This window comes from Scyliorhinus torazame, chromosome 4, assembly GCF_047496885.1.
Source record: "Scyliorhinus torazame isolate Kashiwa2021f chromosome 4, sScyTor2.1, whole genome shotgun sequence".
Classification (NCBI taxonomy): Eukaryota; Metazoa; Chordata; class Chondrichthyes; order Carcharhiniformes; family Scyliorhinidae; genus Scyliorhinus; species Scyliorhinus torazame.
In genome coordinates, this window is record NC_092710.1 from 177,744,210 (window position 1) to 177,816,298 (window position 72,089).

The window sequence follows — 72,089 nt, forward strand, 5'->3', positions numbered from 1 at the left end:
ACCCAATAACCCTTCCTAACCTTTTTGGACACCGAGGGCAATTTATCATGGCCAATCCACCTAACCTGCACATCTCTGGGCTGTGGGAGGAAACCGGAGCACCCGGAGGAAACCCACGCAGACACGGGGAGAACATGCAGACTCCGCACAGACAGTGACCCAGCGGGGAATCAAACCTCGACCCTGGTGCTGTGAAGCCACAGTGCTAGCCACTTGTGCTACCGTGCTGCCCCCTGCACTGTCCTGGCACTGAGATAATTAACCTCCAACCACAAAAACATCTTTTTTTGTATCGGGTATCACTCCATTCAGTGAGGAGTTTTCCCCCGATTCCCATTGACTCCAGTTTTGCTCCTTGTCAAGGGCAGTCACTCTCACCTCACCCTTGGCATTCAGCTCTTTTCTCCATGTGTGAACCAATGCTGTAATGAGGGCAGCAGCTCAGTGAACCTGGTGGAACCCAAACCGAGCATCCGCGAGTAGGTTATTGCTGAGAAAGTGCCGCTTGATAGCACTGTTGATACCTCCTTCCATCACTTTAGGCGATGGAGAGTAGACTGATCGGGTGGTAATTGGCTGGGTTGGATTTGTCCTGTTTCTTGAGTACACCTGGGCAACTTTCCATATTGCTTGGTAGATGCCAGTGTTGTAGCTGTACAGTTAGAAGGAAACACATACTTGACCTCATTAACCTACCTCCGGCAGAGTCATCTGCCCATGATAGTATAGGTAAGAGTTACCACTGCATAGTCCTTGCGGAAAGTTCTGTCCTCACATTGAGGATACCCTCCACTGTGTTGTGCGGGGCAACCACGATGCTAAATTGGATAGATTTTGGACAGGTCTCGCAACTCAAGTCTGGGCATCTGTGATGCTCTGTGGGCCGTCAGCAGCAGCAGAATTGTGTACAACCACAATCTGTAACCCCATGGCCCGCATGTCACCTACTCTACAATTATTAAGAAGAAATGGGATCAACCCTGGCTCAATGAAGAGTGCAGGAGGGCATACCAGGAGCAACAGCAGGCTTGCCTAAAAATGAGCTGTCAACCCGATGAAGCTACAACACAGGACTACTTGTGTGCCAAACGGCATAAGCAGAAAGTAATAGAAAGCTAAGTGATGCCACAGCCAACTGGACAGATATGAGCTCTTCAGTCCTGGATTGCTTGGCTTCAATGTAAGGTTTCAGCACTTATAATGTTAGCCTCAACCCAGTCAGCAATTTCCATTCCAGCTTCTCTGCTGAGGGTGTGGTTTTATACATGGTATCTTAAAGTGTTTTTCATTTCGCTTCTGCGTGTCAGAGAATGCCTGTTTAATCAAATCGGGGAACAGTTTTTTAAACTAAGTGGGTAGTATGGCTGATATTGATATGGGGATGCATTCTTTGCTTTGAATTAGAAAGCTTCAAGAGATGCATCCTCACCTGAATGTGTGTCAAGGAGTGATCTGTATCACAGTGAGCGCTGTGGTAGCTGTGTGTTTTGAGAATATGGCGATGATCATATCCAGCCGGTGCCAATGCCCTGATCTTGGATGTCTGCTTATTCATGGTTTGTCCTGAAAGAAAGCTCATGGCAGCAGCAGAGGTCAATAGTCCATTCTCATTTATTTTTCTCAAGCAATGATGCCTGTGCCAGGAGGACCGTGCCTCACAGTCTGTTCAAATCCCCCAATAGTTCAAGTGGTTCGGACTGAGGGATTGTGTTGAAAGCAATATCAATCTCCGCGTAGAACTGGTCTTCTGCTGGTCTAGTGGGCGTGTGTAAGAGCACAGATAATCATAAGGTTAATTGGCCCTATTTGAGTTGAGAGGCAGATGTGGTAAACATATTCTGAACCATTTGTGGTGGGTTTTATCATTGAGAGCAGTGAGTTCCTTACATTGAAATATATTACACCAGATAAAAGCAAGCTTTGGTTTGCCCTCACTTGGCACCTGCTTTTTTTTTTTTCTTTGCTCATACTTTGCTCTGAACTCTTCCGCTGCCAAGTGAATGTGTTTCTGTCAGTGACCCACTCTCGGCAATCCTCGGCTCTTATCAGGAAGCAATGGCAATATTCAGCCTATCAAACCCAAGTTGATCACAGTTGGCTTGTACATATTATCAACTCGCTGCAAGTCCTCTGTCAGTCCTGTGCATATGATCCTGACATTCCAGCATATCAATTAAAAAGTTGGCATTCTCCTTCTTTTTGTTTGTTTGTGTGGTGCAATGAATTCCATCCACTTGTTGAACAGAGACTCTCAGCTCCAAGCAGCCATTGAAGTAAATGGACCATGGTGGTTCAGCACCTTACTTTGCATCTTGATGTCTAGTAAAGTCTTGAGGTCTCGTGACCTAGCAAGCCACGAGACTTTAACCGGTATGAAAACACAAAAAAGGAATGAAATCGGACGGACCACCCGGCATCGAACCAGGCACGGGAAACAATGGTAAACCCAGCCCTGCTGACCCTGCGAAGTCCTCCTTACTAACCGGGGCTTGTGTCAAACTTGGGAGAGCTGTCTCACAGGCGAGTTAAGCGACAGCCTAACATAATCATATTTACAGAATCATACCTTACAGACAATGTCCCAGACAACACTATCACCATTCCTGGGCCTGTCCTGTTTCACCGGCAGGACAGACCCAGCAGAGGTGGCGGCACAGTGGTATACAGTCAGAAAGGAGATGTCCTGGGAGTCCTCACCATTAACTCTGGACCCCATCAAGTCTGATGGCTTCAGGTTAAACATGGGCAAGGAAACATACTGCTGATTACCACGAACCGTCCACCATCAGCTGATGAATCACTATTCCTCCATGTTGAACACCATTTGGAGGAGGCACTGAGGGTGGCAAGGGCACAGAATATGCTCTGGGTGGGGGACTTCAATGTCCATCACCAAGAGTGTCGCGGTAGTACCACCACAGGCCGAGCTGGCTGGGTCCTAAAAGACATAGTTGCTAGTCTGGGACTGCAGCAGGTGGTGAGGGAACCAAGAAGGATAAACATACATGACCTCATCCTCACCAATCTACCTGCTGAAAATGCATCTGTCCATGACAGAATCGGTAGAAATTGTGGTGATATGCCTGTAGACAATATTCCATGTATTCAGCAGTGAGACCTCCCACCAGTAGGTGGCGGTATCCGCCATGCGGTCTTGAGACATTGGTCATGTGACATAGCTCTCTGATTAGAAGGTTGTAAGGAGTACAGAAAGACAGTTGCAAATAAGTTGAATTCCAGGAGAGTCTAGAGAAACTGTAATAAATTGGTCTGTATACGATTCGTATCATTACTTAACCACGTGTATATAAATAAAACATCATTCTGACTTAGCCACCAGCAGTTCTGTTGAATCATTGCTAGACAAGGTAACAGAACACAACAGAAGTGATCACTGCACAGTCCTTGTAGAGACAAAATCCAATCTTCACATTGAGGATACTCTCCATCGTGTTGCGTGGCACTACCACCGTGATAGACTTCGAACAGATCTAGTAACTCAAGATTGGGCATCCATGAGGCGCTGTGGGCCATCAGCAGCAACAGAATTGTACTCAACCACAATATGTAACCTCATGGCCTGACATATCTACCATTACCACCAAACCAGGGGTCCAACCCTGGTTCAATATAGAGTGCAGGACAGCATGCCAGGAGCAACATCAGGCATACCGAAAAATGAGGTGTCGAACTGGTGAAGCTACAACACAGGACTACTTGTGTGCCAAACAGCAGAAGCAGCAAGTAATAGACAGAGCTAAGCGATTCCACAATGAACGTATCAGATCTAAGCTCTGCAGTCCTGCCACATCCAGCCGTGGATGGTGGTGGACAGTTAAACAATTCACTCGACAAAGGAGGCTCCACAAATATCCCCATCCTCAATGATGGAGGATCCCAGCATATATGTGCAAAAGACCAGGCTGAGACATTCGCAACAATCTTCAGCTAGAAATGCCGAGTGGATGATCCACCTCGGTCTTCTCGGGATATCCCCAGCATCACAGATGTCAACATTCAGCCAATATGATTCACTCCACATGATAACAAGAAATGGTTGAAGGTACTGGATACTGCAAAGACTATTGGCCCTGACAATATCCCAGCAATAGTACTGAAGACTTGTGCTCCAGAATTTGCCGCACCTCAGCAAGCTGTTCCAGTACAACGACAACACTGGCATCTACCCGGCAATATGGAAAGTGCACAAGAAGCAGGACAAATCCAACCCAGCTAGTTACTACCCCATCAGTCGACTCTCCATCATAAAAAGTGATGGAAGGAGTCATCAACAATGCTATCAAATGGCACTTACTCAACAATAACCTGCTCACGGATGCTCAGTTTGAGTTCTGTCAGGGACACTCAGCTTCTGCCCTCATCACAGCCTTGGTTCAAACATGGACAAAAGAGCTGAAAGCAGGGATGAGGTGAGAGTGACTGCCCTTGACATCAAGGCAGCATTTGACCGAGTATGGGTCCAAGGAGCTATAGCTAACTGGAGTCAATGGGAATCGGGGGATACTCTCCGCTGGTTGGAGTCATACCTGGCACAAAGGAAGATGGTTGAGGTGGTTGGAGGTCAATCATCTCAACTTCAAGACATCACTGCAGGAGTTCCTCAGGGCAGCGTGCTAGGCACAACCATCTTCAGTTACTTCATCAATGCCCTCACTTCCATCATTAGGTCAGAAGTGGGGATATTTGCGGATGACTGCATCATGTTCAGCACCTTTCGTAACTCCTCAGAAAATTAAGCAGTACATGTCCAAATGCAGCAAGACCTGGACAAGCTTAGGCTGACAAGTGGCAAGTTACATTTATGCAACACAAATGCCAGGCAATGACCACCTCCTACAAGAGAGGATCTAACCATTACGATTGCTGAATCCCCCACAATCAAAGTACTGTGGGTTACCATTGATCAGAAACTGAACTGGACTAACCACATTAATTCTACGGGTACCAGGGCAGGTCAAAGACTAGGGGCGGGATTCTCCGACCCCCCCTACCGGGTTGGAGAATCCCCGGGGGGGGCGGCATGAATCCAGCCCCGCTGATCCGACACCGGCTGCCGTATTCTCCGGCGCCGGTTTACGGGCAGGGGCAGGGTTTACGCCACGCTGGTCGGGGGCCGTTGGCAGCGGCCCCCCCCCTCCAGCAATTCTCCGGGCCCCGATGGGCTGAACGGTCATCTGTTTCTGGCCAGTCCCGACGGCGTGAAATGGACATGGTCCATCACGGCGGGACCTGGCTTGTAGGCCGGCTAGATGAGTCCTCGGGGGGGGGTGCAGGAAGATCCGGCCCGGGGAGGGGGGGCATGGTGGCCTGGCCCGCGATCAGGGCCCACCGATCTGCGGGCAGGCCTGTGCCATGGGGGCACTCTTTCCTTCCGCGCCTGCCTCTGTAGGGCTCCGCCATGGCCGGCACGGAGCAGAACCCCCCCTGCGCATGCGCAGGAACAGACCGACCGGTCTGAGCATGTGCGGAACCACGCCGGCGGTTCTGCACATGCGCCAACTCGCGCCGGCCCTTTGCCACCGGTTGGCACGGCGCCAACCCCTCCAGCGCCAGCCTAGTCCCCAGAAGCGTGGAGTGGTTCGCGCCGCTCTTGGTGCCGGGCCATCCGGCCAGTTGCGGGAGAATCCCGCCCTAGGAATCCTGTGGCAAGTAACACATCTCCTGACCCCCCCAAAGCCTGTCCACTATCTTAAAGGCACAAGTCAGGAGTGTAATGGAATACTCTCCACTTGCCTGGATGAGTGGAACTCCAACAACACTTAAGAAGCTCGACACCATCAAGGACAAAGCAGCCGGTTTGATTGCTCCTCCTTCCACAAACATTCAAACCCTCCATCACCGACGAACAGTGGCAGCCGTGTGTATCATCTACAAGACACACTGCAGTAACTCACCAAGGTTCCTTGGACAACATCTGCCAAACCCACGACCACTGCTCTCTAGAAGAACAAGACCAGCAGATAACTGGGAACCCCACCACCTGGAGGTTCCTCTCCAAGTCACTCACCACCCTGACTTGGAACTATATCACCGCTCCCTCACTCCGCTGGGGCAATATCCTGGAACTCCCTCCCTAACAGCACAGTTGGTGTACCTACATCTGAAGGGCAGCAGCGGTTGAAGAAGGCAGCTCACCACCACCTTCTGAAGGGCAACTATGGATAGGCAAGAAATGCTGGCCTAACCAGCGACGCCCACAGCCCGTAAATTAATTTTTAAAAATGTGGGTAGTTATTGACCACTGGGACACACCAGTCCCTTCCACTTTGGAGACAGTTTGTAGCACCCGTTCTCTATGCCAGTCGAGTTGGGTTATCACTCTTAACTGCCGTCCCCCATTTTATGTTACTATTTTGCAGTGAAATTGGACACTCTCCAGGATACAAGTCTGGACAAAATTTATGGAGAAACTATGCTGTCCAAAGTTCAGGGTCCCCCTCTCATCAGCAATGAGTTCAGAGGTATCCAAAGCACTACTTCTGGCACTGGCTTGGTTGCAGGAGTTGCCAGAAAGATGGCATATTTAGACATATTTAGAATCTTTTAGGATTCACTCAATTTTTTGTTGGTTTTTACTCCCTTGACCTTCAACTCTCCGGAGGTATCCATAAGGCAGTGGTGCTATTCGTCCACATTTGGGAGTTTGGCTCACAAATGCCAGGGCTAATCCACACTGCAGGTCTGGAGGCCAAACCTCCTTAGAGTCCCTCTTAAGGATTAGCCTGGGACCCAGTTTCCATGTGTCACCACAAGGAGGGACAGCTGGAACTGGCTAATTGAGAGGGTATGTACAAAGTCTCTCAAATGTGGCTCTCTGTTTTTCATTGCTGCTAGTGCAGGCTTTAAACTAAAAACAAACTAACACACTGTGGTAGTCGCCACTATTGTATTATTTTGTATATATGGGTATTACGGAAATGCCCCTGTACTACAGGTACGGGGGGTAGATCCCTGCCTGCTGGCTCCGCCCAGTAGGTTGATTATAAATGTGTGTGCTCTCCGAACAGCAGCCATTTTCGTAAGCTGCTGTCGGAGGCCACACATCTGTGTAATAAATTGATGCACTATCAATTATGACGAGCCTCGATTACATTCTACTCTTGTCTCATCGTAATTGATAGTGCATCACACACAAAAGTGGAAAGTATGTCAACACGCTTCACCCACACCAGATGCATCACATCAACCTGTTGGACACATGTATATATGCACATATGCATGTCCATTCTGACAAACTCAGTTTGTCCTGTGTTGCATTCTGGAAATTCCTTCTTTAAAATAAAATGCTGTGCGCCTTTTACTGTTGTTCTATTGCAGGGTTTCTTTGTCTTTTAGTTTATTGGCTTTCCATTGTTCTTTTGGCGGGTTGATTGTACATGTGAGGATGGCAGCTCCCACAGTTGCTCGCATGCAATAATAGTGATCGAGTGGCGAAACTGTGGGACAAAAAGACAGAAATGTAATTATCTGGGTAGAAAGAGAGACACAGAAAAGATGGATGTAAAAATATCAAGTAAAAGAGGAAAGAAAACATCCAATATAATTAGAAAACTGTGTTCATCTACTGACTGTAAGGCTAAATCCTATGCATGTAAGGTGAAATGTATGCAAGATGGGATCAATTAATTGGTATCACCCTAACAAATAATATTGTTTCATGCTGTGGTTAGATCAACAATATTAACTTCCACAAAGTCTATGCCAGTGGTTGTGAATTATTGGGGTAATATGAAACTCGAGTATAGTTTCCAAAATCCTGCTCTTTGGGAAATTAATAAAACCCGATCTGCGCATTGATCTTGAGTTTAGATTGCATACTATCTCTTTATTTATTACATTAGTATTGTGCCATTCAGCTTTATCATCAACAAAGATGGCAGGGGGAATATTTTTTGAATATCAGGAGAAAACTATTTTGGCAGAATCTGGGAAAATGTAATCAGCTGCTTGGACCCAATTTTCTGAGTTAACCATAATGAAGATTGAATCAGTGGTAAGAAACATTCCACTTAAGCCATGCAAGTGACCTCTTTTTGCATGTAAAGAATGAGAAATATTACCTAACACGATGATATGGGAAGCAGAATTTTTAAAGCGTTGCACTGAATGTCGTGGCAGCGCAGTTTGTTAAATAAAAGTTCTGGCTGCATAAAATGCTAATTCCTACAAATGGGTTATTGTGGTAATGTGAAACTGGACCAATCTTTACATATGAAAGGCTAAAATGTTGAGAGAAGAATAAAGCATGGCCATAATATTCTGATGACTCAGTTGTGATGAAAGATCATCAACTTGAAATCTTAACTCTGTTTCTCTTTCCACAGATGCTGGACTTGCTGAGTATTTCCAGACTTTTATGTTTTTATTTGAAATTTCCAGCATCTGCCATATCCCTTTTCTTGCAAAACTGTTCCATCTTTTGAAATAAGGTCTAGCCACCTCCCCCGATGCCACTTATTCTGGTGGTCACTGAATTATTTTATGGAAGTATGTTTTATAATTTCATCTATAATGGTCTGTTACATTAGACTGAATTATTAAAGGGAAGCCCTTGATAAATGTATTAACATTTTTTGAGCATGTAACTAATGGGGTAAATAATGGGGAACCAGTAGATGTAATATACCTGGATTTCCAAAAAGTATTTGATAAGGTATCACACAAAAGGTTAATAGACAAAATAAGGGTCAGGAGATGGGGTAATATTTCAGCTTGGATGGAGAATTGGTTAAAGAATAGAAAACAGAGATTGTGGGATTTTCCATCCAGCCAGACCCGTTTTCTAATGATAATAATAATAATAATAGCTCATTGTCACAAGTATGCTTCAATGAAGTTACTGTGAAAAGCTCCTAGTCACCACATTCCGGCGCCTGTTTGGGGAGGCTGTTATGGGAATTGTACCCGCGCTGCTGGCCTTGTTCTGCATTACAAGCCAGTTGTTTAGCCCACTGTGCTAAAACAGCCCCAGCCCCAGGAGGTGGTGGTGGTGAGCTGCCTTCTGGACTGCATGCCCTTGCTGGTAGGGGGTTACTCCGTCCCCGCAGCCGTCCAATGGGATTTCCCATTGTGGCCACCCCATGCCGTCGGGAAATCTGCGGGCATGGGTGCGCTGCCGGTGAAGCAGTGAATCCCGCCGACAGAGAATCCCGCCCAGAGTGTGTATAACTGGGGCTTTTTTAAGTTGACAGGCAATGGATAATGGAATGCCACAAGGATCAGGGCTGGGGCCTCAGCTATTTTCGATGTATATGAACAACTTAAATGAAGAGAGAGAGATTAATTTATCTAGGTTTACTGATGATACCAAACTAGCATTAAGTGGATGGGCAACAAGGCCACTCACTTAGAGATAGAGTATAATGTAGGGAAGTGTGAAGTTACTCACTTTGTTCGTAAGAGACTTGCATGTCTCTTCTTTCAAAGAGATTTGCATGTGTACATGTAAGGAATGCAGAAAATTACTCTGTAGGTGCAGCAAGTAATTCGGAAGGTAAATGGCATGTTGGTCTTTATTGCAAGAGGATTTTAGTACAAGAATAAATTAAGTTTTACTAGAGTTCTAAAGGGTGTTTGGTGTGACCACATGTGGAATACTGTTTGCAGTTTTGGTCTCCATATTTAGCTGGTTTACCTCAGTTGGCTGGATGGTTGGTTTGTGATGCAGAGCAAGACCAATAGCATGGATTCAATCCCCGTACCGGCTGAGGTTATCCATGTAGGCCGCATGTTCTCAACCTTGCCCCTCGCATGAGGTGTGGTGATCCTCAGGTTAAATCACCATGAATCAGCTCTACCCTTCATAAGGGAAAGCAACCTCTGGTCAATCAGTACCATGTTGACTTTACTTTTACTTTATTTAAGGATACGTGCGTTGGAAATGTTAATGTTCAATAAATTGATCCCTGGGATGAGGGGGCTGTCCTACGATCAGAGGCTGAAGAAATTAGACTGATTTTCTCTGTAGTTTAGAAGAATTAGAGGGGATCTCATCGAAACCTACAAAATTCTCAAGGTGTTTCATAGATAGAGGCTGAGAAATTGTTTCTGTTGATCAGGGAATCTGAAATGTGGGGCCACAGTCTCGAGAAATAAGGATAAGGGCAAATCATTTAAGATGGAGATGAGAAGAAATTACTTCACTTAAAGGGTCCTGATTCTTTGGAATTCTCTACGCCAAGAGATTGTGGATACTCCATCACTGATTATATTTAAGTTTGGGATAGATCGATTTTTTAGTCTTTCTGGAAATTAAGGGATATGGGGAGCGGGTGTGAATATACTATTATCACATTGATTGGTAGAGGAGGCTTGACAGGCCAAATGGTCTACTCATGCTCCTATTTCTTATGTTCTTGTGTAAGGGCCCAGATTTTGCTGGAGCAAGGTATCCATAGAATTCCTATAATGCAGAAAGGGGCCATTCGGCCCATCAAGTCTTCACTAACCCTCCAAAAAAGAACCTCACCTAGGCCCACTCCCCTGTCCTAGCTCCATAACCCCATCTAACCTTCTGGACACTAAAGGGCAATTTAGCATGGCCAATCCAACTAACCTGCACATCTTTGGTCATGTCCTGTTAGATGTCTTCATCTATGTTTAGTTTTTATAGATTTTTGCAAGTGCAAGCTGATAATGAGGCATAAGGAGCTGATGCAGCAGTTGTGACATTGGTGAACAATGGGATGAACAATGTACCTCTATTACCAATGAGATTAAAGGATTGAGATACGAACAGAGAAAGGACTAAGAAGGGGTGGTGGATTAAATTGAGGGTGAATTCAATGTCAAATCACAGAAAGAAAAAGAAAAAGGGAAATAAAGATTGGAAGAAGAGATTGTTGAATAAAGGATAATAAAAAGTAAATATTTTGAAATTTGACATTTTTAAAATCTTCAAAAATAAACCTCAAAGAATGTAATCATATTTATGATTGTTCATTTTACTGGCAATAAAATTTGTTTGACAACCATAAACATATATCTTAGCATTAAAATGAACTTTACTAATTACTGGACTTAATTTTCTGTGGTGAGTTTAATGCGCAATTATTGCACAAATGCCAGAACTTTATGAAAAACAGTATGAGTCATTTTTGAAAAGCTAATGGCACAGCTGCACAAATGGTGTTCATCATTTACATGACGAAGGGAACATCATTTACATGACAACGGATGAACGGTCATCACGTGACAATCGCCAGGCAGGGATGTTCCCTTCCAGTCGGGGAACACTTCAGCAGTCAGGGACATTCAGCCTCTGATCTTCGGGTAAGCGTTCTCCAAGGCGGCCTTCAGGACGCGAGACAACGCAGAATCGGCGAGCAGAAATTTACAGCCAAATTCCGCACACAAGAGTACGGCCTCAACCGGGTCCTTTGATTCAATGTCGCATTACATTCACCTCCCACCATCTGACCTGTGCTTGCAAAATCATACCAACTGTCCTGGCTTGAGACAATTCACACCTCGTTAACCTGTGATTATCCCTCTCTCCAGTTGCTCCGTCTGGACCTGTAGACTTAATTACCTGCAAAGACTTGCATTCAAAGTATCATATTGCATCTTTGACTTTGTCTATATATATGTTTCTGGAACCTACCTCTTCATTCACCTGAGGAAGGAGCAGTGCTCCGAAAGCTAGTGATTCAAAACAAACCTGTTGGACTTTAACCTGTGTGTTGTAAGACTTCTTATTGTGCTCACCCCAGTCCAATGCCAGCATCTCCACTTCATCATTATTATGTTTCTAGCTTTCCCACAAAGTCTGGATAAATATCATTATTAATTGCATTATTACCTGAATATACATCCAAATCCTAAAAAATATACGTGAATGTTACCGGTCCATTATTGCCATGATACTATCTTAACATGTTCATAGTTCAAGATAAATTAAGTTAGCTCTTTTCACATGCATTCATAGACAATTGGGATATCATCTAATGGAATCATGGTTGACACTTCACTCTGTGTTGTGTGCTTGCAAAGATTCACTGGGGATTCCCCAAATAATATATCTTTAACTTTTTAAAACACGTTTTGCTTTCAGGTTTCATAGATATTCATCACAACATGTTCAGGTTTTATGGTTCAATGCACAGTTTCAGACTTGCAACAACACCTTGACGATGTATTGATTTATACAATGATGCTTCCTCACTTAGAAATATTTTGTACAAGTTATTTAACCTTCCTCTTTCATACTTTGTTTACTGATCTTTTACTCTGTAGATTCACACTATGGCAAGACCAAACGCTGGGCTGCTTGATGACACAATCTATAGGATAAGTGAGGCATTAGAATGCTTTCCACATTTCTCCTGTGTCCAAAAAGAGCCCTGTCTAATTATATTACATTAAAATGTAGAATTTTCACAGACAACAGACACATGGTAAAATATATAAACAATTATACAATTCCACAAAATGGGTCTATAATTCTCTCTTTCCTGTAGTGTGTATTAATTATTAGGGTTAAACTGGGCATTCTGATTATCATAGAATTTACAGTGCAGAAGGAGGCCATTCGGCCCATCGAGTCTGCACCGGCTCTTGGAAAGAGCACCCTACCCAAGGACAACACCTCCACCCTATCCCCACAACCCAGTAACCCCACCCAACACTAAGGGCAATTTTGGACACTAAGGGCAATTTATCATGGCCAATCCACCTAACCTGCACATCTTTGGACTGTGGAAGGAAACCGGAGCACCCGGAGGAAACCCATGCACACACGGGGAGGATGTGCAGACTCCGCACAGACAGTGACCCAAGCCGGAATCGAACCTGGGACCCTGGAGCTGTGAAGCAATTGTGCTATCCACAATGCTACCGTGCTGCAGGGAAAACATCCTGTTCTGACTGACTGGCTTGACCATATGATTGATTGCTGTACAAGACTCCATGAGCACAGCAATCACTTAGGTACATGAGTTGAAAAGCAAGATAGGTTTTTCACAAAATTAGATCATTTTATTGTACTCTTCACAGTATCCTGCTTTCGAACATGCACCCTGGAATCTGCATTTTGTCCTACAAATCAGCATTGCAATTAGTTCTGGACATTATGATTTGAAAGAAGAAATGTATTCTTGTTAACTGCCATTCTCAAACATTTTATGAAATTGGTGTTAATTGACAGAAGCAATCCATTTCATTTGGGTTTGAGGACTGTATCAGCACACTACTCCCAAATACCACAACATCAATGTTTCATTGTGCTTAAAACAGTCCGGGTTTTACCAATTAGATGCATTTTGGTTTTACATTTGTATGACTTTTCTGACTGAAATTTGAAATATTTTTCCATATTATTATTCCTTTCTCCAAGAAACTATCTTTAACAACAAGGAAGAGATTATAAATAGTCTTCAATTACATTTGACACTTTCTTCAGCTCCGTGTGTTTACTATTTGGCTGAAATCCACAACTGAAGATAAACTAATAGAGAAAGGGATAGAATTCTGCTTTTGTAGGAGACCCAATCCTTAATTACACAGACTTTGGTTGCTCACCACAGTGAACACTGCTGGACTAAAAAGAACTGAATTAAGGCTACTGTAACAAAGAGTACAAACTTACCACAGAAAGATCGGTCTCACACTTTTTGTTTACAAATGTATTCTATGTGTAAAACAAATCACTTACGGGAAATATCGTAAAAATTAAAGTAGCATTATATTGTACCTCTGAATAGAGTGTGCTTTTAAGAAGAAGCAAATAGCTAAATTAAGAGTCTCCATCATAAATCCACCAAAATCATTTCTACTGTAAAATATGTGGCCTCTGTATAGTATTGGTAATAGATATGGTTAACATAAAGTAGTCGTTCTGAGAACAACTTTGTTATTGTAATATTTCATTGTGGAATATTTGTGTAAAGAAAGCATGTTGCTGAAGCTTCTGGCACAATTTAAGATCGAGCTCATATGTATGCTTGTTAGAAGCAGCATACATTCATACACAGGGACCCATTCTCTGCAAACAAGAAGAATATGTTCAGACCTTGTTCCTTTTTGAATTACCCAGGAGCTTTAGAAGCCTGCAGTTCCCTGTTGCTTCCTCCATGACAATGCTTTGGCCATCGGAGTTGTATTCCCCAACCAGTCAGTACCCTTTTTCCTGTAGTTTAAATTGTGATCATTTGTAATTTGGCATTATTTTATTTGTCCTGATAAGTGCAACATGAAAACCTTTGGCAACATGTCCCTCTTTTCAGCAACATCCTTGTTGCAAAGAAGTTTATTTCCTATTGTACTCTATTGCTCTATTCACAGCAACAACAACATATTTAAATAACACCTTTATGGAATGAAAAATCCTAAAGCACTTCTCAGGAATATTCTAAAACATAATATGACACCAAGCCATATTAGGCAAGTTGACCAGAAGCTTAGTGGCATGAATTTGCCTAGCAGCAGCAGTAAAAAGAATTTAACAAAACGTAATGGGTTGTGACCTGCCCAGGGACAGGTAGAGTCATCAAGCCTGAAGGCCAAGTTTTCCATCTAACAGCCTCAAAAGTCTTAGAACCAAAGTAGTGCAAAAAGCCTTTGTAAAAGCAGATTAAATATCTTCGCTAGACCAAGACAAGACATTTCCCAGACCTGATTATCATCCCTGTATTGTGTGGTAACTACAAACTGGCGTTAACTTAATGTTGGATGTTGTTTGGGAAATAGGAATCCAGGGATCAAAGATTTAAAACAAGGGATATTCTCTACATAAAATGTGTGAGTGTGCTTAGTAATTCATATACCTTAATTTTTGTAAGAGTAGAGTAGCCCTGTTAATGTGTATGTGTTTTTCCTTTACTGTAATCAATGTCTTTAATAATTGTTACATAACAACTGGGCTACTTATTCTCACTGGGATTTTATTTGTCACCTCACACCATTACAAAAACAAAACTATACACCTACCCCCCCAAGCCAGGGTTCCAAGTTGGGATACCCTCACGAATACCATCAGCATGCTTCATGTCACTTGTTCACAGATTTAAGTATAAGAAATGTCTTAATTAAAGAAGTGAAGTGAGATAGAGAGATGAAGAGTGGTAGTGAGGTTATTGTAGAGCTTGGCGGGCCAGGAAAATGAAGACACAGCCACCAATGGTGGAGCAATTAAAACTCCTGATGCACAAGATGTCAGAATTAGAGGAACATGGATTTCCATCCTCATGATGCACTATTAACTGCAAGTACATTTTTGTTTACATATGCACACCTACATATGTGCACACATACATGAACTTGTCTGGGAAGGATAATCTGGTTAAACCCACCTGTAATATCTAATCCAAGCAGAAGTCAGTCAATATGGCATTGTAATTCCAGGTAGTACAGTATGGATTTACAAACTCAGATGGGCCCATGAGTAGCTGGTTCCTGCTGTGGTCTATGAGGACAAAAGGTGCACCATTAAAATGGGGACTGAATTACATCATTGTAGCTTGTCCAATTATCGTTTGCCCTCTGCGCTATGGAAGTGGGGTGGCATGGTGGCACAATGGTTAGCACTGCTGTCTCCCAGTGCCAGGGACCTGGGTTCAATTCTGACCTTGGGTGACTGTGTGGAGCTTCGACGTTCTCCCAGTGTCTGGTTGGGTTTCCTCCGGCTGCTCTGGTTTCCTCCCACAGTCCAACCATGTACAGGTTAGGTGGATTGGCCTTGCTAAATTGCTCTTTGATGTCCAAAAATTTAGCTGGGGTTACTGGGTAATGGGAATGGGGTGGTGGCGTCGGCCTAGCTAGGATACTCTTTCGGTAGGTTGGTGCAGTATTGATGGGGAGAATGGCTCCCTTCTGCATTGTCGGGATTCCAAGAGTCTGCTTCACCTATTGTGGGGATTCTATGATTCTGCTTCACCTAAATGCTAACACTCACAATCAACTTCATGGGTGCACAGTAGATGAACTTGTATATGTTCACTTTTTTCTTGTCCTGCCAGTTTGGGTTTCCCCACTTCGGATATGGTAGAGACTGAGTGACTTATTATCCATTGGGTCTAGTTTATGTGGGTTTCATTTTGAAATGATGGAGCAAATCCTTGTACAGTTCGATTCACATTCATCCTTCAAACACCTTGCACTAGTTATTCCATGCAAAGCCACTCATGATAAAGTTTAACAACACTTCATTAGGTATTAAGCATTTTTCAGAATTATTATTCTTGTATAAAGCAGAACTTTTGAACTCCATGGGGAGATGCCAAACAATCTCAACACCATATTATGTTAGAATTTCAACTTTTTCTGGAAAAAAATGATAGATATTGCAGCGAGAATTATCTGGAATTATTATGCAGCTGCGTGCATATTTATATCTGGAATGGAGTTTGTGAAACTTTATTCCATTTACCTCATTTAAGCACCATTCAAAATGAGGAAATTTGACATGATAGCGTAGTGACAAATTATTACATGGAATGTACTATTAATGCAAAAATCTACTGAAATTTATGTAATATTACATCTTCGAAGTGATTAAAGATTTGTGTCAAAATCTTTGCACTGAAAAGGTGTGTGCCAGCAAGAGGAGCAGATTTTGCCCAGCATTCCAACTGCAAAATATATTTCATTAGGAGCTTAAATGTTTGAAATAAAGCAGAAACACTGTTTGTCCTGCGAGGGTGCCCTTGTGTTGCCTGGAAACTAGACATGCTCAGTACATATTATACCACTCATCCATCATTTGGATGGAAGTAAATCAGCTCAACTCAAACAGAGTCAGCACACTGCGCAACAGTTGAAAGTCACAGTTCCTTATGTTTGACCTGGCATTAGATGTTAAAAAAGCAAAGCTTGTTGGTTTTGAATTACGGTTGCACCATCCCGTGTTTCTTGACCATGATATTAATTCTTGATTCTTTTGACTATGCGGTTTCCATTTTACAAACACAGTGAAAATGAATTACCGTACTACAATGCCTTATCTGTCATCTTCTCTATTTGCTAAAGGCTCCAACAACAACCTCTTCAAAGAAGCTGGGAAAGGCTCAATGTGTAGATCAACTCTAGGCCGCTGGAATTAAGGTGAGGCCAGGCTGATTTTTCCAGAAGATCAAACACATGTAGCCACTGCTGTTTCTGTCGGATCTGTGGTTTCTAAACCATTGGGAAAATGCAAACAAAGCTCGTCCAAAACATTAAAAGACAGCCGGCAAGAAAAATCAGCAAACATCTCAGGAGCAAACTCAAAAGCTCTTGTTTTGATAACTATGAGAGATAGCAGCCCTGGGAAAGGGAAGATTTTCAACTTCTTCAACAAAATCAAGATTACTCACACGTTAGATTATGTACAAAATAAATAGAACTATTTAAAACGCTATAAAACGTTACAAATAGAGGAGATGGTGGTGTGCTGGTAATGTCATTGGCCTAGGAATCCAGAGGCACAGGCTGATGCTCTGGGGAACATGGGTTCAACTCTCACCACTGCCGGTGGAATTTAAATTCAATTAGTAAAATTGAGAATTGAAAACTAGTAATAATGAACCATTAAACTATCATTGATTGTCGTAAAAAACATTTGGTTCATTAGTATCATTGCGGGAAGAAACTTTGCCATCCTCATCTGAGCTACATGTGACTCCAGAATCACAGAAATATGGTCGACTCTTAACTGGCCTCTGAATGGCCAGTCTGCTCAAGGGCAATTAGGGATGGGCAACAAATGCTGGCATTGTGCATATCCCATGAAAGTATAAATAATTTAACAAAGATGTAAAGAACCTGTTTGGCATGAACCAGAGTCTTGGGTTTAATTATGGACCAAACTTTTTAAAAATAAATTCAGAGTACCCAATTCATTTTTTCCAATTGAGGGGCAATTTACTGTGGCCAATCCACCTACCCTGCACATCTTTGTGTTGTGGGGGCGAAACCCACGCAAACACTGGGAGAATGTGCAAATTCCACACGGACAGTGACCCAGAGCTGGGATCGAACCTGGGACCTCAGTGCCATGAGGCAGCAGCGCTAACCACTGCGCAACATGGACCAAACTCAAGGAAGAATCTAGAGGGTTTTATACAGAAAGGGGTGCTGAGGGTGCAGAAGAAATTTACTGGATTCATTCCAGGGATGAGGGATTACAGATATTGGGAGTCCCAAATTGTAATAAAAAATTATTGAAAACAATCTTCAGAACTCTCTTAATTATTTTTTCCTTTCATGACTCCTTTAACATGAGTGGTGATTTCTTAGCCCACAAATAGCCATTCTGAATGCATAACTGGACAGTAATGATCAGTGATGGGCTGCAGTGACTTGGCAGGACAGACTGATCCTGTTCTGACCTTGAACTGATATTCTTGGCCCGAATTTGTTGCCCATTGGGCGCATGCTCAGTAGGCCTGAAAATGGGCATGAAATGTGCTTCTGCAATCTGTTGTGAATGTGATTTCATGCCGGCTGGCCAATTAATGGTTAGCCAGAATGGAACACATGCTGGAGAAGGCTCAGCACTGCTGGAGAGGGCAGGAAGAGGGCGGACGCCAAGTAAAAGAAGGGTGCAGACTGACATTTCTAATGTGCACCCTCAGGGAGCTGCAAACCTATAAAAAAACGTTGCAGTGGAGAAACGCTGCAAAGAGTGCCTGGGTTGAAAATTCAAACACAAATCTCAGCTCCCAGACACCACAGCCTTGACATTTCATCCTGCACTGGATCGCGGTTACAGCTAAAACGTAAAGGTCGACTGGCCAATCAGCCCGCTTGCCAAATGTAAAAGCAGATGGGTCACGTAACATTGCATTCAAGTTGGCCGCTTAATGGGCTAACTTTCTTGCTTGAATGTAGGCAGGCGCACTTCCAACTCTCACGTGCTGTCAACAACAAAATATCGCACAATGTTGTTGGGATGCGGACCACACGTTTACTTGCGTGATTTCATGTGCTTCCGGGTCAGGCACATGCCGCCCGAGCAATGTAAAATTCTGGCCTCACTGTGCAATATTATAATAAGCAGGAATTGTGGTGAGAGAAACTACAGCCACCCTTAACAGTCTCAAAAATGGTAAGAGTTAACCACAACAGGATTGATCCTGGAACCTGCAAAAAGATTCTAGAAGCCCATAATCCTTAAATTAAGAATATATTGACCCGATGACAGAGTGATGCTCTTCTGATATATACTGTCTAGTGAGGACTCTTGATCACAAATTTAAAACATCAATCTGAAATGACCCTGCTCAACCTATGCTTCCAAGCTGTTTCACCATGACACTGGAACCTATGAAATTCTCCATCATGGTATTCTACTGCAATCATCCCATTAATTAAAAAGTAAACAAATATAATTAGTATTTTAGCAGATCAATCTTAATCTGATATTGAACTGAATGTTTTAGACAGCTCTTTTTAAAGTACTAATAGAGCAACATTGCACTTTGCAGAAGGGCACACAAGCAGTCCAGCAGATGTTTGGGCGCCTATTGTTTCATTTGTTTAAATGTTATCTACATATTCGACAGTCATCGATTTTTAAATAAATTGCTCTCATTTTTTAAATCAAAGGCAACTTACAAATGCGAAATGAAAATCTCTTCTAGCAATAAAACATGACAGATTTAATGCAGCTGGTTCACTGAAGCCCATGACCCTGACCTAGAACAGAATCCTCATTAAATGCATGTTTCGGCTCATTTGCCAATCTGAAATTCTAATGAGGGTCTATGGCAATAGAGTTGTAAAAGATCATGGCAACAGCTTGTTAAACTCCATAATTACAATGTAAAGAGGTCTGCATTGGGGCACTTCTAGTTATTTTGCTGAGGTTTTGCATAATGACTTCACTGGGCCTCAAGTGTAGTTGTTCAGAAACATTAGTGTTTGACATAAAAGGTTCAAAGCAAATGTGCACTGTGATATCCAGTGCATTTAACACACGTTGAGATGACTCCAGGAACCTTGGAGTGGGTGGCAGTGTTCGGATGTATTAATGAACTTCCTCCAGGGTTACTAACCTACATTTTCCAATGTGGATGCAGTTTAACCACTAATGCTGAGAAGTGCATTTTAGATCAACTCAAAAGGGGCTGTACTATTTGCACCTGACGTTTTTGAGGTCAGCTCACTAGCAGTGCTTCAGGTGCAGAATTGGGCATGTATGGGCAGTTTACAGGTGATGGAACTAATGTTGAAGTGGTATTCAAAGGCAAGGGTACAATAATAGAAGTGGCAGAGGAAAAAGAGGAGAGTGCCAAAAATTCTACTTCAGAAACTTTGGCTGGGATTTTCCGACAAATGCGCATAAAAAAATGGCATTCCACCCGCTGGACATAATGGCAGGTTTTTGCGCCGTATCATGCAATTCAGACTGCATTAATTACTTATCCACAAATGTTGGGTGGGATTCTACCGTCTCCGACGCAAAATCGTGTTCGGCGATTGGCCGGAGAATCCACGTTGGCGCTGAAATCAGGGACGGCGCCGCTTTTGCTTCCAGGCTTCCACTTACCACCCACATGTCAGGATGTTACCCGAGGCCCTCCCCCCGATGTTTCGCCCCCATTGGGCCGAGTTCCTGACATGGGTCTCTCATGCTAATTTTTTTCAGGAACTCGGCATGGCGGCTGAAGACTAAGTCCAGCGATGCCACAGTCGGGGGAGGGCCAATCCGCGGGCAGGCGGGGCTTTGGAAGGGGCTGTGGGCACTGGTGGAGGATGGTCGAGGGTTGGCGAGCCTGGCCAAAAGAGGGCACTATTTGGCAAGCCGGGTCCGTGCCCGGCCGGTGCCACGTTGCACGGAACGGCCGCTGCAGGCTTCCGCCATGGGCATGCGCAGCCATGGACCTGGCAATTCTCCATCCAGAGCGACAGCTGGAGCCCGGTGCTCTACGCTGCGTGCCTGCTGGCCCCCCACCAGACAGAGGATCTGTGGCCGTTTTGCGCTGTTTTTTTGGGTTGTAAAATGCCACAATTCCCACGCCAGCATCAGGACATAGTTTCCAAATCTGAGAATCCAGTCTCCAAATCTGAGAATCCTGTGCTCCCTAACTCTGGGGCCTACCTTTAAACTACACTACTGAACAGCGTTTACACTCTGTGCAGCATAGGACAGCTCCAGTGAAGATATGGCTCCCAAAAGCAGAAAGCATGGTCTATCCAAATTCAGTGACACCCCACTGGTGCGCCTGTTAGAAGCAGCTGAGGCCCACCTCAGAGAGCTGATGCTCTCTACTCCTGCACTGGCCACAGGACTTGCAACAAGGTGACCAATACAGCTCGGGAAGTGGTTGCAGTGGTGGTCAGTGCAAGGAGATGATGAATGATCTCTTCCGTTCTGCCAGGATAAGTCAACAATCTCATCCCTGTCAACTCACCCTCACAAGCCCATCACACATCCACAAGGGTTTCATTTGCTGCCGTCTCAAGAGACATCACCACTCACTCTCACGCCCCTCCAATCTCCATGTGGCCTCATCTCCACTGGAGTTTGCATTCTAACCACCACGTCATGCATCCTCATCATCTGCCCTTGCATGCGTATTGCTTACAGTCTCCATCTGACCTGGAACTAGAGTAGCCTCGGGATCACAAACTGGTGGCCACACGGCACTGACTGACCCACAGCAGGTGGAGACAGGGCCATCAGATGTCACCAGCACTCAGAGGATTGCATGAGGCCATGATTTTGCTGATTCCTAGTCTGAGCCTCGAGACTTGGTCCTAAATCAGGGCGGCATGGTAGCACAGTGTTTAGCACTGTTGCTTCACAGCGCCAGGGTCCCAGGTTCGATTCCCAGCTGATTTTGAGGTACTGGTAAACAGTTGTTGCAAGAGTGATGTCAGGGAGAAGTTGTCAGACGAGAGTTCTCACTGTCTGTGCACTGTCTGCACATTCTCCCATTGTCTGCGTGGGTTTCCTCCGGGTGCTTTGATTTCCTCCCACAAGTCCCGAAAGACGTGCTCTTAGGTAATTTGGACATTCTGATTTTCACAGTAACTTCTTTGCAGTGTTAATGTAAGTCTACTTGTGACAATAAAGATTATTCAAAAAAAGTTCAAATAGTGACAGGTCTACTTGGTAACAACTGTTTATTATCACTTCGTAATCAGTACCACTTCTCCCTGACATCACTCTTGCAACAACGGTTTACCAGTACCTCAAAATCAGAACTGATATCGAAGTCAAAGACCCTCGTCTGACTCCTCGGACCTGGTTCACCACCATTGTCATTTGACATGTGGTGAACAGCGATCCACATCTCTTTCTCTGAGTCATTCACTGTCAATGTGTTTTTCTAGCTCCCACATGACCTACTGTTGGCATCTCAGAGGATAATGGGGATAACTGAGGTACTTCCTTCGGACTCACTGTAACCATGGGTGAAGCTGCAAACTTCACTCCCGCCAAAAGTAAGTCCACTCGTTCCACTGGGAATTCCTTAACCAATCCGACAACTGCTGGACCGAGCACTAAATCACTCTCCAATTGTACTTTATACAAGGGAACTGGAATGCAACTTTCACATAGCCCATTCACAAATACCTCAGATTTCACTAACCTCTCTGGAGGGAAACCCAAATCCTTCTCCAGCACAAGAGTTTGGGTAGCCCCTGTGTTCCTTTAAGTTATTATGGGCTTGGCTACATCAGTTGAGGAAAACGGGATGACCATCCCCCAGAAAACCGGCACATCTCTCATTGGCCTCATTCCTGACACCTGCTCCCACTGCAGTGTTTACCTTAGGTCTCCTAAGTCCAGTTAATGCGAATGTCTACGCCGTGTAATTCTCCACTTTTGCACCCTTTTCAGAATCCTCCCCATGAACCTCCACAACTCCTATGGGCTTTCCATGCAGCTTCCAACCAGCCAAACAAATGCATCCCACCTTATCACAATAGTGACTCCTTGGGTTCCAAGTCTCACTTCCACCTCCAGTACCTTCCTTTCTGATCTGAGGAGGAGATCTCGTGGCCTTCCCAGAAATCCATTCTCTACCTTGGCTACCTGCTGTCCTCTTACTCTCCCACTTTCTATCCTTTTCAAAATTATGGGATGATGGAACAATGGTTTAAATATATGGATTAGCTCATAATTCCCGTACCAGCCTCCCCGAACAGGCGCCGGAATGTGGCGACTAGGGGCTTTTCACAGTAACTTCATTTGAAGCCTACTTGTGACAATAAGCGATTTTCATTTTTCATTTCATTTCATAATTGTCAGCCATAATTGCTGCTTGCCTAGCAGTTTGTACCCTCTGACCTTCATAGAAGATAAGGATTTCTTAAACTCCTCTAAAAGAATGACCTCTCTCAGAGCCTCATAGGTAGTAGGCACAACTCTCAATACTTGTACCCATCTATTACAATTGTCCTGCTTAACCCTTTCAAATTCTACCTAAGTCTGTCCCGGCTGTTTCCTCAAATTCCAAAATTTTTGCTTATATGCATCGGAACCAATTCATATGCATCTAAAATTGCCTTTTTAAAACCATTTCATAATCCTTCGAATTCCGCTCTGACAAGGCAGCATAAACCTCCTGTGCTCGTCCCGTCAAATTACTCTGCAGAGGTCATGTCCACTTTACTTTTGGCACTCCATTTGGGTTGCTATTTTCTCAAAAGTCCGAAACAATGTTTCTACTTCCTTATCTACAAATTTTGGGAAAGTCTGTATAAATGTAAACATATCGCCACTGAGTTCCATTCTAGGACTAAGCTCCCCTCCATGTTCTAGTAGCTTCTCACCTCCTTCCAGTACCCTAAGCTGGATTCTCTCTCTTCCTTTCTTTCTCTCTCTTCTTTTATTTTCCAACCTCATCACTTCCATTTCTTTCACTTTTTGGTGTTTGCTGCAGTTCCAACTGTTTCATCTATTTTAGCCAATTCTACTGATTGGCAATCTGATTTAGGTGTATTGCCTGTTTTTCCTTCAAACTTAAATGTTGAGTAATCACTTCAATTACCTCCACCTGCTTAGCTCTTGTTGGTACAACCAGTTTTAATTCCCTTGCCAATGCGATCAGCGGTCTTTGCGAAGTGGTGTTGAAGACTGGTACGCTAAACGAATGTGTTATTTCTTCCAGGCCAACAATATCACTGAGAATGAGCGGCAGACGGTCATACTGTTGACGGCCTGTATTGCACACATTTAGAATTATCTGGAATCTCACATACCCAGCGCCACCAGATAAACAAACATTCAATCAGCTCGTAACATGGATTGTGCAACACTTTAACCCAACCCCATCGATAATCATTCAAAGAGATGGGTTTAATACCGATGGGCAGCATGGTAGCTCAAGTGGCTAGCACTGTGGCTTCACAGTGCTAGGGTCCCAGGTTCGATTCCCCGCTGGGTCACTGTCTGTGCGGAGCCTGTACGTTCTCCCCGTGTTTATGTGGGTTTCCTCCGGGTGCTCCGGTTTCCTCCCACAGTCCAAAGACATACAGATAGGTGGATTGGCCATGTTAAATTGCCCTTCGTGTCCCAAAAAAGGTTAGTAGGGGTTATTGGTTTACAGGGATTGGGTGGAAGTGAGGGCTTAAGTGGGTTGGTGCAGACGTGATGGGCCGAATGGCCTCCTTCTGCACTGTATGCTCTATGTTCTAATACGGCAGAAAGGTTCACCGGTGAGTCCATCACCGAATTTGTTTCTCGGCTACAGATGACAGCTGAGTTTTGAGAATATGGAACAGTTTTGTCCAACATGCTCAGCGATCGCTTGGTCTGCGGTATCAATAGTATGGAAACTGAGAAAAAGCTTCTGGGTGAAGTCTCCCTAACTTTTCAGCAGTCGCTGCAGATCTCCCTTTCCCAAGAAAGCGTGAACGTTTTGGAGCGTCGCTCCTCACTTGTTATCCACGCGGCCCAGACCGAATGTCACTGTGACTCAGGGCTCTAGGCGAAGAGCCGGTAGTTGAGCCAATGTCCCCAGACTCAGCTGAAGGCAATTTCAGCTTGTGTGCGATGTGTGGTATATTTGAGATATCAGGTGGACCGAGATGGCCGACACCCGGTCGGTGAGAAGGTACAGACAATCAAAATGGCCCCAGCTCCGTGAGATGCCACAAACTCTGCTCCAGGAAGATTGATGAGGAAGCAAACACCTCCACCCTTCGCTTTGCCCGATGGTGCCATGCAGTCCAACCGGTGTTTTGAGAAGTCGTCAGATTGTATGGCACAGCTGGTGAGGCAAGGGCAAGCCATGTCTCTGTGAAACAGAGTACACAGCACTCCTTTACATCCCTCTGAGAGGTAAGCCCATCCGTTAAGTTCATCCAGCTTGTTTTCGATCACAGACGACACAAAAATTGGTGGAGTTGCGGATAGTGAAGAGGATTGTCAGAGGATACAGCAGGATATAAACTGGTTGGAGTCTTGGTCGAAGAAGTGGCAGATGAAGTTTAATCTGGACAAGTGTGAGGTAATGCACTTTTGGAAGGTCCAATGCATGTAGGAATTACACAATATATGGTAGAACTCTTGCAAGTACTGACAGGCGGAGAGATCTGGGCGTGTATGTCCACCGATCACTGAAAGTGGCAACGCATGTTGATAAAGTGGTCAAGAAGGCATACGGCATGCTGCCCTTCATCGGTCGGGGCATTGAATATAAAAATTGGCAGGTCATGTTGCAGCTGTACAGGACCTTAGTTAGGCCTCATTTGGAATATTGTATACAATTCTGGTCACCACACTACCAGAAGGATGTGGATGCTTTGGAGAGGGTACAGAAGCAGTTAACTAAGATGTTGCCTGATATGGAGTATGGAGGGTGTGGGAATACCAGGTATTGCGGTACCTGAGAGGTGGATGACCATTGGCTAGACCCAGGAGTCTACTATTGGCTGATGTACATATACTCCGCCTCTCAGGGCGGAGCGAAGAACCAATGCCGTCCCAGCAGCCTTCACTTTCTGTATCGAAGCTGCTGGGGAACAGTTCTAGCAGATTAAAGCCTATTAGTTATGACTCACCTTGTCCCGAGAGTAATTGATTGCGCATCAATTTAATCTGCTACAACTTCAGTTGAGAAGATGGATCTCCGTATCAAACCAAGGTGCCTTCAGCTCAGCCCCCACGCGGACAACTCTGCTGCTATCTTCAAACATTGGCTGGCGTGCTTTAAGGGCTACCTCGACACGGCCGCCGGCACACCCACGGAAAGACAAAAGATGCACCTTCTACGCTCATGGGTTAGCCCTGGGATCTACCCTCTGATCGAGGAGGCGGAGTATTATGCTGCAGCGATCGAGCTGCTAGAAGGACATTATATCCGCCCTGTGAACAGTGCCCAGGACCGGATCTTTATCAGGTCGGAGATCTAGAGGCTGCTGAGGGAAGGGGTCATCGAAGCGAGCAACAGTCCCTGGAGGGCTCAAGTAGTGGTGGTAAAGACCGGGGAGAAACATAGGATGGTCATTGACTACAGTCAGACCATCAACAGGTTTATGCAGCTGATGCTTACCCTCTCCCCCGTATAGCCAACCTGGTGAACAGGATCGCGCAATACAAGGTTTTCTCCACGGTTGATCTCAAGTCTGCCTACCACCAGCTACCCCTCCGTAATGGTGACCGCCAGTACACTGCCTTCGAAGCAGACGGGCGGTTCTATCACTTTTTAAGGGATCCCTTCGGTGTCACGAATGGGGTCTCGGTCTTCCAACGAGAGATGGACCGAATGGTTGACCTGTATGGCTTACGCGCAACGTTCCCGTATCTTGATAACATCACCATCTGCGGCCATGACCAGCAGGACCACGACACCAACCTCCGAAAATTTCTCGAAACCGCGAATATCCTTAATCTGACTTACAATAAGGATGAATGCGTGTTTAGCACCGACCGTCTAGCCATTCTAGGCTACGTCGTGCGAAGTGGAGTCATAGGCCCCGACCCTGAGCGCATGCGTCCCCTCATGGAGTTCCCCCTCCCTCACTGCCCCAAGGCCCTAAAGCGCTGCCTCGGCTTCTTCAGCTATTATGCACAGTGGGTCCTCAATTACGCAGACAAGGCTCGACCCCTGATCCAGTCCACAACCTTCCCCCTGTCGACGGAGGCCCGCCAGGCCTTCAGCCGCATCAAAGCAGACATTGCTAAAGCCACGATGCGCGCCATCGACGAGTCCCTCCCCTTCCAGGTCAAGAGCGATGCGTCCGACGTAGCTCTGGCGGCCACCCTCAACCAAGCGGGCAGGCATGTGGCTTTCTTCTCCCGTACCCTCCATGCTTCAGAAATTCGCCACTCCTCGGTCGAAAAGGAGGCCCAGGCCATAGTTGAAGCTGTGCGACATTGGAGGCATTACCTGGCCGGCAGGAGATTCACTCTCCTCACGGACCAACGGTCGGTTGCCTTCATGTTCGATAATGCACAGCAGGGCAAGATTAAGAACGACAAGATCTTGCGGTGGAGGATCGAACTCTCCACCTACAATTACGAGATCTTATACCGTCCGGGGAAGCTGAACGAGCCTCCTGATGCCCTGTCCCGCGGCACTTGTGCCACCGCACAAGTGGACCGCCTCCGATCCCTCCACGAGGACCTCTGCCACCCGGGGGTCACTCGTTTCTTTCATTTTATCAAGACCCGCAACCTGCCCTACTCCATTGAGGAGATCAGGACCGTCACCAGGGACTGCCAAATCTGCGCGGATTGCAAACCGCACTTCTACCGGCCAGAGAGGGTGCACCTGATAAAGGCTTCCCGTCCCTTTGAACGCCTCAGTCTGGACTTCAAAGGCCCACTCCCCTCCACCAACCGCAACACGTACTTCCTGAATGTGATTGACGAGTACTCCCGGTTCCCATTCGCCATCCCCTGCCCAGACATGACCACAACCACCGTCATCAAGGCCCTCCAGGGTATCTTTACACTGTTCGGTTTCCCTGCATACATTCACAGTGATAGGGGGTCCTCCTTTATGAGTGACGAACTGCGTCAATTCCTGCTCAGCAAAGGCATCGCCTCGAGCAGGACGACCAGTTACAACCCCCGGGGAAACGGGCAGGTTGAGAGGGAGAATGGCACCGTCTGGAAGACCGTCCTGCTGGCCCTACGGTCCAGGAATCTCCCAGTCTCCCGCTGGCAGGAAGTCCTCCCAGTGGCCCTTCACTCCATCCGGTCGCTGCTCTGTACTACCACAAATCAGACACCTCATGAACGTCTCCTTGTTTTCCCCAGGAAGTCCTCCTCCAGGGACTTCACTCCCAACCTGGCTAGCGACACCCGGACCCATCCTGCTTCGGAAACATGTGAGGGCGCACAAGTCGGACCCGTTGGTTGAGAGGATCCACCTGCTGCACGCCAACTCCATATACGCCTATGTAGCGTTCCCTGATGGCCGCCAAGACACGGTCTCCCTTTGGGACCTGGCGCCTGCCGGAGCCCCTCACGCTCCCGCACCAGTGCCCCCACCCCCACCCTCCCCGCAGCACCTGACCGGAGGGTCAGTACTCCCGCTGCCCCTGCCTAGGCCCGAACAAGCACCAACAGGCACCCCCCCCTGCCCACTTTTAGCCCCAACAGCGCCGCCTAGGGGTGACAAAGCTTCCTGGGAGGACGACACCATGTTCCCGGAGTTGCAACCGCCGGGACCCCCATCAGGATCACCGCCGAAGCCCAGACACTCCAGAAGGACGACCAGGCCACCCGATCAACTGATTGCTGCACCATGAACACTTTGCTATTACCCTCGACATCATGGCACCTCCATACCTGGTCCTACCATGTGAAAGGCGACATTAACGCTGGCCATCACCCCGCCGGGCTCTTCTTTTAACAGGGGGTGAATGTGGTAATACCAGGTATTGCGGTACCCGAGAGGTGGATGACCATTGGCTAGACCAGGAGTCTACCATTGGCTGATGTACATAGCTTCGCCCTGAGGGGCGGAGTATAAGAACAGATTCCATCCGAGGCAGCCTTCACTTTCTGTATCGAAGCTGCTGGGGAACAGTTCTAGCAGATTAAAGCCCATTAGTTATGACTCACCTTGTCTCGAGAGTAATTGATTGCGCATCAGAGGGCATTAGCTATGAGGAGAGGTTAGATAAACTCGGTCTGTTCTCACTGGAACGACGGAGGTCAAGAGGCGACCTGATAGAGGTCTACAAGATTATGAGTGGCATTGTCAGAGTGGATAGTCAGATTTTCTTTCCTTTGGTAGGAGAGTTAAATACGAGGGACATAGGTTTAAAGTGCATGGGGAAAAGTTCAGAACAGATGTGTGAGGCAAATGTTTTACATAGAGGGTGGTAAATATATGGAACGTGCTGCCTGGGGGTGGGAGCAGGTACGATAGCGGCATTTATGGGCCATCTCGACGAATATATGAATAGGTTGGGATGGAAGGATACGGACTCGTAAGTGCAGACAGTTTTAGTTCAGGCAGGTACATTGGTTGGCGCAGGCTTGGAGGGCTGAAGGGCCTGTTCCTGTGCTGTATTGTTCTTTGTTTGCCAGGTGTATGCTGGGGAATCTTGAACCAAACTCTGGAACAGACTCCCCGGTGGACATCTCTGCCATACTGAATCTATATCACTGAATGATGATAGATGGGTTCAGATTGAAATGGTGTTCCACCAATCTGACAAGCTAGTCAAATTGCACTGTTGGGCGTCGCCGGAAACACAAGGCCCCGGATCACTCCAAACGTGTGCGTTCAACAGGCCATCAGCAGAATTACGGACTGCCACTCATTTCTCTGATGCTTATTGCTCTGAAAATGTAGTGCATCCACTCTGTGAACTAACTCCAGGTCTCCATACCGGGGTCAAAAACATCCAACAGCCCAAACAGAGGCATTGTGAATTACCCAACTCCGCACCGTGGTTAAAAAACATCAATGTGGGAAACTCAGTCAAATAGGTTGCACATCAACAGCTCCAGGTTTACACTCATCGCCAGTTTGGTAAGGCTGACAAGTTCACAGCGAGTAAAAGTAAAAGACCATTTATTTAAACAATAAGTGTATACGTGAGGCCCAGTTAAACTTCACCGAGTACTCTCTCTGTCGGTCGGTTCCACACTGGCCGACCTTTTATTCAAGTACGGAGTAAGTAACCCCGCCCCAAGAGGGGCAGCTCCTACTCCTTGAGAAGCACGGGGAAAACAACCATTCCCACACCACGGGCGCAATTCTCCCATCGGGAGTCTAAGTGCCGCCGCCGGAGTGAAAACCGGAGTGTTTCACTCCGGCGTCGGAGCCCGCTCCCAGCCCCCTATTCTCCTGCCGCCGGGGGGCTAGGAGCGGCGTCACGTCATTTACATGCGTCGGGCATTGGGGCCGCGTAAAAGTGGCACCGCGTAAATGACGCGGCAGGCGCCGCGTAACTGCCGTCACCCGCGCATGCGCGGTTGCCGTCCTCCCCGAGGCCACCCCGCAAGAAGATGTCGGATGGATCTTGCGGGCAGCGGAGGAAAGGAGGTCCTCCTTCAGAGAGGCCGGCCCGCCGATCGGTGGGCACCGATCATGGGCCAGAACCCATTTGAGGCCCCCCCCCGGTGCAGGAACCCCCCTGCCTCCCCCCACAGGTCGCCACCCCCGAGCGTTACCTCACTGTTCCCGCCGGCAGCGACGAGGTGTGGACGCGCCGGTGGGAACCCGTCGTATTGGGCAGGCCGCTCGGCTCATCTGGGCCGGAGAATCGCCGCTCACCCGTTGCAAACTGCAAGCGGCGGTTCTCCCAGCGACCAGCCGTGATTCTCGCCACGCCGGTTTGGTGGGGGTGGGAGAATCGCGTGCGGGCATAGGGGTGGCGTGGCGGGACACGTGCCCCGGCGATTCTCCCACCCGGCGTGGGGGGGGGGGGGGGGGGGGAAGAATTCCACCCCCTAAGTCTCCTGCTGGTTATTATAGTTTGCTTCTCTTGACACCGTAAGGCACCTATGCGCAACATGAAGGACATGCAGCATGTTCTCAAAAGCTTGATTTATATGTTAAACAGGGATGCAAACAAGGCATAAAACATAAACAGCTACACAAAAACAATCGATTACAGTGCTAAATTAATGAATGTCACCATGAAAACCCTCTACTGTGCTCACAATGCCTTAAACCTACACTCGCAGGTGCTGCGCCTTTTATCCCCTCACTGACTCTGCATGAGAGGCATATTGCTGACTCTGCTGTCGTGTCGGCCTTAATGACCTTAGCAGTTGCCTTCTGGCTGGTGGAGCCTGAGCAGGCTCTGCCTAAGAGGGCGCGTCCAGTTCCATGCCTGGGACCTCCTGAGTCATTGCGGCCTTATCAGATGCCACGGTCGCTGGCAGAGGATTGAAGGAGTTGCTGCCCTCATCCAGAGCACAGAGAGGAGCCCACAGAGATGACAGGCAGATTGCTCACCAGTGTGTGGCACGTCTGGACCTCCCTGCTCAATGATGGATGGGTGCCTAGCAGAGACACCAGGTGCCTCATCTATCTTTTACATCAGCAGTGACCTCCTACGTTAATTGCCTATTGAGGGTTTGCAGGTCTGAGCGCAACTCCAGGAACCTTTAATTAATTTCATGGACTCTCCATGAGTCACCACTCTCTCAATGGAAGCGGCTGTGAACTCTGTGCTCATGGTCAACGCAGTACTCAACTTCCGCATGGACTCTTGCATGACAGTTGCCATCGTATGCAGACCCTCAGGGATCTCCGCTAGATCTCCCCACGCATTCCTTTGGACATCCAAGATCTGTCGCCTGATGGACAGCCCCAGAGGCACATCATCTGCCTTGAAGTCAGCATGGTCCTGGTCTCCAACAGTGCTTTCACTGACATTGCCCTCCCACCTGGAATGTCCAGCAGGTGCTAAGGACATAATTGATGCCATTTTTTTCAGTCTATCCTGGACAGCTCTGGAGGGTCTTCACCAACTCCTGACAACCTTCAGCCTCTGCTAAATTTAAATCCCCCGCTGGGTCCCCATTGGCCCGGCTACCTGCCACGCTCCTGCCGGCAGTGTTGTGCCAATGTTTGGTCACATTGGAGTTCCAATTGCAGCTGGAATTGGAGGTCAGAGCACTTTCAAGTCTGCCTATCATGTGCACACAATATGTACAAAATTCAGGCCAAAAAGGGACACATGAACAAAGTATAAAGAAGCAAGTAAGAAAGACTTCACTTTTTGCCACAATCATGATATTGTTTTAGGTAGATCAAGAAATGTGACTGTTAAACAGAGCTGGTTATTTAAATACAGGAATGTCGTACAGCAGTATTACTGCACCCACATCGTTCCTTCCTAACCTGCGCCTTCATAAGGTACTTTTGGGGGACAGGTTAGTCCATTTGTCTGGACGGCGAGTGTTTCAATTGGATTATGGCTAGCACAGGGTTGGATCCCCATTCTGGCTGAGGTAGACTCGGGGCCTGCCTCTTTACCCGTAGTAAAACATCACACCAATATGCTGTGGTTTAGCAAATAATCACCTTGGTCCTGCCTTCGGGCAGAGAGCTGAAGGATTACTCATAAGGTTTTTCGGCACATCATCTTTTTGTACATTTCACAATTGGACTGACAGATTTATTGTTGATCAAATGCTTTGGTTTAGCCAACTTAGTTGTGTTAAACACACTATTTGTGAATGTGTAGTTCAAGCTAATTAAATCAGAACTGCTCAGAAAGAAAGAAAAAGCGACTACAACTTTCATTACAACGCATTTGGGGAATTTTAGAAATTACATTTTTTGTCATCTCGTTAAACCCAAAGTTGTAAATCTTCATTATCAGGGGGGGGTTAACATTTTCAAAACACATATATTTAAAGAAACATGAACAGAATTAAAGTGCCATCCGCACAATTTCTAATAAGCAATTTATGACATAAATGACATTTGCACAAATCCTGCAGTCTGTCTTTAATCAAAGGTGGATTGATTGATTGCTTCATGATGATCTTTTTTCCATGAGCAATGGCACAACTTACGTCAGATCCAACTTATTTCTCCTTCAAGTATAGTATTGTAATTAATAGGTATTTTTAGGATATTAACTGCCTAATTCAAAACAAATTATCGTCTACTTCCGCTTGCCTTTCCAGAATTCCCTGTGCACTTCAAGGTTAGGCCTTGTGCACAACTTTTTACATTCTGTAATTTCCGCAGTAGAATCAGCACATAAGTGGCACAATATTAGCCAAATAACATGTCGACTAAGTGGAACAATGGCTAAAGCATCAATGGCTTAGTGTTGAAAAAAGGAACATGCTCTCATTAAAGGAACATTATTCCATTCAGATGAATTAGCGGGGCAGAAACAATTCTACTTTGATCCTATGGTGTGGCGTTTGAAACTGCCTGTCACCGTCCGAGGGACATCTTGCAAGTGGAGATGTGCTTCTGAAGAAAATGTTACTGTTGCGATTGTTGTACTTGTGACTGTTATCGTGGTGGTGAGAGTAGCAATAGTATGATCATTGTTTTGGATCCAGTTTGCTGTATTAGTTATTATAATATTCAAGGTTGCATTTGTAATCATGCAGCACCAAAAACCAAACCATTTATAAAAAAATGACTTATTTATTCCTGACTAATATTAATCTCAATTTCCTTATCATCAATAATGTGTAAAATTTAAAGAAATTCAGTTATGTTTAATTAACTCTATTTGTATAACTGCACAATGCTAATTTTCACAAAGATCGAAGCATTGTGAAATATAAACTTGCGAAGAGTCTTGACAACTAAAAGCAATATTTTAATTCTGTCACAACTATGTTGCAATAATACTGCAATTCTTTCATTCTCCCATTTAGTTGAGCTCCACACATGTTGGGGAGAAATTGGTGCGAACTTTGTCCATGTTTTGAGTATAATTTTGGCAGCAAGCACTTCAATTTAGCAGTGTGATGGGCTGCAACCCAATTTGTAAACAGACACCTTGGGCGCGATTCTCCGCTCCAGCGCCGGTTTGGAGAATCGCCTGGTGCGCCATTTTTCCTCGCGACGCCGGTCTGGCGCCCTCCCGCGATGCACCCAAGCGGCGGGAACGGCCCCGTCGAGTTCTGCGAGGCGCATGCCGGAGAATCGCCCGGGATACCCAAAATGGCGATTCTCCGCTACACCCGCTATTCTCCTGCCCGGATGGGCCGAGCGGCCTGCCCAAAAAGACGGCTTCTCGCCGGCGCCATCCACACCTGGTCTCTGTCGGTGGGAACGCTGGGGGGGTGGGGGGGTGCGGCCTGTGGGGGGGGGGGGGGGCGAGGGGGGTTCTTTCACCGGGGTTGTACTCAAAAGGGGTCTGGCCTGCGATCGGTGCCCACCGATTGGCGGGCCGGTCTCTCTGAAGGAGGACCTTCTTTCCACCGAGCCCCGCAAGATCCATCCGACATCTTCTTGCGGGGCTGCCTCGGGGAGGACGGCAACCACGCATGCGCGGGTGACGCCAGTTAGGCGGCGGATGACGGGGCGCCGTTTTATGCGGCGCCAATGCCCGGCGCGTGCTGACGACGCTGCTTTAGCAACTCAACCCCCCCCGAATTTCCTGCAGCCCCGATCCTACCCCATTTTCGGGCCCTGAATCGGCTGAGATCGGGGCCGTTTCGCACCGTCGTGAACCTCGACGGCGTTCACGATGGCGTGGGCACTTAGTCGTGGGAGCGGAGAATCGCGCCCCTTAAATGTGTAATTAGTTGCCCCGATGCCCGTTGAGGACGCTTGTCAGAAATGTTATCCAAATGAGCGGGTGAAGCATTTTGACATTATGGCTTGCCTTGCTCAGGAAGTTTCAGCCTGCTTCAACTCCCTTCTCAGGACTGCTGCAAAGAGTCAAGTATCCTAAATTGAACAGCAGTGAGTCTGCACCCCAAAACAAGTCCAGATTAATTTCTATCCCACATTGTTGCTTGTTTTATAATAAAATTCCACGCTTCTATAATTTTAATCTTTTTCATAGTTTTTGCTTCTATAATTTCAATCTTTTCCATAGTTTTCCTTTTTAGATACATTGGCGAGGCCATGCAGACATTGTGACAAATGATGAACGGACATTGTGTGACAATCACCAGGCAGGAATGTTTCCATCCAGTCGGGGAACACTTCAGCAGTCAAGGCCATTCAGCTTCTGATCTCTGGGTAAGGGTTCTCCAAGGCGTGGGGTTGTATCCATGTATGTGGGGAGTGACATTGCCCATGGATGGGGGGTGTGGGGAAACCACAAGCTCACTTAGAGATCAGGGTACCCTTTCAAAATGGCAGCCTGATCTCGGAGTTCAGCTCCCCAGTGCGAAAAAATGTCTAAGGGCGTGATCTTCCAGCCACGCTGCACTGGCAAAGCATCTCGCCACGTGCAGCGAAGCAGGTGAAAGCTGGGAGACCCCTCTCCCAGGATCTACACAGATCACAACGTCTCGAGATTGAACGCAATCTCGTGAGATGTTGCAAGAGGAATCCTGCTCACAGTGGGCGGGATCAGCTTTTGGCAAATCTGCATATTAGAGCGAGGTAGTAAGTCTTACGTTAATGTGCAGATTCCCAAGGGACCTGAGGCTTTGGGATTCAATCCCTTCGCCTTGGAGACTTCGGGCGAGCACCATTTGGTACTGGTCCCCAAAAACAGGGACCAGATGGAACGGTACTTGAGGGTCTCCAAGGGGATTGGAGGTGCCCAGTTGCATGCCCTTTGGGCAGTGTGGTGCCCTGGTGCCACCTGGGTACCCTGGCAGTCCAGCCTGGCACCTGGTTGTGTCACTAGGGTGCCAGCCTGACACTACCAAGGTGACACTGGCAGGGCCATTGCCAGGGTGCCATATTTGCACAGCCATTTTCTGCGCGATCGGGCCGGGGGACCCTCCCATGTTGCGTTCGGGTTGGGGGACGGTCAGGGATTTCGTTTTATGGGCTTCGGAGATCGGGACCCCATTTTCACTTGCTATAACAGGGAGTTCCGGTGAGCGGACCTCCCATTGTAAAGAAACAGAGCCTCGGCCGCCCATTACCAGTTTTGGGCCATTATTCAAAGTGAGTCGTGTTGAATAGCCATGTGTTTCTCAGCACTGCGAGGACCGGGAAACACGCGGCTAAACGCACTCACTCAGGAACTTTGTTCCCTTTTGGGAAGATCGCGCCATAAGCGTGAGCTAAACTGGTGGGAAACTCCCTGAAAAACCCGCTACAAATTAATTTTAGAAATGTTTTGAGAGAATGCGGCCATAGAAATGTTTGCAGCAGTGGGGAGTTGAACTCACCAGTGAGACCAGCTCCGCAGAGATTAGGGCACCATTTTGAAAGGGTGCTCTGATTTCTAAATGAGCTCAAGTCCCTCACACCTTCCACCCATCAGCAATGCCACTCCTTGCATACATGGGCATTATATTCCCTGCCCCCAAGTATGGGTTGCTGAGGGCCCCGCAAACTTGTGGAGACCAGTACCTATCCGCACAGGTGAGGCCTCACCGGATGAACTAATGGCTAATTTAAATATCATTACCTGGACCATGCCCAGCGAGGGCATGATCTAGATTGTGTCGAGTGCCGGGGGATGGCTAACCCATGCCACAGTTTTTGCCTGGCGCGAAGCCTGATTTGGGCCTCTGCTGCAATGTTCCTAGCGCACATGGTTCGGTGCCGGGCTCAACGAGGAAGATCGCACCCATCTGACCAAATCAAATACAGAGCAACCACTGAAGGAGAACACAAAAAAGCCATTTACCAAAGACCAAAAACCAAAGCAAAAACAGCCACCAGCTGCCAAGGCAGCACATCCCCCTCCCCCACCCTCCGCAGCAGACCTACGCCTGGGAAGTATGTGAGTGAACATCAGTGTATGCATATCGATGAGAGTGTGCATGCATAAAGAGTGTATGTGTGAATGCCTGCGTATGCATGCCTGTGTGTATGCTTTGAAACGAGCAGCACAGACCACAAGAAAACGTCACGGCAACCGGGGGCACAGTGGAAGGAGAGGGAACCGCACCAGCATCGGCAGTATGCGCCAAAGGAAAACACAAAACAGGCCGGAATATAACGAGGACACCAGCTGCACATCAAAGGCAAAATTGAGACAAGAAACAAAAAGAATATAATACCACCAGCTGCCGAGTCAGGGTACACCCCCTCGCCCCCACCTGCAGCCCCTACAGTGGACCTGCATCAGTGGAAACCCACTTGGTTAAGCCAACCACTGGAAGCTCTCACCGACATGGAGTATTGCGGAGGAGGGAGAGAGCGAAAACCACCTCCCTCTCTCCAGTACTGACAGCGCCTCCAGCAACTCCCAGGACACAGAGGCAGGAGGGGATGCAACCGGAGAAAAGATAATCCACAATTACATGGTATCCATTATACAATTCCCCCCCCCACCACACTCCGACAAACACAGACCAAACACAGTGATAAAGAAAACCAAGGAACACCAGCGACCCGCACGGCAGTCCATTAAAGTGTCCTGACGCAACCTCCGGGCTGTACAGACGAGCTGGGCTGTCTCCCCTCCTCTCCTGCAGTATCGGCATCTGATCTTCCAGCACCACCCTGTCCGAGGACTGGGACACAGGGGGCATTAACAGGTGACCCACATCCAAAACAGAATACACAGTCAACACCCAAAAGACTTTTAAACCTCCATCGACTGCCCGAGCAAGTTGCCCTAGACAACTACCTGATTTCATCCTTCTCTTCATCCACAAAGTAGCAAGTAAGCCCAAGATGACGAGGCAGCAGGCAAGCAGAAAAGGCTGCAGCAAACAAATTCTCAACTACAGGCATTTGCAGCCACCAGCAAGAGCAAGCAACAAACACAATCTGCAGCTGTGAAGTGTTCTCATAACTAACAAGGCTAATTTGTCACTAGCAATAGCCTTCAGCTGGGAAGCTAGAGGCTGCTCACAGTCAAAGGGGGTGAAATTGACATTTCGGATTGAAGCCACAGCAGGACTCTGTCCTGGGAGAGTTTGTTAGGACAGTCAGGCTGCAGCTGTGGTTGCCCATGTTATCGCCACAATATTTAAAGATGGCTTGAATGCCTTGTCATAATAGACACCAGTATATCATGATGCAGACACACACTGATGGACACACAGTGGGACCAATCAACATACACAACACCGCAGCCAATCACCATTGAGAGCACACGCACTATAAAGACAGGGGACATCAGAGTTCCTGCTCATTCGAGTAGCAGCTAGCTAGGAGCACAGAGCTCACAGCCTGCAACACAGACATTCACCATGTGCTGAGTGCATCAACTGGTTAGGACAAGGCAAAGGTCTTTAGTTAAAGCTGGTATCGTATTTACCCACAGTTCAAGTATGTTTAAATAGTTAATCTTTTCATAAAATAGTGTTGCACTACTTCAAGGGTTGGTGACCTGTATGTGATCCAGAACACCCAACACATCATGCCTCACAGATGCAAAGCCCTTCACCACCCCCCCACTCCCCAGCCCAGGAGTGATCCCCAACTGGAATGCTTCAGCCCCCTGACCAAGCCAAGCCCCGAGGTGACGACCCCCACCCCCTGAGCACTTGGGCAACGACTCCGGTGCTCTTGAGCTGCATGCCGGTAAATGGAAATGGTTACTCACCTTCTCACTTCCCCTCAGTAGCCATTGTGCCAGCTTCATGTTTTTGAAAAACGCCCATGTGAACTCTCGCTCGGGTGGTGGTTTATTAATGGGAGGCCGCTTCAATCTCGCCCATAAGATTCAAATGAATACAAATGAGGTTTAATGATATGCTCGGCACTTTTGGGTGTGATCCAGTATTCGCCAGCAAGAGTAGGCCGGGTGAATTGCAAACTGGTTCGTGCTCTGCGCAAATCTCAATTTTGACCTTTCCGCTATTTACCCGGTGTGCCCAGATTTGCACCAGGCACAACATGGTGAATAAATCACACAAATTAACTCCCTCCACAGATCCTGCCAGACGAGATGATTTTTTTCCAGTATTTTCTGAATAGAATAATTTCTTTAAGATGATGAAATTAACACCAATAGGGCTTGGACCAACAACTGGTCCATAAATGTGGCCATTGCTCTGCACCTGCTGGCAGGCTAGTGGTTAAACCATGCATTCTGTTGAAAAATAATGGTCAATGACTTACGCCGAGTGGAAATCACCATTGGATTGCCACTCCCGCCAGATTTAGCTGTGCCTTTGTCTTGTCCTCACACAGGCTGGGTGAGACAGGAGCAGCAATGTGGGTCCTGGCTGCAGTAAGACACTCCCCCAATTTAGAGGGACCAAGTAAGATAAGTTTAGGGAATAGTGCAGGATTGGTCGGTGCCCGGGAGGGGGAGGGGGATAGTTTGGACTGGGGTGGGGTGGTGCGTTGGAATCGAGGGGGGGGGGGGTAGCGGATCCAGGATGGGGGACATAAACCCGGGGAGGAGGGTGGCTTCGGTCAGACCACTAGGGGTCAGTTGGTCCAGGAGGGCTGGGGGAGGGGGAGGGGGAGGGGGAGGGGGAGGGGGGAGGGGGAGGGAGGGGAGAGGGGGGAGGGGGGAGGACGGGGGAGGAGGGGGGAGGGAGGAGGGGGGAGGGGGGGAAGGAGGAGGGGGGGGGGGGAGGGAGGAGGGGGGGGAGGGGGGGGGGGTCAGTCCGGGGGGGGGTCAGTCCGGGGGGGGGTCAGTCCGGGGGAGGGTCAGTTCAGGATGGAGGGAGCGGGGTCCAGCCTGGGAGGAGGGAAATCAGTCCAGGAGTGCGGTCGGTCAGGGAAGGAGAGAGGGAGGGAGGGAAGTTGGACCGGAGCACAATGGGCTGGCAGTTCAGACCAGTGTATGTGGGAGTTGTTTTGGGTTGGGCCGCTGGGTTGGTCGGGTCCGGGAACAGGGAGGTGCAGTCGGGTCAGGTGTGGTGGTGGTGTGATGGGTCCCCTGTGTGGCTTTGTTTGTGTGGGGTGTCCCATGCAAGGCTGGGTCTGTTTTTTTTTTTACATAGTTACTCTGGAGTTAGAAGTTTATTTTTCCTTCTATCTCTTTCAGAGCATATATCAGCGTAAAACTGGCAGAACCATCCAAAGTTAGGTTTGTCGCTTCTGTCTGATGAGTCCCAGCACAGCTTAATCGTCCAGAGGAAGTTAGCTCTTCTGGCAATTGTTTGGTAAACTCTTATGGGGAACTTCCTCGAGGGATTCCCAGCGCATCACAGGGACGTGCCCTAAATGAGACACTGGGGAACCCGGAAGTTATGTGCTAATAAGCTTCAGCGATTTACTTTGTGACCGGTCTGCTCGTTAATCTCAAATTACCACTTATCATCACTCCTTTGTCATAATCTTTTGGGATAATTAGATTTGCCATGGTTTTAATGCATGATTACAGATATCCAATAAATAACTGGCAAATGGAAGATTTATTTAGCACGCTGAGAATTATTACAGCTCAACCAGATTTATTCTGAAGAATTGAAACATCCACTACTTAGAGAAAATGCCTTTTGAGAAAATGCCTTTTATGCAGTCTGTAACGTTTCTAAGTTCATCAGGTGACTTAACAAGCAGATCCTCATGAATGAAACTTTCAATAACGTGACACTGAGCAGAGAAAGCCTTGGCCAGTTGAAAAATGTTCCTTACAATAAGGACAAAATTTGCAGCCAATTTGATATAAAGATGGTGCAGTATATTTCAATACGATTAGCACATCACAAACCAATGAAACATTGACCTGTGCACCAATATTAATCAACCCGATTTGCTGAAAAATACAGAAATTAGTATAATTTTCCTAATATTGATAGTTATCAGTCCCAGTTAATCAGTGGCCTCTGTCAAGCACCTGAGGATATTTTATTATGTTGAAGGTGCTTCACAATAGCCTATTTACAAAGAACAAAGAACAAAGAAATGTACAAGAAATGTACAGCACAGGAACAGGCCCTTCGGCCCTCCAAGCCCGTGCCGACCATGCTGCCCGACTAAACTACAATCTTCTACACTTCCTGGGTCTGTATCCCTCTATTCCCATCCTATTCATGTATTTGTCAAGATGCCCCTTAAATGTCCCTATCGTCCCTGCTTCCACCACCTCCTCCGGTAGCGAGTTCCAGGCACCCACTACCCTCTGCGTAAAAAACTTGCCTCGTACATCTACTCTAAACCTTGCCCCTCTCACCTTAAACCTATGCCCCCTAGTAATTGACCCCTCTACCCTGGGGAATAGCCTCTGACTATCTACTCTGTCTATGCCCCTCATAATTTTGTAGACCTCTATCAGGTCTCCCCTCAACCTCCTTCGTTCCAGTGGGAACAAACCGAGTTTATTCAACCGCTCCTCATAGCTAATGCCCTCCATACCAGGCAACATTCTGGTAAATCTCTTCTGCACCCTCTCTAAAGCCTCCACATCCTTCTGGTAGTGTGGCAACCAGAATTGAACACTATACTCCAAGTGTGGCCTAACTAAGGTTCTATACAGCTGCAACATGACTTGCCAATTCTTATACTCAATGCCCCGGCCAATGAAGGCAAGCATGCCATATGCCTTCTTGACTAGCTTCTCCAGCTGCGTTGCTCCTTTCAATGACCTGTGGACCTGTACTCCTAGATCTCTTTGACTTTCAATACTCTTGAGGGTTCTACCATTCACTGTATATTCCCTACCTGCATTAGACCTTCCAAAATGCATTACCTCACATTTGTCCGGATTAAACTCCATCTGCCATCTCTCCGCCCAAGTCTCCAAATAATCTAAATCCTGCTGTATCCTCTGACAGTCCTCATCGCTATCCGCAATTCCACCAACTTTTGTGTCGTCTGCAAACTTACTAATCAGACCAGTTACATTTTCCTCCAAATCATTTATATATACTACAAAGAGCAAAGGTCCCAGCACTGATCCCTGTGGAACACCACTGGTCACAGCCCTCCAATTAGAAAAGCATCCTTCCATTGCTACTCTCTGCCTTCTATGACCTAGCCAGTTCTGTATCCACCTTGCCAGCTCACCCCTGATCCCGTGTGATTTCACCTTTTGTACTAGTCTACCATGAGGGACCTTGTCAAAGGCCTTACTGAAGTCCATATAGACAACATCCACTGCCCTACCTGCATCAATCATCTTAGTGACCTCCTCGAAAAACTCTATCAAATTAGTGAGACACGACCTCCCCTTCACAAAACCATGCTGCCTCTCACTAATACGTCCATTTGCTTCCAAATGGGAGTAGATCCTGTCTCGAAGAATTCTCTCCAGTAATTTCCCTACCACTGAAGTAAGGCTCACCGGCCTGTAGTTCCCTGGATTATCCTTGCTACCCTTCTTAAACAGAGGAACAACATTGGCTATTCTCCAGTCCTCCGGGACATCCCCTGAAGACAGTGAGGATCCAAAGATTTCTGTCAAGGCCTCAGCAATTTCCTCTCCAGCCTCCTTCAGTATTCTGGGGTAGATCCCATCAGGCCCTGGGGACTTATCTACCTTAATATTTTTTAAGACACGCAACACCTCGTCTTTTTGGATCTCAATGTGACCCAGGCTATCTACACACCCTTCTCCAGACTCAACATCTACCAATTTCTTCTCTTTGGTGAATACTGATGCAAAGTATTCATTTAGTACCTCGCCCATTTCCTCTGCCTCCACACATAGATTCCCTTGCCTATCCTTCAGTGGGCCAACCCTTTCCCTGGCTACCCTCTTGCTTTTTATGTACGTGTAAAAAGCCTTGGGATTTTCCTTTACCCTATTTGCCAATGACCTTTCGTGACCCCGTATAGCCCTCCTGACTCCTTGCTTAAGTTCCTTCCTACTTTCCTTATATTCCACGCAGGCTTCGTCTGTTCCCAGCCTTTTAGCCCTGACAAATGCCTCCTTTTTCTTTTTGATGAGGCCTACAATATCTCTCGTTATCCAAGGTTCCCGAAAATTGCCGTATTTATCCTTCTTCCTCACAGGAACATGCCGGTCCTGAATTCCTTTCAACTGACACTTGAAAGCCTCCCACATGTCAGATGTTGATTTGCCCTCAAACATCCGCCCCCAAATTGTTTTAACAAATACAGCATGGATTTGTTCAGGGAAAGTCATGCTTGACTACCTTAATTGAACGTTTTGAGGAAGTAACAAGGAGGGTCCATGAAGATAGTGTTTTTGATGTAGTCTACATGGATGTAGCAAATTTCTTCTCACTCGGTCCCACATGGTAGAAAAAGGAAAATCACGCAGTTCTAAGAGAAAGTGGCAAGTTGTATCCGAAATTAATTCAGTGGCAGAAAGCTAAGGGTAATAACGGTCAGTGAGTATTTTCTGATTAGAAGGTAGCTTCTTTTTAAACAAAATATTTTTATTGAAGCATTTACAAAATTTACAAAATTTTTATATCAATAACAAACAAAACAATAATAACATAAACATCAACATGGTACACTAGACATTTCCCACCCAACCCCTTCTGTACATCCCTTAACCATATTGCCCCCACCCACCCCCCTCCCCCCCTTCAGAATGCTGCTTCTGTTGACATTTTAATTTTCCCCGAGAAAGTCGACGAACGGCTGCCACCTCCCAGCATTGAACCCCTCAAGGCAAACATTATTTTCTCCAGCTTGAGAAACCCAATCATGTCACTGACCCAAGTCTCCACACTCGGGGATTTCAAGTCCCTCCACATGAAAAGGATCCGTCTCCGGGCTACCAGGGAGGCAAAGGCCAAAACGTCAGTCTCTTTCACTCCATGAACCCCCGGGTCTTCTGACACATCAAAGATCGCTATCTCTGGACTCGGCACCACCCGCGTGTCTAGCACCTTGGACATTGCCTTGGCAAACCCCTGCCAGAATCCTCCAAGCTTCGGGCATGCCCAAAACATATGGACATGGTTTGCTGGGCTTCCCGCACACCTCGCACATCTATCTTCTACCCTGAAAAACCTGCTCATCCTCGCCGCTGTCATGTCTGCCCGGTGGACCACCTTAAACTGTACGAGACTGAGCCTAGCACATGATGAGGAGGAATTAAACCTGACTAGGGAGTCTACCCACAGACCCGCCTCTAACTCCCCACCTAGCTCCTCCTCCCACTTGCCCTTCAGTTCCTCCACTGGGGTCTCCTCCGCCTCCAACAACTCCTGATAGATATCCGACACTTTCCCCTCCCCCACCCAGGTACCGGACACTACTCTGTCCTGTATCCCCCGTGGCGGGATCAATGGGAAAGCCAGCACCGGTTTCCTCAGAAAGTCCCGCACTTGCAGATACCTGAAACCATTCCCTGGCGGCAACTTGAACTTATCCTCCAGTGCCTTCAGACTGGGAAAACTCCAGTATATGAATAGATATCCCATCCATCTAATTCCTGCTCTCTGCAAACTTCGGAACCCGCCATCTATCCTACCCGGCACAAAACTGTGGTTGTTGGAAATTGGGGTCCAGGTTGATGCACCCTCCACCTTCGTATACCTCCTCCATTGCCCCCAGATCCTCAATGCCGCCACCACCAATGGGCTAGTGGAGTACCGGGCTGGCGATAACGACAGAGGTGCCATTACCAGTGCTCCCAAACTGGTGTCTTTGCATGTCGCTGCCTCCATCTGCTCCCATGCCGACCCCTCCCCCATTACCCACTTCCTAATCATCGCTATATTCGCCGCCCAGTAGTAGTTGCAGAAGTTCGGCAGCGCCAACCCACCCTCCCCCCTACTGCGCTCCAACAACATTTTCTTCACCCGCGGGATTTTATTCGCCCACACAAAGCCTGAAATATTCTTGTTTACCCGCTTGAAAAAGGCCTTAGGGATGAAGATGTGGAGGCACTGGAATCTGGGGAGCACCTTCATTTTCACTGTCTGCACCCTCCCCGCCAGCGATAGCGGGAGAATGTCCCATCTTTTTAAAAAACGAACAATTCACTTTTTCCCATGTTCAATTTGTACCCCGAGAACCTGCCAAATTCCCCCAAGATCTGCATAACCTCCCCCACCCCCTCCACCGGGTCCGAGATGTATAAGAGCAGATCGTCCGCATACAGCGAAACCCGGTGCACCACACCTCCCCCCCACCCCCGCCCCCCCCCACCACCCAACCAGCCCCTGCCACTTCCTTGATGCTCTCAGCACCATGGCCAAAGGCTCTCGCCCGAGCGAACAGCAACAGGGAGAGGGGGCACCCCTGCCTCGTCCCTCGGTGTAGCTTAAAGTACCCCGACCTCAGCCGGTTCGTGCACACACTCACTACCAGCACCTGGTAGAGCAATCGCACCCAGTCGATGAAGCCCTCACCAAACCCAAACCTTCCCAGCGTCTCCCAAAGATACTCCCACTCCAACCGATCAAAAGCCTTCTCCGCGTCCATCGCTACCACCACCTCAGCCTCCTCTCCTTCTGAGGGCATCATAATTACGTTCAAAAGCCTCCGGACGTTAGCATTGAGCTGTCTGCCCTTAACAAATCCAGTTTGGTCCTCCCCTATCACCCATCGGGACACAGTCTTCTATCCTAGTGGCCAGAATCTTAGCCAGCAGCTTGGCAACTACATTCAAAAGCGAGATCGGCCTATATGACCCACATTGCTCCGGGTCCTTTTCTCGTTTAAGGATGAGCAAAATCGAGGCCTGCGACATCGTTGGGGGGATGATTCCCCTCTCTTTAGCCTCATTAAAGGTCCTCATCAGCAGTGGGCACAATACCTCTGAGAACATCTTATAGACTTCTACCGGGTAACTGTCCGGCCCCGGAGCCTTGCCCGACTGCATGCCCTCCAGTCCTTTAACAATTTCCTCTGCTTCAATCGGGGCCCCCAGCCCCTCGACCAGGTCCTCCTCCACCCTCGGAAACCTCAACTGATCCAGGAACTGCCTCATCCCTTCTACCCCAGGCGGGGGTTCCGACTCATATAAATTGCTATAAAACTCTTTAAAAACGTTGTTCACCCGCCTGGGTCCAAGACCATGTTGCCCTCCCTATTCCTTACTCTCCCAATCTCCCTGGCTGCTTCTCTCTTCCTCAGCTGGTGCGGCAACATCCTGCTCACCTTTTCCCCATATTCGTAGACCGCCACCCTTGCTCTCCTCAACTGCTCCACCGCCCTCCCCGCGGCAAATTACTCAAACTCTGCATGTTGTTTCCGACGCTCCCTCAAAAGCCCCACGTCCGAGGCCTCCGCATATCTCCTATCCACTCGAAGTATCTCCTCCACTAATCTCTCCCTCTCTGCTCGTTCCACCTTTCCTCTGTGGGACCGAATCAAAATTAGTTCCCCTCTTGCAACTGCTTTCAGAGCCTCCCAATCCACCGCTGCTGATACCTCACCCGTATCATTTGTATCCAGGTAATTCTGAATGGACTTATTCACCCGCCCGCAGACCGCTTCGTCCGCTAACAACCCCACATCCAGTCTCCAGAGCGGGCGCTGCCCTCTCTCCTCACTCAATCGCAAATCCACCCAATGCGGGGCATGATCAGAGACTGCAATCGCCGAATACTCCGTCCCCGCCACCTTCGGAATTAGCGCCTTGCTTAGAACAAAAAAATCAATCCTGAGTAAACTTTATGGACATGAGAAAAAAACGAAAACTCCCTCGCCCTCGGCTGTTCGAATCCCCACGCGTCTACAGCCCCCATCTGCTCCATAAAACCCCTCAACTCCTTCGCCGGGGCAGGCCTCCTTCCAGTCCTGGATTTTGACTGGTCCAGATCGGGATGGATGACCGTGTTAAAGTCCGCCCCCCCCCCATGATCAAGCCATGAGGCTCTAGGTCCGGGATCTTGCCTAACACCCGTCTGATAAATCCCACATCGTTCCAGTTCGGGGCGTATACATTTACAAGCAGCACCCGCACACCCTCCAGCTTCCCACTCACCATAACATATCTAGCCCTCTTATCTGCCACAATTCTTCCAGCCTCAAACGCCACCCGCTTGCTGATCAATATCGCTACCCCCCTGGTCTTTGAGTCCAGCCCAGAGTGAAACACCTGACCAACCCACCCCTTTCTCAATCTCGTCTGATCAATAAACTTTAGATGTGTCTCCTGAAGAATTGCTACATCTGCCTTCAGCCCCTTTAAATGAGCGAAAATGCGAACTCTTTTGACCGGCCCATTCAAACCCCTCACATAATCAGCCTGGAGGGGGGGCTGCCACCCCCCCCCCCCCCCCCCCCCCGACTAGCCATAACCTTTTTTTGGCCAGCCCAGGGCCCGCGCCCCCCACTTCCCCGAGCTCCCCCACAAGCAGCAACCGCCCCCCGACCTCCCTTCTGCTCTCCGATAATAGTTCCTCCCCTGTCAGCGAAGCAGCCTCCCCCTCTCCCCCTCCCCCCCCCCCCCCATAACAGCCCCCGAAACCTAATCCCCCAGGTCAAGTACCATCTTAGCATGTGTGCAGCCCCCACCATGCTTCCGAGAGTCAGCTGACCCCGACAAACCCGCCCTTGGTACCAAACAGTCTGGCTCCCTATTGTTCGAACCCCTCTCCCGACATGCATAAACTATTTTAAAACATCGCAGTCCCCAATAAGTAAACAACCTCAAGTAAAATAAATTAACATAAACCAATGCAGAAACAATCGTTTGAAACCAGAACCAACCTCCCACAGAATAGCACCAACTTCGGGGGCCCCCTCCCCCCTCCGCATCCAATCTCTGCAAAAACAAAGCACCCTCAAACCACCACCCCAGCCCAATATTTAACCCAGAACCACATACAGTCTTCTTTGAACCATTACAAGAATTACAAAAATTACAAACCGCCTCCACATAACTCCTTCAAGACTTAAGTGTTCTTTAAGACGCTTCCAACATCTTTTCCTTGATAAAAGACCATACATCGTCCGGTGCCTCAAAGTAAAAGTGCCGGACTTCGTGCGTAACCCACAACCGCGCTGGATACAGCATCCCGAATTTCACCCCCTTCTTGAAGAGGATCGCCTTCACCCGGTTAAACTCAGCACGTCTCTTGGCCAGATCCGCTCACAGGTCCTGGTAGATGCGCACCTCGCTGTTCTCCCATCTGCTGCTCCACTCCTTCTTGGCCCACCGCAAGACAAGTTCCTTGTCCGAAAAATGGTGGAAATGCACCACCATGGCCGTCGGCGGGTCATTTGCCTTAGGCTTCCTTGCGAGGGCTCGATGCGCTCCGTCCACTTCCAGGGGCCGAGAAAATGCCCCGGGCCCCTTCAGCGTCTCCAGCATGCTCGCCACATATGCTCTCGCATCCGACTTCTCAATTCCTTCAGGGAGGCCAACCATCCTTAAGTTCTGCCACCTGGACCTGTTCTCCAGGTCCTCCAACTTCTCCTGCATTCTCTTGTGGCGTTCATCCAACACCTCCACCTTATGCTCCAGCACGGTTAGATGGTCCTCCTGGCTGGACAACTTCAGCTCAATTTCTTGTATCGCTTTACCTTGGGCCGCCTGATTCTACACCACTTGATCGTTTGCAGCCTTTATTGGGTCCAGCGTTTCCTTTTTCAGCTCAGCGAAACAGTCCTTAAAAAACTTCATCTGTTGCTCCTTAGACCACTGAGCCACCGCTCCCTGATCCTGACCCTCCGCCATGCTGTGCCGTGGTCCCAGCTCCGACTGCTTCACTCTATCCGGGCTGAGTCTTTTCACATGGCAACTTCTAGTCCAATTAGCCATACATCGGAGGGGAAATCCTTCTTAATATCATCCACTACACCGATCTATCCCCTAAAGTCCGAGAAAAGTCGGGAAAAAAGGTCCGAAAGTCCATTTCAGGCGGGAGCTATCGAATGTGCGACCTACTCCTCCATGGTCGCCACCGGAAGTCGGAAGGTATCTTCTGATGGGCGGGGTTCAGTACTGGCTCCCTTGCCTTTTGTGGTGTTAATCAATGTCAACTTAACTGAATGGCATATGATTAAGATTTTTATAGGCGATGTAAAACATTGGCTGTGTGGTTACTAGTGAGGAAGGAAGCTATAAACTACAAAAAGGTATTAAGAGACTGGTCAGAAAGGTGGCAATAGAGTTCAATCCAGTGAACTGCGATGTAATGCATATGGGAAGGAAAATAAAGCAACAAATGGTACAATACTGAGAATTGTACAGGATTACGTCCAGAGATCCCTGAAGGTGGTAGCACATGTAGATAAGGTGGTTAAGAAGACATACTGGATTCTCCTCTTCATTAGCTGAGGTATAGAATGAAAGGGAGGTAACTCTCGAACTTTGTAAAGCATTGATCAGTCCACAGATGGAGTACTACAGTACTACATACAGTTCTGGTCACCACAAGTAGGAAGATACGATCAGACTGGAAAGGATAAAAGGGAAGATTTATGAGGATATTACTAGGAATGGAGGGTTTTAATTAGCATGAACAACTTCATTGAATTGTGATGAGGGGCCTGGATAGAATAGGTAGGAAAGATAAATTTTCCTTAGCAGACAGGTCAACAACCATGAAACATCATAATCATCATAATTGGCAGAAGAATTGGAGGGGAGTTGAGAAGAAACTCTTTTACTCAGTGGATAGTGGCGTCTGGAACTACCCGAAAGAATGCTAAAGGCAGAAGCCCACATTTCATTAAAAAATAATATTGGATGTGTGCTTGAAGCGCCATAACCTACAGAAGCAGAACCGAGACCTGCAAAGTAAAGTTAGTTTAAACAATTATTTTTCAGCCGACACAGACATGATGAGCTGAATGCCCTCCTTCTGTGCAGCAATTTATCTGTTTCTAAATGCATTTCCTTGGTCAGATCCAGCAGCCAACATTAATATTCTCAGGACTTCACATACCACAAAATACTCCAAAACATACGTCTACCAAAATAAGACTAATCCCTACTGTGTTTTAGTTATTTAAAATGTATGTTTCCTTTCAATGTAATAATTAAATAAATGAAACCACCCATATTCTGTGATGGCAACTTAGTGATTTCACTTGGAAGTGAAATATTTGACTCACTTGCTATTACACGCTTCATAATTTATGACAATTTTCACCTTGTGGGATAGAAATCAAATTTCGCTTCACAACATGGGTTATCCTGACCGGCATTATAGTGTATTAAAAAAACATGTGTTTAAAGGGATAGCAAGTGATTTTAATCGCACATTGCGGTGGTGAGACAGGTCAGGCAGCATTTATGGCTATCTCTGAAGTTTCCTGTTCTTCCTAAGCTGTGGAAAACACCATCCCATTGTATGCTTTGTTTCCTCACTGGGTTAAAATTAAGATTAATTTTGCTTGCCTCCTGTAACCTTTTCTTAACTGGTACCTTGTTGTGTTTGGTGTTCGATGTCTAGCAAGGAGTCTGAATTGTGTCTTGTCCAAACCAGGATCTTTACTAAATCACACGTGGTAAGATAACTCATCATGGAGTTTCTTTGTACTACTCTGGAAATACCCCTAGTGCACGCCTGTTCCCTTGTATGTCTTATAATTAACCATCTGTTGATGGCCGGATGTGCCCCCACTTATATTGGAGTGCCTTGTCATATGACCACGGTCTTCAGACCACATGGTGTGCCTGCACTGCCACCTGCTGGTTGGAGGTCGCACCACCAGCCATCTCTGATATCGCTGACAGGCATATCACCACAGTACCTCTCAGTCTCTGATACTTGCTGCAGAATCAAAGAATTTTACTGTACCAGAAGCCAATTAGCACACAACAGATATTGACAATCTAACGTCCAGGAGCCACATGTGGCCCTCTTGTGATTTGAGAACGACCCTCAAGATATTTTGTTGACCATTGCCCACACGCAGGGTGCCACATTCCGCTGATTTCTGTCCGCATCTTTTTTTTACGACCGGTATTACTGAAATGATACACACGTACAAGGGCAAGTGAAGTGAGGTATTTCTACTGTCACCATCGAATACACACTGGGTGGGATTCTCCATTCCGCCAGCCCTGTTTTCCAGCACGGCGCACTCCCACCGGCAGCTGGCCAATGGGCCCATGGGAAACCCACGGTGCGGGTGCGCTGCTGGCGAAGCAGAGGATCCCGCCAACGGAGAATCCCGCAGACTAATTGTGAGCGCCGTGTGTTCCATCTGTGTCCAAAGTGTAAATACTTCTTTTTTTTAAAAACCATTTGAAGTTGATGATAGTTCTATTAATATTTAAATGATGTAGCATTTCCATAATTCGTTATTAAATTTTTGGCGTGCCTTAAATATATCTAATCTTACATGGGCCACAATTCGGAAACAAGACCAGTTTCAATCCTACAGCCCACTTGAGATGAAGGAGGGCCACTCATGCACATACTCACTCGCCTAGGTTGCCCATCAATGATCTAAAGAACTAGCTGCTCAGTCCATTTTCTCTTTCTTTCAAAAAGTGTTTTATCCCCCTTCCTTTATAGATTTTATGGATCCTGAAAAGCAATGAGCATATGGACCAAAAGCAATGAGCATATTGCAGATCACCTCCATTCAGTCTTCGAACATGACCCTGATCGTCTCTCATTTTTAATGTCTGTCCCAATCGAATCCAACTTCTCTTCTAATTATTCTATTACTATTCAAGTCAATTCCATCAGAAGCTCAAGGGACAGCATCCCATCTTCCAATTTGCCACTTTACAACCTTTTAGACTCAACACTCAGATCATAATCACTACTACTCCTATTCTATTTGACAGTAGCTGCTGGGGTTATGGGCCAGGGTTTAGAGAACACCAAAGTGTATCATGGAATTCACCTGACACACGACTTTTACTAAATTGTGGTATGGGGAACACACGGCCCACTCTACAGGTGTGGTACAGCAGAAATCGAAAAGTATTTTTGAAGCAAAACAATGTTTATTCTATGAACTCAAGTTAACCTTAAAAACATTCAGTGAACATCTTAGCAACCATCAATTCAAATACAACTCCCAAAGAATACAACACTAAGTAATCCTTAAACTTTCCTTTTAACATCCATAAGACATTAAAACAACTTTTAACAGAAGCACAATAGGTTTAAATTCATTGCTGAGAACAGCTATCACTCTGAATTCACGAAATGATCAAGAGATAGTCTTTACATGGCAGAGAGAACAACATTACACATTCTTTGGCTGGCTGAAGCTCCAACACTAAAACAAAACCAAAAAAACGCAGGCACACCCAAGCTTTTCTCAAAGTGAAACTAAAAAGCAGAACCAGAACTCAGCTCCACCCACACTCTGACATCACTGCAGTAACTTGAGCAGACAAACATTTCTTAAAGTGACATTCTCATGACACTGGTAATGGTTATGCTATTGGTAATCTTTTGGTCCATATTTTCTTTCTTTTGTTATTGCATTCCCATTCCATTTGTCTTGCTCCATCATCCATTTTGCCATTTAAACCTTTGTGTTTTATACCATCACAAACCTTTTCTTCTTCTCTCTCCTCTGCAATTCTCTTTCCCTCCTTCTGTGCTTGTTTAAAATGATACATGGTGAAAATTTTCCAGTTTTGAGGGAAGGTCAGTTTAGGTCAGTTTTTGAATTTCTCCCTCAACAGTTATTTCCTGACTTGCAGAATATTGTTTTTTTTCTCTTTCAGACTTCCAACATCCCTAGTATTTTGCTTTTGTGCTCGAATCCAGGTTATTTGGATGTCGAGAGGGTGGAGCAGAGGAAATTCAAATGGAAATTCCCTCCTTCTGGCACACACAGTTGCTAGTTTAGTTGTCCCCTGGTCCCTGCAAAAGTAGACTGGCGCCTGCTTGAGGCATGGCATAACAACATTTTGTCCTTGCCCAAGATTTCTGGCCAGATACAAAGCTGTGCTTTATGCCTATCATGTTGGGTGTTTAATAGGCCCGAGGGTTTTCAGTGTTTAACACAAATATAATAGACATTGTATGGCCAAATTTATTGTCCCTTATTCCTTGACAATGTGAATACAAAAACCATAAAAAAAGGGCAAATGCATTTTAATTTTCTTGTATACAGACAGACAGTAAAGAGGATATGTTGCCTTTGTATGGCCAGTAATTAGGTCACATTTAGAGCATTAAGAGACATTTTGTGAACATTCTTATGGAAATGATTTTCTGTTTGAAAGGGGTCACACCATATACCTACTAGGATGATATCAGATGAGAAACAGTGAGATGAGACATGAGGTTCTAGAACAATGTCCATTGGGGCAGATGTGCACAGAAAAAATGTTAAATTAGAAAGGAATTTAACAACATATAGAGGGCAATAATGTTTACTTTAGTTGGGGAGATGAAAGGCCATTAATTTAAAATGGTCACCAAGGAATGAAGGGTGAGGATAGAAACAAATAGTTTTGCAAAGCGTTATCAGACTATGGAATGTTCTACCACAGGAAGTAACCACAGAAAATTATCAATGAATTTTTAATGGAACCGTGGATAAACTTTTGAAGCAGTGGAAAATGAGAAGACAATGAGACAATGTGGTTACTTTTGGATAGCTATCGGAGAGCTGATATGGTGCAAAGTGCCAAATTCTTAATTTTATTTTAATTGTATACTGGTGATCGACATTAACTGGGGATTCACTCGTGTCCCTACAAAAATAGGCACAGACTAAAACTGGGATTATGCTAAGAGGTTTATGCTTGTAAGGTATAACTCATTGGTTCCTGTTCTATACTTCACCATCAGGTATACTAAAACAATACAAAATAATCTCTTCTCTGCTGTAAACATCATTGCACATATGGTTCTATTAATTTTATTCCCTACATACCCTTCATGGTTTTCAAGGGTTAGATCCAGACATTTCTCCTTCCTATTTGGACAAAAAAACAATGATCGACTGTGCAATCTTTGTCCAACTGGCTTCCTCGTGCCTTGGCATGGGCATGTAGAGGAGTAGGTGTGTTGTCATCCTGAGTGAGGACAGTGAAGGTCGTGGCCCGCTATCGTTCATCATTTACATTAATGACCTGAAGGAAGGAATAGAATGTAAGGTTGGCAAATTTGCCGATGGTACGGAAATAGGTAATGAGGATATTTTGATTCTGCAATGTAATATCGATAGATTGTGTGACTGGGTGAAAACCTGGCAAATGGAGTTTAATGTGTGGAAATGCGAGGTCTTGCACTTAGGTAGGAGGACTTAAAATGCAGATTATCTAAATGGAGAGACTGCAGCTGAGTGAAGTATAGAGAGATCATGGTTTTCTAGGGCAGCACGGTAGCATTGTGGATAGCACAATTGCTTCACAGCTCCAGGGCCCCAGGTTCGATTCCAGCTTGGGTCACTGTCTGTGCGGAGTCTGCACATCCTCCCCGTGTGTGCGTGGGTTTCCTCCGGGTGCTCCGGTTTTCTCCCACAGTCCAAAGATGTGCAGGTTAGGTGGATTGGCCATGATAAATTGCCCTTAGTGTCTAAAATTGCCCTTAGTGTTGGGTGGGGTTACTTTGTTATGGGGATAGGGTGGAGGTGTGGACCTTGGGTAGGGTGCTCTTTCCAAGAGCCGGTGCAGACTCGATGGGCCGAATGGCCTCCTTCTGCACTGTAAATTCTCTGAAATATAGTGTACGAATCACAGAAAGCTAGCAGCCAGGTCCAACAATTCGCTAAGAAGGCAAATGGCATTTATGACAAAAGGAGTTGGAGTTTAAAAGTTGGGAGATTCTGTTGCAATTGTACAGGGTGTTGGTGTGGCCTCACCTGGGATATTGCATACAGTTTTGGTCCTCTTACCTAAAAAAGGATATAGTAACATTGGAGGCAGTTCAAAGGAGATCCATCAGGATAATTCCTGGGATGCATGGGTTATCCTATCAAGAGAGACAAAATAAACTGGGTCTGAATTCCTTGGAGTTTAGAAGAGTGAGGGATGACCTTATTCAAACATAAGATCCTGAGGGGGCTTGGCAAGGTAGATGGTGAGATGTTTTCACCAGTGGGAAGAGTCTTGAACAAGGGGACATAAGTACAAGATAAAGACTGGTCATTTAAAACTGAGGTGCATAGAAATCACTTCGCGCAGAGGGTGGTGAATCTCTGCAATTCTCTGCCCCGGAGGGTGGTGGTGGCTGGAACATTGGAAGTATTTAAAGTGGAGGTGGATAAATATTTGGCAGAATAGGAATAGAAGGCTAAGGGGAAATAGCACAGAAAAGGAGTTGAGGCGGGCAGAGATCAGCCATGATTGTATTGAATGGCGGGGCAGGCTTCAAAGGCCTGGTGGCCTACTCCTACTTCTATTTCTTGTGACAGACCTTGGGCGGGATTCTCCGCAAACGGCGCGATGTCCGCTACCCGGCGCCAAAAACGGCACAGATCAGTCCGGCGTCGGGCCGCCCCAAAGGTGCGGAATTCTCCACACCTTTAGGGGCCAAACCCTCACCTTGAAGGGCTAGGCCCGCGCCGGAGTGCCCCCCCCCCACGTCTCCGGAGTCTGCCTGCGCCGCCTTGTCCCGCCGTTCAAAAGGAGGTCTAATCCACGCCGGCTGGCGAGGGTTGACAGCGGCGGGACTTCGGCCCATCGCGGGCTGGAGAGTCGCTGGGGGTGGGCCTGCCGACCGGTGCGATTCCCACCGACCGGCGCGGCGCGATTCCCACCCTCACCGAATCTCTGGTGGCAGAGAATTCAGGACACGGCGGGGGCGGGATTCACGCCAGCCCCCGGCGATTCTCCGACCCGGTGGGGGGTCGGAGAATCGCGCTCCTTATTTTCATTACTGAGGTGAGCATGCAGTGAGTGCCTGAAACATCCACAGGGAATTTCCTGGAGGAGCCTCTCGATTTGCTGCTGCCACTTTGGAAAAAGCTTTTTAAGCATCCCTGTGGGATTTCCACTGATATTCTCCCAAAAGTATAGTGGTCGGGAGTGGTCGGTTGGTAGCGCACCTAAATTTCCCACAGTCAGTCACATACTGCTTCAGGAATTTACAGCAAAAAAAAAACAGAGCAACTATGATAAGTCAAGAAAATGTAAATGTTATAGCTTAAAGTGATCATGGTGAACTGTATTGTGTGTTGCACTTACAGGATAAAGGAAATGAAATGCTGAAGCACATGGGTTGAACACCATAATCAGCAGAGGTTTATTAGATGCTTGCGAACTGTCCAAAGGCTAACTCTCAGCCTGGGAACGTGTAGACAGCAGCTGATCTGCGAGTCGTCTCCACACTATCTCCTGTTTGTATGGTATAAGAGATGAATCAATAATAATAATTAATAATAAACACTTATTGTCACGAGTAGGCTTCAGTGAAGTTACTGTGAAAAGCCTCTAGTCACCACATTCCGGCGCCTGTTCGGGGTGGCCAGTACAGGAATTGAACCCGCGCTGCTGGCATTGTTCTGCATTACAAGCCAGCTGTTTAGCCCACTGTGCTAAACCAGCTCCTAATAGAGTTGTAGGAACCCACTCCTCACCAGTAGTACAGCTGCCTGCTAAAACTTGCTCTCCATGATTAAGCAAGTGTCTTCTCGAATTACCTTCTCTGCTCATGACCTGCCACTGCTGATTGTGTTCTACTATCTCGGACTCCTGCAGCAAGAGGAAGTCCAAAGTACTTCTCAGCTTCCTCTTCATTAGTAATAAAGCTGGGAAACTTTGTGTAGTCGCACGTGTGGTGTTGTGATACGTCACGAAGAAACTGTTTGAGCAGTGAAATGAAATGAAAATCGCTTATTGTCACAAGTAGGCTTCAATGAAGTTACTGTGAAAAGATTTAATGAACCTTGGTCCTTAGAAACTTTCAGTGCCTGCTTCAAAGATTGAACAAACCTTTCGGCGAAACTGTTGTTGGATGGGTGGTAAGGTGTTGATTTTGTATGTTGAATACCATTCACCTTTAAGTATAATCTTCTAACGCCTGAGCCGTAGTCTGTGGACCTTTGTCGCTCACGATTTATTCTGGTTTCCCAAATCTGGTGAAAATCTCATCAGGTTTTTCAGTAGTGTCCTCTGCGGTCATTGATTCATCAGGACCACCTCAGGCCACCTGGAATGTGTGTCTACTATGACCATGAACATGTGCCCCTCATATGGACCAGCATAGTAAATGTGTACACACTGCCAAGGCATTTTAAGCCACTGCCATGGATACAATGGGGACAACGGTGCTGCGTTCCTTACCCACACACATGACTGACACAGTCCAGTTTTTTCCTCTATTTGGACATCGATTCCTGGTCACCAAAAGTAGCTCCATGCAACCCTTCATTCACACTACACCTGGGTGTCCTTCCCGTCATTGTTACAATACACTTTGTCGCAAATTTGGAGGAATCATCGCTCTCATTCCCCACAACAGGGGGCCTTGTACTGTCAACTCAAATTTCCTGGAAATATACGGCTTTAATTCAGGATGCATGCCCACTCTCTTCCCCTTTAATATAATTTCCAGTACCTTCCCCATCATGGTATCATTTATTGTATGGCGTTGGACCTGAACTGCAGTCACTGGAACGTGTTCTATCTGCGCACAATAGAAGATATTTTCATTACTGGATGTTATCTGACCAGCAGGCAAAGGCAAATGTATCAGCATTGTCATGGCTCTCTGACAATTGGTATTGGATCTCATATGAATATATGAACATAAAAGACCATCGTCGGAGTCTACTTGCTGCTGATGAAGAAATGCCTTCACGTGACCCAAAAATAGCAGTTAAGGGCCTGCGATCTGTCAACAACGTGAAGTGACAACCATATAGGTATTGGGGAAATTTTCTCACACCAAAAATACCAAGTGCCTCCTTCTCTAACTGAACATAGGTACAAAAAAGCTATGGCTCTTTGTTCCCCGAAGGTAGTATGTGTGACACCACCGCTCCAACACAGTAAGGCGAAGCATCACAAGCAAGTTGTGATGATACCTTTGGGTTGAAATGTACTAACACTTCTGACTTCTTCAGTGCTTGTTTAACTGACGGGTGTGCTTTTTCACATTCTGGTGTCCATTACCATGCTTGTTTCAAGTATGTAATGGTTTAGTAAGATTGTTCGATTTGGGACAAATTTCCCAAAGTAATTAATTAAACCTAGGAATGATCTTAACTTTGTTACATTGGTTGGTTGTAGAGCCTCCGTTATAGTTTCCATCTTCTTAGGTGCCTTTTGTAAACCCTTACTATCGATTACATAGCCTAGATATTGGACTGATGGTCTTTGTGTGAGGAAAGATAAACCATGCATCTGAAGGCATTTCAATGGGGCTTCTAAGTTACTGAAGTGTTCTTGTTCATTGGTACCAGTAATTAATATATCATGAAGCTAACACTGTACCCCCTGTAAACTGCTAAAGATCTGATCAATGGACCGTTGCTCTAAAATTATTCTAAAAGCTAACCTCTTGTAATGGAAAAGGCCTTTATATATGGTAATAGTAAGTAGATATTGAAATTCAACTGCAACATTCATTTGCAGCTAAGCCAGCGATAGGTTACATTTGCTAACCTTTTGCCTCCTGCTAGGCCAGCAAACAAATCCTCAATCAACGATAGCAGGTATTGACCTAGGCAGAGAACTGGATTGATGATTGTTTTAAAATCTGCACAGATGTGAATTGTCACATCTTGCTTCTTTACAGGCACCATAGAAGTTGCCCAGTCATGAGTAGTGACTCATGTATCCAAAATTGGTATTAGTTCAGATTCTACCTTTGGACTTATAGTGCAGGGTACTGCTCTAGCCTTGAGACACATAGGCTAGCTATTTTGCTTGATCTTTAATGACCATTGTACTCCTTTCATGGACCTCAATAAGTCTTTGAATACACGGCTGTATTTTCCTAGGATTGTCTGTGAATCCATCTTTAAATCAACTAAGCTATTTACTGCACTCCAGTTTCATTTAATATTTTCCAACTAAGAGTGTCCAAAGAGAGTTGGAAAACTTCCTCGGACCACATGAAGTGGCAGTTCTGCAGTTTGCCCATTAAACTCTACTTTTACTCTGATGCATCCTCTTAGAGGCACTATTTCCTCAGTGCAGGTCCTCAGGATGACATCTGCTGGCATTTATGGTAGGTGATTCAATTTCTGTTCATAGATGGTCTCAGAAATTAAGGGAACAGCAATCCCCATATCGAAGTTCATTTTTACAAGTTGTGCACTCAGTTTTTGGAATTACCCAGAACTGATCTGATTCACCTTGTACAGAAAATAAATTCAATTTCAGTTCCTCATCAGAACCAGGTGCTGTATTTTCACTATTATTTATATTTTCTTCCACATATTTGTTTTATTTTTTCTTTTCGAACTGTTCTGTTATTTACTTGAATATTCTTCTCTGGAGAGACTGTTTACTGCAGCCCAGCAAGCTCTTGTTAACCACAATTTTTGCTTTCAACATCCTTGCTTCAACAATCAGCCTCTAGATAGCCTGTTTTTTGCACTGCGTCGACACACCTGTTGCTGGGTAGATGTTTTCTGGATGACAGCAGTTTATGGATCCTCGTGCCTGCTCTGATCTGAAAAGCCTTTTTAGCATTAACCTCCATCGAAACGGCAAATTCTAATGCTGTTTTTAAACTTCGATTTATTTCTGTAATAATCTTCTCTGAATGACCAAATTTCTCAACCCACAAACCAAGTGATCTCTCATGGTATCATCAAGTGAGTCACCGAATCTGCAAAGCTCCGAGGCGCTTGAGGATTGCAATGAACACTGCAATGCTTCCCACTTCTAGCTGATTCCTTTGGTGAAATCGAAACCGCTTCGCGATAATCAATTACTTTTCTGCATAATGGTCTTCTAATATTCTAACCAAGTCTTTATAAGTTTTGCCACCAGTTTCTCAGGTTGGAGAGTTTTGCTTCCAATTGTACTCAGAAAAGCGGGGACCTTTTATTTATAATCTTTATTGTCACAAGTAGGCTTACATTGACACTGCATTGAAGTTACTGTGAAAAGCACCTAATCGCCACATTCCGGCACCTGTTCGGGTCACAGAGGGGGAATTCAGAATGTTCAAACACGTCTTTCAGGGCTGTGGGAGGAACCTGGAGCACCCGGAGGAAACCCACGCAGACACAGGGAGACCGTGCAGGCTCCGCACAGACAGTGACCCAAGCCGGGAATCAAACCTGGAACCCTGGAGCTGTGAAGCAACATTGCTATCCACTGTGCTAACGTGCTGCCTGAATATCTTGTGGGATTTTATTAGCCAGGATATAATAATGGAATCTATCTGCCTATAATTTCCAGTTTTCTGAGTCTTCCTCAAATGCCCCCATGGGGCCAAAATTTGCCGTCATCTTTCAGTAATATTGAAATTCCCTTATATTAATGGCCTAATTTAAATATGGTGAAATAGCCAATTGTATCAGCTAGTGATGGCCAAATTCTCTCTTTTTTTGTCCCCTCTACCTCAGTGTCTGATTTTACTGCTCATGGTGAACTCTGCAGCCTGAACTCCTTGAATACCGATTTAAAATCGCAATGGACCTTTTCTTTAAATTTACACCCAAAACCTTATTAGTTCCAATGCCCGGTACGGGATGTTACGCGTGAGGTGTGATTGCTCACCCACCTCAACGTCGACCATCGCCAACTTTGATTTTCTTTTCAATTCAAAAAGTATTTTTTCTGATCCGTTCCTTATCGCAGTTAATTTACCCTATTATGCATTGTAGTTTCATGATAAAAGAAGGGAATTGCTGAAGTATGTGACTTGAATGGAATAATCAACAGAGGTTTATAAGAGGATTGTTAACTGTAAAAGATCTAGGGGCGTGATCTAACAGAAATGTTTCTATGCGTGGCAGGGAGCAGGAATTGCCGGATCTTTCCCAATAGCCAACCTGATGAGACCGCTGCCAATATATAATGCCAATTAGGGCCAGTAATGATGCCCCACAGGTTTCACATCAGAAATAAGTGTCCTGCCAGCTGATTTGTCTGGATCATGCTGGACAGATCCCAGCTAACGAGGGGGAGCAGCACTTCATACTGACCCCACAGAGCAAACCCCAGACAGCACACAGCCTTACCACCAAGGAGACCCGCACCATGATTCGGTGATGCCGACCTGCCAGACTGGCCCATCCGGTGTGGGCCCCTCCCTCGCCTCCCAAGTGAATATTTTGGTGGAGAGCTCCAAGGTTGCCACCATAAAGGCCTCACAGCAGTCATCCCCAGCCTCCACCAGCACAGACACACACACTCAGTGGGTGAAAGTAGTGGACAGTTTTATGGGGTATTTTTGTGAGGGCCACAAAGAATCCAGCACGTGTTTGATGAGACAAAAAGAAAATAAATTGACAATAATAAATACACAGCATCAGCAGTAGCTCACCACTGCTTCCTCCTCTCTAGCCAGTACTACATTGGCCAGCTCTATTTATACAGGTGTAACTGCAAATGATTTCCTCCCCCCCACCCCAGAAGGGGATGTCAGTGACACTCCAGTGGGTCCATGACTGATTGGAAGCGTCCCAAAGACTACGAATGCAGGAGATGGCGCCAGCAAAGCCTGGCACTGAGGCTAACACTGCCAGGGTGGTGACTGCAGTGAAAAGCCTGGAAAACGACGTCATTGCTCAGTCAGTGCTGAATATCGCTAAGGGCCTTGACAACGTCTCCCAGTCGCTGAGGCATTGCTGAAGTGCTCCCGAGGATGTCCCAGTTGTTGAGGAACATGTCCCTGACACAGGTGGACATTGCCGAGGCGCTGCAGAGCGTGACCCAGTCACAGAGAGAGACATCGCTCCCCTATTTGCCCTCCACCCATCCCCGGTCCCCGCCCGCCTGATACGTAGTCCTATATCTGGCCACCCCTTCCCCCCCCCCCCCCCCAAGGCATACCACGTGCTGGTGATGGGTGCTGTGAGCAGATAGACAGGAGTCAGACTATGGCATGGATTAAGGAGCACCAGATATCAGCTCATAGCAGGTTATCACCCTCTTGCTCTTTCAATGACCTGCTGACAGAGCAGACACAGACCCACCACCCTGGAGTGATGTAACACAGACCCGGGAAGGGTGAAAAAGGGTGATTGTTGGGGTGTGGGGGGAAAGACGGGTGAAATCACATTCTATGGAAAACGGGTGAGGACGAGGACCCCCTGGTCCTCCAGGCATGCCGGACCATCGCCACCGCCTGTCCTTGATCCTACAGCTGCTCCTGTGGGTCATCCCTGCACTTGTCCTCCAGACACTCCTAGTCCGCATGTTCCTCCTCTTCCACATCCTGCACATCACCCTGCTGCTGTTGTGGAGGGCACAGCAGACCACAACAAAGCAGGCGACCCTCCTGGGTTGTACTGGAGTACTACACAAAAGTGGCTGAAGCATCGGATTCACATCATAAGCAGTCTGATGCACTGCTCAATGACAGCCCAGGTGGTCACATGGGCCTTGTTATATCAGGTCTCCACATTGGTCACCGGCTTCCGCACTGACATCATTAGCCAGAATCAATCAGGTACCTCTTGTACCCCAAGAGGCAGCCGGTCATCCTGGGGTGCCCCTACAGATGCCAAAGACTGCCCCAGGATGTAGCTGTCCTGCATACTCTTGCATGCACACACGTGCATGATCTTGTGGTGGTGGTCGCACACACCCGCAGTGAACTGAGCTCTGGCGCTCCTCAATCTATGCCATAATCTGACTCCTGTCAATCTGCTCACAGTTCGCTCACACTCATCACCTACACGTGGTATGCCTTGGGGGAGGGGGGGCAGATCTAGGATCACCGTGCCGGAGGCCTGGGGATGAGCGAAGGGCAAATGGGGGAGCGATATCCCTCTGTGCCAGCGAGTGAAATCCCCTCCTGTTAATGAAGGGCACTCCTGGACTGCCTGGTGTGCGCAAAGCAACATGTGCACCATCTATTACCCCCTGGACCCGGGGTTTCCCGTGAATGGTGGAGAATCCTGCAGCCCAGGCACCTTGATAGGCTTGGTCCACGTCAAAGTTATATAGTCATTGCCCAGGCAACTCAGGCATCCGAGTGCGCTTGTATGGCATATCCCAGCCAATAGCCCACATGTCCTGGCTTGAGTCCTGGAATGAACCTGAAGTTCAGGGCTGCGGTGACCTTGGCAGCCACCAGGAATGGGTAACATCCTCCTCCATGTAGTGCCAAGTCCACTGCACCATCCCTGTGTTGAGGTGGAGTCTCCTGCGGCACACGTTGCCTGACATCTTTTCAAACGACCAGTGACACCTGTACACTTTGGGCGGTCACCTGACTCTCCTCTGATTCCCTCCCTAGGCTGATGGGAAATCGGGTCCTCAGGGTGTTGGGCTGCCACCTCTAGCCTCTGTCGATGCTCCTGCCGCCGCCTTCGGCCACCTGGACTGCCACTGCCATGACAAGGGTAGCTTCTGTCAGGTCAACCATATTATTTGTCACATGATATCTGGAAGGAATTGGATAGGGTGAGACACCGACAACCAGTTGCGGCTTTCACCCATGTACCCTCAAATCCTTCGAGCCTCCCCAGGCTTACATTCCCTGCCATCTCTCAGGGTGCCATCCAATGCACTGGATCTGCGGGGGTCCCTTTCCTGCACACACACTCCTGGCCACAGCAGGGGCCCCAGGGATCTGGAGCCCAAACACTAGATCCCTGCCAAGAACAGTACTAACATCGGGCTCAAGTACCCCCAATTTACACACCCACTCTCTGGTCATGGAGATGTCCCCAGCGTTGAAGCCCATGTCTTGAGTGTTTGATTGTCCATTGCTACCCTTGCAGTGTTCAAGCCTCTCGTGTTCAGGCAAAGTGTCCAGGCCTCATGGTCTGATCGAGTGCCAGGAAGTAACACTTAGCTGCGACAGAGGATGTCCACCCATGGGAATCCACTTGGGAATATTTTGTTTATTAACGGCCAACGATACCTTTATATAAAAGGATAATTAACAATCCACAAATCACATTAACCATTAACCAACAAGGTAAAAGCATCATGACATACACAGAGGTACCTATTCACAAAACATCGGTACAAACACAAAGCCACAGCACAGAGTATGACGGAAGAGCGAGAGAGAACCATTTTCCGGACTCCCGCCACAGTCATAAAGAACAGCAACAGACAAACACACGGCCACCAGACATTAAATAACAAATAGACAACAGTACAATTAAGTTACCAACATCTGAATCAACCTGCTGCTCTCTCCCCCTCCCACAGCACCCAGGAGCAGACTTGCATCAGTGGAAAATCACTTGGGAGTAGCGCAACAATACACCGGAAAGTTACACTGATGCAGAGCATGGCAGAAGAGTGAGAGAGCACCCCTTTCAGGATCCCCACAGTAGACAAAAGAGGGCTGCAGCAGACAAACACACAGCCTCCAGATATCAAACAGTAAATGGTCAACAGTGAAGCACTCTGCTTGCCTCCACCCCCACAGCCCCAGCAGTAGACCTGCATCAGTGGAAAATCACTCAGTGGTGAGCAGAACAATACACCGGAAAAGTCACACCAACATAGATTATGGGAGCGCACCCTGTCCCCCTCTTCAGTGCTGGCAGTGGTTCCAGACTCCAGGCTACAGAAGCAAAAGGGCCTGCAGCAAACAAGCTGATGCGCAATCAATTACTCTCGAGACAAGGTGAGTCATAACTAATCAGCTTTAATTGTTCCCAGCAGCATCGATACAGAAAGTGAAGGCTGGTGGGACGGCATTGGTTCTTATACTCTGCCTCTCAGGGCGGAGCTATATACATTAGCCAATGGTAGACTCCTGGGTCTAGCCAATGGTCATCCACCTCTCAGGTACTGCAATACCTGGTATTACCACATTCACCCCCTGTTAAAAGGAACCCGGCGGGGTGATGGCCAGCGTTAATGTCGCCTTGCGCATGGTAGGACCAGGTATGGAGGTACCGTGATGTCGAGGGTAACAGAAAAATTGTTCATGGTGCAGCAATCAGTCGATCGGGTGGCCTGGTCGTCCTTCTGGAGCATCTGAGCTTCGGCGATGAACCTGGTGGGGGCCCCGGTGGTTGCGACTCCGGGAAGGGGCTGGTTTAGCACACTGAGCTAAATCGCTGGCTTTTAAAGCAGACCAAGGCAGGCCAGCAGCATGGTTCGATTCCCGTACCAGCCTCCCCGAGCAGGCGCCGGAATGTGGCGACTAGGTGCTTTTCACAGTAACTTCATTGAAGCCTACTCGTGACAATAAGCGATTTTCATTTTCATTTCACGTGGTGTCTTCCTCCCAGGCAGCTTCGCCACCCCTAGGCGGCGCTGTTGGGGCAAAAAGTGGGCAGGGGGAGGGGCGCCTGTATGGGGCGTCGGTGCTTGTTCGGCGCAGGGTAGGGGACGGCGGCAGTACTGACCCTCCGGTCAGGTGCTGCGGGGAGGGTGGGGGTGGGGGCAATGGTGCTGGTGGGGCTCCGGCGGGGGCCAGGTTCCGAAGGGAGACCGTGTCTTGGCGGCCGTCGGGGAACGCTACATAGGCACACTGGGGGTTGGCATGCAGCAGGTGGACCCTCTCGACCAACGGGTCCGATTGTGCGCTCTCACATGTCTCCGAAGCAGGACGGGTCCGGGTGTCGCTAGCCAGGTTGGGAGCGAGGTCCCGGAGGAGGACTTCCTGGGGAAAACAAGGAGACGTTCGTGAGGGGTCTGGTTTGTGGTAGTACAGAGCAGCGACCAGATGGAGTGAAGGGCCACCGGGAGGACGTCCTGCCAGCGGGAGACTGGGAGATTCCTGGACCGTAGGGCCAGCAGGACGGTCTTCCAGACCGTTCCGTTCTCCCTCTCGACCTGCCCGTTTCCCTGGGGGTTATAACTGGTCGTCCTGCTCGAGGCGATGCCTTTGCTGAGCAGGAATTGACGCAGCTCGTCGCTCATAAAGGAGGACCCCCTATCACTGTGTATGTAAGCGGGGAACCCAAACAGTGTAAAGATCCCCTGGACGGCCTTGATGACGGTGGTTGTGGTCATGTCTGGGCAGGGGATGGCGAATGGGAAACGGGAGTATTCGTCAATCACGTTCAGGAAGTACGTGTTGCGGTCAGTGGAGGGAGGGGGACTTTAAAATCCATGCTGAGGCGTTCAAAGGGGCGGGAAGCCTTTATTAGGTGCGCCATCTCTGGCCGGTAGAAGTACGGCTTGCACTCCGCGCAGATTTGGCAGTCCCTGGTGGCTGTCCTGACCTCCTCGATGGAGTAGGGCAGGTTGCGGGTCTTGATGAAATGAAAGAAACGAGTGGCCCCCGGGTGGCAGAGGTCCTCATGGAGGGCTCGGAGGCAGTCCACTTGTGCAGTGGCACAAGTGCCGCGGGACAGGGCATCAGGAGGCTCGTTCAGCTTCCCAGGACGGTACAAGATCTCGTAATTGTAGGTGGAGAGCTCTATCCTCCACCGCAAGATATTGTAGTTCTTAATCTTGCCCCGCTGTGCATTATCGAACATGAAGGCCACCGACCTTTGGTCACTGAGGAGAGTGAATCTCCTGCCGGCCAGGTAATGCCTCCAGTGTCGCACAGCTTCTACTATGGCCTGGGCCTTCTTTTCGACCGAGGAGTGGCGGATTTCGGAAGCGTGGAGGGTGCGGGAGAAGAAAGCCACGGGTCTGCCCGCTTGTTGAGGGTGGCCGCCAGAGCTACGTCGGACGCATCGCTCTCGACCTGGAAGGGGAGGGACTCGTCGATGGCGCGCATTGTGGCTTTTGCGATGTCCGCTTTGATGCGGCAGAAGGCCTGGCGGGCCTCCGTCGACAGGGGGAAGGTTGTGGACTGGATCAGGGGTCGAGCATTGTCGGCGTAATTGGGGACCCATTGTGCATAATAGCTGAAGAAGCCGAGGCAGCGCTTTAGGGCCTTGGGGCAGTGAGGAAGGGGGAACTCCATGAGGGGACGCATGCGTTCAGGGTTGGGGCCTATGACTCCACTACGCACTACGTAGCCTAGGATGGCTAGACGGTCGGTGCTAAACACGCATTTATCCTTATTGTAGGTCAGATTAAGGATATTTGCGGTCTGGAGAAATTTTCGGAGGTTGGTGTCGTGGTCCTGCTGGTCATGGCCACAGATGGTGACGTTATCAAGATATGGGAATGTTGCGGGTAAGCCGTATCAGTCAACCATTCGGTCCATCTCACGTTGGAAGACCGAGACCCCGTTCGTGACACCGAAGGGAACCCTTAAAAAGTGATAGAGCCGCCCATCTGCCTCGAAGACAGTGTACTGGTGGTCCCCATTACGGAGGGGTAGCTGGTGGTAGGCAGACCTGAGATCCACCGTGGAGAAAACCTTGTACTGCGCAATCCTGTTTGCCAGGTCAGCTATACGGGGGATAGGGTACGCATCCAGCTGCATAAACCTGTTGGTGTTCTGGCTGTAGTCGATGACCATCCTATGTTTCTCCCCGGTCTTTACCACCACTACTTGAGCCCTCCAGGGGCTGTTGCTCGCTTTGATGACCCCTTCCTTCAGCAGCCTTTGGACCTCTGACCTAATGAAGGTCCGGTCCTGGGCTCTGTACCGTCTGCTCCTGGTGGCGACGGGTTTGCAATCCGGGGTGAGGTTCGCAAACAGGGAAGGCAGGTCGACCTTAAGGGTCGCGAGGCCGCAGACAGTAAGGGGGGGGGGGGGGTGTATAGGGCCGCCAAATTTAAAGGTCAGGCTTTGTAGGTGGCACTGGAAATCCAGCCCAAGAGGGGTGGCTGCGCAGAAGTGCGGCAGGACGTACAGGTGGAAATTGCCGAATTCCCTGCCTTGGACAGTGAAGTTCGCTAGGCAGAACTCCTTTATCTCCACCGTGTGTGACCCGGAGGCCAGGGAGATCCTTTGGTTTATAGGATGGGTGACAAGGGAACAGCGCCTTACTGTGTCGGGGTGCACAAAGCTTTCCATGCTCCCAGAGTCGATCAGGCATGACGTCACGTGGCCGTTGATGGCGATCGTTGTAGTGGCTTTCACTAGCGTCCGTGGCCGACTCTGGTCCAGAGTTACGGAGGCCAGCTGGAGTAAAGGAGCATTCTGGTCGGGCAGCATGTAGTCGGCTGTGGTGGGGGCCTGAGGCCCCATCCAAGATGGCGTCAGCCACGGGTCGCACATGGAGTCCGGGGATGCCGAAGATGCGGCGGCGAGGGCCAAAATGGCGGTGTCCACCCGTCCAGCATGGTGGCCAGGGGGCAAAATGGCCGTGGCCGTGGGTCGCACGCGGCCTGGGGATAGGAGGGCGGCAGTGGGCCTTGGACGGCCGGGACCTGAAAAAAAGGCTGCCGATAGTCGCTGGCGACCGCAACACGGTGCGGGCCTGGCAGACCCCGACATAGTGACCCTTCTTGCCGCACCCTTTACAGGCGGTGGTGCGGGCCGGTCAGCGCGGGTGGGGATGATTCGCCTGCCCGCAGAAGAAACAACGTTAGCCGGCGGTGATAGCAGGCCGACTCACCGCGCAGGCTTGCGGGGCTAGCGAAAAAGTCTGGGGGGCTGCCGCGACAGGGTGCAACGCAGCCCAGGAGGGCACCACGCGTCCGGGGGCAAAAGCCAGCGCGTTTTTATACACAACATCCATGGACCCTGCCAGGGCCCGTGCCTCAGTGAGACCCAGTGTGTCCATTTCAAGGAGCCTTCTGCGGATGTCGGGGGAAGTCAAACCTGCCACGAAAGCATCCCTAATTAAAAGTTCCGTGTGCTCGTTCCCCGAAACTGGTGGGCAGCCACAGTTTCGGCCCAGCACTAGCAGTGTCCAATAGAAGTCTTCCAGTGTTTCTTCAGGGCTTTGCCTTCTAGTTGCCAGCAGGTGACGGGCGTAGGCCTGGTTCACAGGATGGATGTAATGTCCTTCAAGCAGTTCGATAGCTGCATCATAGTTCACCGCCTCCTCGATCAGAGGGTAGATTGCAGGGCTGACCCGTGAGCGTAGAAGGTGCATTTTCTGCCTTTCTGTGGGGGTGTCGGCGGCCGTGTCGAGGTAGACCTTAAAACACGCCAGCCAATGCTTGAAGATAGCAGTGGAGTTGTCTGTGTGGGGGCTGAGCTGAAGGCACTCCGGCTTGATGCGGAGATCCATCCTTTCAGAAGTAATAGCTGATTAAATTGATGCACAATCAATTACTCTCGAGACAAGGTGAGTCATAACTAATAGGCTTTAATCATCTAGAACTGTTCCCAGCAGCTTCGGTACAGAAAGTGAAGGCTGCTGGGACGGCATTGGTTCTTATACTCCGCCTCTCAGGGCGGAGCTATATAAATTAGCCAATGGTCGACTCCTGGGTCTAGCCAATGGTCATCCACCTCTCAGGTACTGCAATACCTGGTATTACCACACAAGCCCACAGCCTCCAGGCATTAAACAGTAAATAGCAACAGTACAACAGCAAGCATATGGCTTCCGAACATTAAATATAAACAAGCATTGGTACGACAAGGCACCAGAAATTTACAGGGCCTCCAAACCTGAAACAGTAAACAGTTACCAAGCTACCAGCAATCTTCAAAGGCATTTCTTCATGACTTTCAAGTTGCTCAATTGAATCGAGCCACCCATTCCCTTCTGTAGTACCGGCATCTGGTCACCTGACTCCACACAGTGCTTGGTGTAGGCCACAGAAGTGAAGAGGCATATATGGCTTCCAGACATTGAACATGAAACAGTCAGGAGTACAATAAAAGCTCCAACAAACTGCTAAACAGTTCAACATACCATCAGCAAATTGCTTCGTTGAATCGGGCTGCCACCCTTCTTTCCAAAGCACCTCTCTCTCTACCCCAGGTTACAGACACAAAAGTGGTAGTAGCAAGCAAAATCACTGCTTCTAGACATTGACCATGAAACAGTCAGCAGTACAATAAAAGAACCAGCAATCTGCAAAACAGTTCTTCATACCTCTAACAAGTTGCTCAATTGGATCGGGCCACCACCTTGCTTATTTTCTCAGCAGTGGCAGTAATTGCATTCACTCTCTCCCTTTCCTCACTCCAGGCCAGAAGCTAAAGAGGTGGCAGCAAGCAGAAACACAGCTTCCAAGTAACAAAAATGGCATTCGGGCCACTCTGCCTCTCACTCACCCTCTGCAGCTCCAGCAGCAGTCACTCAAGACAGGAACAATCATCACCTGAAACCAAAACGGAGCCAGGCAGAGGGGGTCAGAAAAGCACCCCTCCCCTTTCTTTAGTCGGGTAGTAGAGTAGCCAAATCCTCCCCTTGCCTCACTCCATGACAAAGAATCAGAAGGGCAGCAGCAGCAAACAGAAACCAGGCCTTCAGGCAGTTTTGCAGCCAAACCCAGGAGCACACAGAAAACACCACCTGCAGTGTGAAGTGCTCAAATTACTAACATTGTCAATTTTTTATTGGCAATAACCTTCAGCTGTGTGGCCAGAGGCTGCCACGGTCAGTGGGAGTTAAAGTGACCTGCAATATATTACCATGGACAGGGTTCTGCACTGGAGGCGTTCAGTGAGATTGCCCCTGGTGTGGGTGTACACAATCCAGGGGTGGCATGTCAGACATGCGGGACTGAGCCCCTCAACCCCCCCAGCTCAGAGGCAAACCCCCACCAATGACGATTAAACCACTGACCAGGCCTGTTCCTGCTGCCCCCAACCCCCTCTCTATGGGGCTCCTCCACTCCCCCTGAGCACTGGGGCAGTAGCCCCAGTCCCCTGGGCTGATTGCCCGAATTTGAAGATAGCTACTCCCCTCATCCGATCCCCACAACAGCCATTGCGCTAGCTTCATGTTTTTAAATAGGTGTGCTAACACGAGTCCGCGTGACCGCTAGCTGGGGAGCCACTTAGATCACAGGAGGCAGTTACATAAGGGGTCCTTCCCGTTAATAACATGGAGATTGGCCTTAATTCATGATTGTTGGTTTCTGGCCACGCGGGGATCCAGATCTTGCCAACGGGAGCAGGCCGGTTGGATCGGAAACCGATCGGAATCCAGCACAGTTCCCAATTTCGGACTTTCCTACGATCCAATTGGCTCGCTCGGATTCACATCCAGCACAACGCATCCGTTAGATTATGCCCTCAACTGACTCTAAGCCCCCGAAGTATCTGATGACATCATGGACTATCACATGACTCAACTTTTAAACGGTCCATGCAACAGCACAACAAAGTCAACCCACATAAGGAACCAAACTGGTAGGGGCAATGGAAATATAAAATCAGTCATATAATAAATAATGTGAATGAATGAAGGCACATTATGGCGAGAGTACATGGAACTTCACCTTGCATCGAAATGTAACTGATTAGAGCTGGTCTGTGGTCTTTACCCTCAGTTCCATTTCCCAGTAATTACATCTTTCTCTTTGATTAGAACAAAATGAATTGAAACATACATTAAATACCAGGGAAAATAATTGATTGTGAAAAATTTCTATTGAAATTGTTACATAATAATTTCAGGACTGACTAGAGACCCATCATTTAGCTATTATGGGAGAAAGACTCCACTTAGATCAGAAATGGTCAGGAAGGCTTGCTATATCGTCGGAGGTAGATCTTGTAATGTAAACAAAGGTTTAATTCTTCCAGTAAGACACAGTTTTTGTGCCATTTCTTTCATGGATTCTTTCATGAATTTCCAACATTTTACCAGTTATGCTGCTTTGTATTCAGTGTTGTAGATCAAGCTTTCTCTTAATTGTAAGAGGAATGGGTTACACATGGCCTGTGAAAGCGTTGTACAGATTAATCTGTGATGCAGATTAAGGTCGTTTGCACACTTGAGAGTGAGAACAGCAAGTGTGTGTGAAATAATTATATGAAAAAGAAGTAGATACAGTGTGAAGTGTGAAAGAAGCTATAGAAAAAGTAACACTTATTTGTGTTCTGAAAGCAGAATATTGTGCGTGCCAGTTTTGAAGTCATTAGGAGGTGTTGAGTGTGTGAATTTAAGTAGTAGGAGGTATGGTGCAATTCCATTTTGATTGGAGGAGACTGGGGAAGTGGAAGTTTAGCACTGCTTGGGGAAAATTTGCAACAGCTGGGCTGGATTCAGAGTAAAATAAATGTGAAAATAGATTAAAGAGGGTGGCATGTGGCACAGTGGATAGCACTGGGACTGCGGCGCTGAGGACCCGGATTCGAATCCTGGCCCGGGATCACTGTCCGTGTGGAGTTTGCACATTCTCCCCATGTCTGCCTGGGTTTCACCCCCACAACCCAAAGATGTGTAGGTTAGGTGGATTGGCCACGCTAAATTGCCCCTTAATTGGAAAAAAAAAGAATTGGGTACTCTAAATTTAAAAAAAGATAGATTAAAAAATCGATTAAAGGTGCATATTTCCATATAGTTTAGTACCCCTCCCCTCACCCCTCCTCCCACCCACTGCCTCCTTACTTAAGGGATAGTGAAGCTATCATTCCACCAACCTGACTCAGACAACTTAGCCCTTTTGTGTCAACTCTTGCTTGTATG